Here is a 72089-nt window from a genome sequence, read left to right on the forward strand (position 1 = left end):
AACTCTTGAGCTCAAACGATCTGCCTGCCTCGGCCTCCCAGAGTGCTAGGATTACAGGCGTGAGCCACCGCGTCGGGCCCAGGCACTGTTTTTAAAGTTCAAAATTAATGTAAAAAAATAAAAAGGTCAACAATGACCAAAATATCAAAACATTTAAATAAATCAGAGTTCATATAACTGATTCTTTTGTCTCAGACTCCAGTACAGTGCTGCACTACACTGTGAATGTCCTATCTTTATTTAAAACTGATTTAATTTATTTAAACTTTTGATATTTTGTTCCTCCACCAAGAGGGTGGGGAGAGATCTCCAGCCCCAGGTCCTTGCACTCATGGGAAAATGGGCAGCTCTTGGTCACCCAGCCCATCATGTCACCCCAGGCATGACAAAAGAGACCAGAGCCCCGGGGACAAGAGCCTGTGGAAAAGAACCAAGGGCCCAGCTGGGAGGGAAACAATGAGTGTTGTGTATTTCATATGATAAGAACAGTCCTGAAGGCACACCCATCCATCAACCCCCAGGAAGAGTGAGAGGCACCAGACAAAGACTGGAGTGAATGGCTAACCCCTCATCATTTTGAATCGCATTTCCCCCTTCTTCCCAGGAGGCCTCCTCACACAATAGGCCCTCCCAGGGGACCTGCCTCCCCTTCGCCCTTCCTTAGTTAACAGCAGCAGAGATCAGATGCTGCAGAAACTGAATCTCCTCCAGACAAAGATGATTTAAATGGCAAATAAATACAGTATGTGGGAGTAATCAAAATCAGCAAGATGCAAGCCTCACTTTGGGCCCAGATTATTTTAAAGCATGAGCAGAATCGTCAATGAACTGTAAAAGAAAGAAGGGTAGGAAAAGCAAAAGCAAAAACCCACCACCAGCCTGGCATTGTTGGGATGGAAAGATATTTCGCGTTCTTTCTAACCAGAGCTGCATCATTGACCGTCAGCGAGGTGACGGCCTTGCCTGCGTGGCCTTCTGTGCGGTCCTAAGTTTCAGTAGCGTAACTTTGCTACGTTCACGCTTCAGAGGTCAAGTGCAGTCAAAGAGCTGCTAAATACGGAACCTCGCTGAGGAGAAAATGTATTCTTCTTTCCACAGATCTGTTTCTTTTACAGTTCATTTCAGAGGACTTGACTATATTTTCCTATTTACTGTTAGGGAGATCTCTACCTCAACTGGCTCCGCATTTGATACAATGAAGGAAAAGAAAGATAAAGAAAAACCCATGCAATACCCAAGGATGAGTTCCTGCAAGATGGCTGCCTTGCTCTGTTGGATGCTGAGTTTGGTCCAGGCTCTTTTGGCCCATGGGATTCTGGGAGGTGTGATCTTTGCTTCTTTGACTGTACAAACTGCTCTTGGTCTACTTGCCTGTTCTCTAGTTGTTTCTCACTTGAGTTCAAGCATCACCATGAGCACTAAATCAGAAGAACAGACCACGGTTCTGGAGGATTCCACCTCAGAATCCAGGGCTCTTAATCCAAGTAGGGATTAAGAGTGACCACCTTTCATCAGACACTTTCAACTGAGTCAATATCAACATATATGTGCCAGGATTGATTATCTCAATCATCTTTTCAAAAAATCTTCTTTCGAATTTCCCAAGCATAAAGAAAAACAATTGATTTCAATAGTTCAGATTATTCAACCCTTAGGTGATGAAACAAACTTTAAATTCCCTCATCTATGGGCCATGATTAAAGAATGACAACATATTTTTAGAACACTTTTCTTTATAAAATGTCTTCATATCAGGTTAGTATCCACAGTAGACTATGTTTGACTGCATTTAATGATTCACAATAACATATGTCTATAACATAGTACAAGAGATGCACATATTCCAAGTTATGGAGGGAAACCTTTGTCACAGAGAAGTGAAATTTTACCCTGAGCCACGAAGAGTCTGTAGTGAAACTAAATAGAACACCTAGACCATTTTCCTTCTAGTCTCACATTCCACGTTTTCATCTATGCTTCTCAAAAGGTGCTTCCTCTATATTTTTTGATGAGTTAATAGATAGTCTCTTAAAAAAAAGAAAGAAAAAAGAAAAAGTGGTTCTTCGACCAAATAAGTTTAGAAAAATGTACACTAGATCCCCTTCTAGAAAATTTGTGATACATACTAACATATTAAAAGCTCTAATTCCTGCAATGGAAAATAAAACAAACAAACACGATAACAAATGTTGACCTCTCTTTGACTTGGTGTAATGTGATATTTCCCAACTAGTGGAAGCCTACCTCAAGGTATTTTCCACTTTCACATTTATGACATCTCTGTCACATCCAGATTAGCATTTTCCCATGGTCTCAAATAGGCACTTAAAGATATTTCAGGTAAAAAGAAAAGTATATGTAACAACCCCTCTTTTCTAATTTAATGGTTTTCTTTTTTTAACTTTGAATTTCTTCCTTTTTCTCTAAGCCTATGTTTCCTCAACAGAAAAATGAGGATAATAAATTTCATCCTCCTAAAGTTATGAGGATTGAATGGGATAAAACACAGAAAACACTTAGCATGTTAAAGATCAGAAAGTCAGTACTTGATAATAAGTTAGCTGCCATTTCTACTACTACCACTATCTCTATGAACCTCTACCGTAGTTCATAATCACAAAAAAAGCACGTGCCAGGCTTTTTGTGCATTGTGCTTGGAGCTGTCCTCAGAAATTCATCCAGGCATAGGGGTGGTCCCTGGTTCTCTCTCTTCGTCCTTTCCCCAACCTCTCGCTCTGCCCTGCCCCCTGCATCCTGAGTCACACCTCCTTTCCCAACCAATACCATTTTTGTGTACAAATCTTCCAATGACCCCTACTTTCTATTTTCCCTCTGGTCCTCAGAAAACTTCAGAAGGGACTTTGGGAATAGAAACCAAGAAATGACAAGAACCACAAGAGTCCAGGAGAAAAGATCCAGAATGGTCCTCTCCTGGTTTCAGAGGAGAAACAAACACATAGAGCTACATCACATACCAAAGGGAGTACTCTCATTTTGCCCAGCGACATGTTCCTTTTACTGAAGATTTGATCTGTTACTAAATAATTATCAATTTAAAAATTATTCCTGGGCAGAGTTTCAATACCACAAGTCAATAAAGATCTGATTTGACTAAAATTACCATGTCCTAGAGGTACAAATTTCTTTTCTGTAAGGCAGTTGACAAATTAGGTTCTTTCCCTTAAAGCCACGAACAAAGATGACTTAATGACTTACAATTCAACAAATGTTTGCTAAACAGTCCATGTTGTAGTTCTATCATCTCAGGCACATTTTTCTTTCAAATGCTAATGCACATTTAGGGGTTATGATTGGGATAAATACCCCTTTTCATGTTCTCATTTGGATTGTTGATGATTACCAAATAGATTCAAAGGCATCCATTTCCACCATGCTGTACTAAAAAGCCATCTTAAAATAAACCAGTGAACAGAAATCAAACACATTTATGGATTTACAGCATCCTTTGCGCACATACAAGGCACTGGGTGAAAACATTCCCACCGAGTTGGAGGTAAGAAGAACAGATATCAAAGCAATTATGATATTAAACACACAAAACCCAAACAGACATCAATGTTGCCAAGATTCTCAAGACCGAAGTTATTTTGCCAAAGAAAACCAAAAAAAATCTCAAAAGGTAGCAATTTGTAAAACAAGAAGTCCAATCAACTTCAATAAGCCCTGCGCATGCATGTATGTGACCACAAAATGCCACTTTGGCCAAATGTTAAGGGTTTGTCTTGAAACCACAGAAACAAAAACACTAAACAGCAGGACTGGGAGTAGATTCCCAGAGCGCCAGCTGCGTGTGTAAGTGATCTGGTGCAGAGGAGGGTGGACCCACCTTTCAAAAGATACCACATGAGCTCCTTTAAAAAGAGCAGAGCAGAACTGGCACCTGATGGAAGAGAAACCACTTTGTTTTGGCTTAAAACATATTACATTCTCATTAAATGTGTTTATAATGTTTGTCCTGGGGTAAATGGATACATTCCTTCCACATGCAATTCCGTCTAGCCTGTGCCACTAACAGTGCTTAATGAGGACACCTGGCTGACAGGGGTAAATGGTGAGCCACCTGCAGGGAGGGGAGACTTGGCCGCCTCCAGGGCATTGGAATTTAATGACCTGGGAAATCTTCTCATGCCTGGAAAGGGGGTCACAAGGACTGACCTGCAAACCTGACTTTTAGTGTTAAGCACAAATGGCCATACCTGTTGTTAAAATATTGAAATACTTGGGCCGGGTGCAGTGGCTCACACCTATAATCCCAGCATTCTGGGACGTGGAAGGATTACTCGAGGTCAGGAGTTGCAGACCAGCCTGAGCAAGAGTAGGACCCCATTTCTACAAAAAACAGAAAAGTTAGCCCAGCATGGTGGTATGCACCTGTAGTCTCAGCTACTCAGGAGGCTGAGGCAGGAGGATTGCTTGAGCCCACGAGTTTGAGGTTGCAGTGAGCTATGAGGACACCACTGTACTCTGGCCAGGGTGACAGAGTAAGACCTTGTCTTAAAAAAATATATATATATACATACACACATACACACACACACATATATATAAATACTTGTTGGCAAATAGCCATTTCTCTGGTACTTCCCCTGAAGCACCCCCAGCACCAAAAGGTTAACTCATGGCACAGGAAGGGGCCTCCCAGACCTGATTTAGATCCCCACTTAGAACTTTTGGGTCTAAACTGATTTATCAGCAGGGCCTCAGGTAGGGTAAAAAGAGCCCCTTCTACTTGGATGGCGGAAGAAATAAAAATTGAATGATGATGGTCACCCCGTGACCTTCCCCAAAATCTTTTAAAGTAGTAATTATTTTCCCGTTTCACAGATAAGAAAATCAAGACCCAGATAGCAAAATATCTTTCCTGAAGCCACACTACAAATAAGCAGCAGCATCTGAAATTATATAATAATAGAACCCAGACCTGTTCAAATCCACAGGCCAAGATCATTTATAAGTGGTAAAAAGGAATATGAGAAATAAAGAAACAGAACGCAGGAGAAGAAACTGAGGATGTTGATACAGTTTGGATATGTATCCCCTCCAAATCTCACGTTGAAATTTAATCCCCATTGTTGGAAGCAGGGGCCTGGTGGGAGGTGTTTGGGCCATGGAGGTGGATTGCTCGTGAATGGCTCAGTGCCCTCACTGAGGTGATGAGTGAGCTCTAGCTTTATGAGTTCCCATGAGACCTGGTTGTTTAAAGAGCATGGAACCTCTCCCCACCCTTTGCTCCCCCTCTCACCACATGGCACACCTGCTCCCCCTTTGCCTTCTGTCATCAGTAGAAGTTCCCTGATGCCCTCGCCATAAGCAGATGCTGACACCATGCTTCTTGGATAGTCTGCAGAACCACGAGCCAAATAAACCTCTTTTCTTTATAAATTACCCAGCCTCGGGTATCCCAATACAGCAAATGCAAAATGGACTGAGATATATCCTGAAATGCATTCTATGTATGCAGAATATTGGAGTTAAATTAAAAAGGATCCAAGAAACAAGCAAGGTTTCTTCCTCTACACCCACTCCCAAGTGAATTCTATCCTTTTTTTCCAAGGCCAATGGAAGGTCCACTTTCCTCACCCAGCTCTTCCAGATCCACAAACCCAGGCAGATCTGAATCTTCTCAGAATTCCTTGAAGGCCCAAATTCTGTGTCACATAAACTAGTTTTTGTTAAAATCTCATCCACCCTTCAAATGCCACCCACTGCTTAGAGTCCCTCCTTAGATTTCCTCTTCTCTGCCCACTCTGTGCCTTTTTAGGGCCCTCTGAGCCTTTCCCAGCTGCAGCAGTACCCTCCAGGCAGTTGTGTCCTTGCCTTGACACCCACTGGAACTGTGTCTTTCTCATGGTGATGTTTCCACCTAACGTTTGCATATGGATTCTCTTTTGCGGAACTTTTGACTGTAAGAATAATTTACACTATTAAAGTATGCATTCCATCAGTGGCAGCAGATCACCACCACCACCAATAACTAAACACTAGCCATGTATAGCATACCAGGCACTATGCTAAACCTTTAGGCCTGATCAAATAATCCTCATCCCAACCCTAGGAAGCAGGGACTATGATTATTGCCTTTCACACATGTGGAAACTGAGGCTTCAAAAGATTACATAGCTTGTCTGGTATCACACATGTCTCTTTCTCTTTTTGCAGTCATCAGAGGACATATGTCCATGGAGAGCAAACTAACAACTGATAAATCCTTAATGGTGCACCATTCATTCATTTGTTCATTCGTTGGTTCATTTGTTGGTTCATTTCTTGATTCGTTCATGCACTCTGAAGTTCCACCTACATACCAGACAGTGCATAAACAAAAAACGAATAAGGCCTAGTTGCTGCCCTCACAGGAATCATAGTCAAGTGGGAGATGCCCACCTGCCCCCAAACAAGCAGTCAGTGGAAAGTGCAATGATAGTGGAGGCTCAGGTTCCTAAATAGCTCAGGGAACAGGCATCCCAAAGAAGGTAGATCCAGGTAGTCATGAGTGTCTGCCTCTGCCAAAGTCCCTGGCAATGGGGCCATTTGATGAACACCTTGGTCTGTAAAATACTCAGGGCAAGGGGGACATGAACTTCAGTCCATTCTGTGTCCTCAGCAGCAAAGCCCACAGGAAGTCTGCATCACCAGCATAGTCACCTCTAATAGCTTGCTTTGTAGTGATTTGAGGACTCGGGTTCTCCCTATTCTCATCAGTTATCAGCAGAATCCTGCAGAGAAACAAAGTCCTCTTCCTTATTTTTACAGATGATTGTTTGTGGCACTTACAAGCAGCTTCAAATGAGTACACAGGTTTTATTTCCCTACAGATTTTAACAATGTCTTGCCATGAGCTGAAAATCTGGTTGGCACTCCTGAAGACATGTCCGCTTGTAGCTACATTCCCTTTAAGGCATAAGCATATTTGGAAATCAATTTTTTTTTTTTTGAGACAGGGTCTTGTTCTGTCACCTGGACTAGAATGCAATAGCACTATCATAGCTCACTGCAGCTTCAAACTCCTGGGCTCAAGCAATCCTCCTGGCGCAGCCTCCTGAGTAGCTGGGACTACAGGCACACATGACCATGCCCAGCCAAACCTTTTCAAAGACAAAAAAAATCCAACATTATCACCATGGAAAAATCAACCATCAGAAAATAGCTTCCTCCAAGCCTGATTGTATCAGTCATCCATTGGGATAATTATGCTGAACACCAGGCCTTCATGTGGCTATAAGGTTCAGCCCATGTAGGTTGGGCTCCCTCACGCATCTAGGGGTTGGCTGGCTAAAGTGAGTTTGGTTGGTCTCCTCTGCTACCCTGCATACTCCTCTCCTTCTTCCCTTGGCTGGTAGGCCAATCAGGCACATCTTTCTCGGGATGATGGCAGAGTGGAAGAGCAAGAGTGGAAATGTGTCTGCTCTTTTTCCAGCCTCTGTTTGCATCAGGTTTGCTGACATTCCATTGGCCAAAGCAGTTCCCTGGCTGAGCTCGGAGTCAGGGTGGGAGGGCACTACAAACAGCATGGACAGGAGGAGACAAGAAGAGGGCCACTGCTGTAACAAAACACCATAATGGTCCCGGTCACTTAGGGAGATAGCAGCCATATTTTCTGGATCCCTCGTCAGGCTTGACTAGGACTTTAATGCTCTTCTGAGTGAGAAACATATCCTGGGAAGAGTGGTCTAGATGGCAAAAGGTGGACATTTCTGCAATATTTTGATGGTGTATTCCGGGTAAAACATGAATCACCAGGAAGAACACAGTCAGCACTCCCTATCCACAGCTTCTGGATCCATGGATTCAACCAATCGAGGATACGAAATATTAGGAAGAAAACAATAAAAAATAATAGGGCAACAATAAAAAATCATACAAAACAATACAACAACTAGTCAGATTGCATTTATATCGAATTAGGTATTATAAGTAATCGGGAGATGATTTAAAGTATGTGGGAGCATGTACGTAGGTTATATGCAAACGCTATGCGATTGTGTATCAGGGACTTAAGCATCCTTGGATTTTGGTATCCATGGGGGTCCTGGAACCAATGCCCCATGAATACAGGGACGACTATATTTATAAACTGGAACTATACTGAAAACCAGGAGGGATGTCACCAACAAATGGGAACGCCAAAATAGCTCTGAACAAAGGTTGACCATTTCTGTCAAAGCTAGAATAGAGTTTATCGACTGCCTGTAACTGCTTAAAAATAGAAACAGCAACAATAATTGCAAACATTTATTCAACAATTACCGTCGTGGGCACTGTGCCAAGCACTTTCTATGCATTATTCCTCAAAAATTTTATAATAAACCTACTCAATAGCTATATTCACATATGTTATAATTATGCCAATTTTACAGATGAGAAAACTGAGGCCAGTGGTTAAGGAACTGGGCCAAGAACCCCACTGATAGTAAAAGGAAGAGCCAGGACTTGAACCCAGGTTGTCTGGTTCCATGCTTTTTACCGCTACACTGTATACCATCCCTCTCCTGATTCACGCGCGCCTCAGTGGGCTTGTCATACTGCCCTTTTTATTTATAGACAATGTTCAGAGCTTCTGAATCTTCTCAGTTCCTGACAGAAAGTCTATTCTGTCTAAAAACGCCTACATTTTACCCAATGCCTGACTAGTCTAATTTAGTATTTCTTCCATTTGTACATTAACTAAGACAGTTTCTAGGGAGAAGTTAGGACAAGACTCAAGACACAAAGTCTGATTGGCTACTGCCAATCTGTGAATATAAGTCATGCAGGGAGGAAATCAATAAAGCTCCAAGGAGCAGAACAGAAGGGGAAAAAAAAACCCAGCACTTGGCGTCAGACACCCTCAGATCCTTTTCTGTAAAATGAGGCTATTCATTGATTATACTCAAAACATTAACCTTAACATAAATTGATCTAAAATGCATTCTCTTTTATTCTCCACATGACACATTTGTATGTATTAAAGGAAGCTGTTGCCAGAAATTGCTAGGTGATATAAATTATGCCGCATATTATATACTGTTCTAAAATTTTCCAAATCATTTGTTGATTTTTAGATTCATTGGTACAGTTTTTTGTTTGATGGAGTTGTCGCTAGTAAATGATGCCCCTCTCTGAACCATAGTTGGCATAGGGAACCACATTAAGTTCTTTCAAGGACATTCTATCAACAGTCATGCAGACATGAGAACCCCGGGCCCCACCACTTTGTTGTAACCAGAAAGAGGCCAGATGCCACTGGTGCATCATGGCCAGTGACCGAGAGTCAACTCTTTCCACGTGACCTGGACACAGAGACCCAACCTTGGCCTCTGCTGACAACGCCACTCCACGCCCGCCCCCGCCTCCTTCCCTGAAGCCCCACCCAGAGCCAGCCACTCTGCAACAGGGGCCAGTCTGGTCCACCCACCTGCTCCTAGGACCCAACAGCCTCTGTTGACACTGCTCCCAGGCTGTCTTCACCACCACACTGGTTCGGTACCAATGTCAATCAATTGCGTAACCACAATACAGCCTGCTGACTGACCTTCGACCCTGAGAAATCCTGGTTTTTGTACGTCTGTGGATGGCTGTGTTGTTCCAGCGAACTAATGCATGAGAAGATGTCTTCCAAAACAGACAGTAAATATTGCTTTAAAAATGCTTTTTAACTACTACTGAGTGTGCACTTGACAAAGCAAAGAAAATCTAAGATGTTAGTCCTTCATTCTTCTCCTGCTTTCTGCTCACTAATTCTAGGAAACCATCTACAAAGCACATAAAAGAAATCAAAAGGGTTCACTTTGTCAGCATGCTCAAACAGAATAGGGGTAAAAACAGTCCTTCAGGGCCAAGATGCAACATCTAATAAGGTCAGTGCTCCCAGCATAGAGGTCTGTGTAAAAAATGTGGAATATTTCTGGATGTGTGCAGTACCAAGACCTCCACCCCTGGTGAGGCTGTTCCCGAACAAATGGGATCTCCACAGTGCAACAGTCAGACCATACCAGGACAGAACCTTTGAAGTGCATGTGAATAAAGAGACGGATGGAACAGAAGAGTGGTAGCAAGCATTCTCTTCATCAGAGATCTCTATAGAAATAGACCCAATAGGAGATAGAGACATAGAGACAGATAGAAATAGATTCATTATAAGGAATCAGCTCCCACAATTATGGAGGCTGGTGAATCCAAAATCTGCAGGGTGGGCTGGCAGTACTGTGGACCCAGGGAGAACTGATGTTCTAATTCAAAGGCCATTAGGCAGGAAGAGCCAGTGTTGCAGATGAAGTCCAAAGGCAGGCAGCTGGAGGATTCTCCCTTACTGGGGAGAGGGTCGGTCTTTTTGTTCTATTCAGGCCTTCAACTGATTGGATGAGGCCCACCCATGTGGTGGAAGGCAATCTGCCTTACTCAAGTCCTCCGATTTAAATGTTAATCTCACACAGGCACACCCTCACAGAAACACCCAGAACAGTACAAGGCCAAATATCTGGGCACTTCGTGGCCCTGCCAAGGAGACACATAAAATTAACCATCACAAGCAGCCAAAAATCAGGCACAGCTTAACAGCCATTGATTCTGGATTAACGTAGAAGTTTCCAGGTTCCATGGGTCAAGAGATGTCCAGAAGGCTTAAGAATTTTGGAGACGTTACAGAGATGGATTTTCTAGCACACAGAAAACTCCTCTAAAAGGAAGTAGGGGTTGTGAGGACTGGAGAGAAACCGCAGGGGGAAACCATTAGCAGATAATGAATCATCATCTCGGCTTAGCAGTGCCTGCTGCTTCCCCTCACAAATAGCATCTTTGCCAGGCAAGGTTATCCGGGAGAGGAGGATGCACTCATAGAAAGGCATGCTGGAACCAGGACCTCTAACTGTGCATGTGTGTGTGTGCGTGCATGTGTGCGTGCGTGTGTGTGTATTAAACCTTGCTAGTAGAATATTTAACAAAGGACACATTTCTCCCTTCCTTAGTTCCTTAGCCGGTTCCTCCTCCTCTACAAATCCTCTGAACGTTGCAGAGCCTCAGGCCTGCAGGTCCTCAGTCGTAGCTCCATTCTCTCCTTAAATGTTCTCACTCACAGATTTAAATACCATCAATATGCTGATGATTCCTGAATTTATTCTTCCCAGCCCAGACCTTCCTTACCAGAGAGCAATTTCATATGGTACAGCTTAATATAGCAACCAATAAAAAGCCTCTCGCTCATAAGTTTTTTTTCTCTCTCTTTAAAATGATTCCTTCTAGTCACATGATTTGTAAACCCCTAAAACCATCAAATAATCACCCACTGCCACTTTATAACCTGTGTGGACCAGTTTAGACGCAACCAAGGTACCCTCTCTGGTACTTAAGAACCACCTAGCGCGACTTCTTCACTCCTGCCTCCATCCTGCTTCTGCTAAGCAGCACCCAGCATCCAGGGCCAGGCTGGGGATGTATGAAGGAATATAAAAAGATTAGACACAGACTCAGAATAAGTCTTCTGACAGTTGGTTCATGCCTCAGAGAATAGAATTTCCATCTAAGAAGATTGGCCACCAAAAGTGCTATTGGTCTCCTTTTTGGAAATTTCTTTTAGGGAGAGGGAGCAGTCAGGCTGTTTTGGTGAGTTTTATCGGGAAAAAACAAAATGAGATCAATTTCTCTGGTTTAATTCAGCGCATTCACAATTCGCCTCTGCATCTCATGGCAGAGCAGAAGCATGCGCTAAGTGGCCAAGCTTTCAGAACCACTAACGCAGTTCCCGTTTTAACATTCCCAGGGAACCGAAGCAGGTTATCGCTAAAATTGGAGGACGCTCAGCATCGTAACATTTATGGGTGTCAAACCGAGCCAATATCGGGCTGCTGACATGCCATAGACTCAGCTCAAGGAATTTTAAACCAATGACAAAAGCACAGACCTGGCTCCCTGTCTATGAAATCAACACCTCCACCCCCAGACAGCCCCACTGAAACACTGGCTTCAGGGCTTTTGATTCGATCTTGCCCTGACCCAAGAGAAAATGGAGCTCTTGGTAATGTCTTTGTTTTAGAGATGAGCAAGGAAAGGCCCAGAGGAGTCTAGTGACTTGCTCGTGGTCACACAGCAAGTGTCTCCATCTCAATATCTCCATCTCCCCATCTGTAAACGGCAACAACAGGCATATCTACCTCATAGGTTTTTTTGACAATTAAATACTGCATCAAACAGGCTCATCAGAGTGCCCGACACAAGAAGAAAAACAGATATTTGGCATTAATAATTCTTTCCAGGCTCATCTTTAGAGCAGGGGGCCGTTATGATAATCTGAAAAATCGGCAAGTCTGGCGGCTTTGTGTTCAAATGTCCCTACCACTTTCTATATTTGGCTGGAAAAAAAAAAAGAAAGAAAGAAAGAAAAAGGAGAAAGAACAAAAAGTCAGAAAGGCTAACTCTAAAATTAACCCCCTTCTGTCCTGGAACTTCACAAACTAGACCCAATGGTGGCAGGGGGAGGGGAGGGGGGAGAAGGGGAAGAGGGAAATCTCCCCTTCAAGAACAAAATGACCCTTCCTACAGACAAAAGATGGCCTCTAGGATAGCAAGGAATTTGTCTCCACTTTAGGAAGCCAGCCTAATTAAAGAAACTTCTCTATTGCTTCTTCACTTAAATATACATCTCCGCAAAGGAAGCCTTGATATGCATGAGAGACTGCCCTCTGCTGTGGATTTTCATTAGTGCAGTAAGTGTTAGTCTGGGACACCCTGGGACAAGGCAGGGAATCTAAGTGCAGGAATTTTGAAGGACCCATGCGAATAGAGGACACTGACTTGTCCTTCAAGCTCTGTTCCCACCACAATGGAAAGAGCAACCCTACGGGGTTCTCAACCAATGAAGAATTCCAGGGGAACAGCTGAGATTGAGAGGCTGCTGCTACAAACTGATACATTCACATCCCCGAGGTCTCACCCTTGAGGCCAGTTAAGGGCTCACAAGTAGAATGAAGGCCAGTTAACTTCTGAAGCCTCCCTAAGTTTCAGGTAGATAGGAAATTATGACAAAATACCAAAGCAATCAGCAACAGACAGATGAAAGATAAGTCTGCTCCTCTTTCCATATTTAAAAATACCTGGGAAGCTCCTACAGATCACTGTGTTGGTCTGATGTCTCTCATGATACCACGACTAGGAGAACACTTTCAGAAGGACATATGGAATGATCCAGTGGTCACAGCCGACCAGTGATGAGGAGTTTCCATCTCACAAGGTAATCAAACAGAATCTGGATGATTCCTTAGGGAGGGGGAGAAATATCAATATTCCAGCTTCAGAAGGCAGATGGTCTACACCAATGTTCTGAATTTGAGATTTGACAGATCAGAAAAACATCCAAAAATAATTTGGGGGAGCTATATAGGGTTTAAGGACATTTGTAAAAACTATTGTTTAACATCACCGTGACTTCTTAGGAGAACAATTGTTTAAAAGAAAAATCAAATCATCATTATTCTTTAAATTGAATGAATTTACTTGAATGCACTTCACAACCCTTAGCCTTCACGTTTCTATAGGAACCAATGAAAACATTATCACAGAACAGACCTTTTTACCCATTAGCTTTGGGCAAACTTTAGTTTATAATCAACAAAGTTGATAAAGCTATTTTCACTTTGGAAAAAAATGAGAAAAGATCCCATCCAATCTGAGAGCGTGCCTAGGCTCGCCCACTGGCCCAGGAAGAGGATGAAAGGCCAGAGAAGCACAGCCACCCAGCCCATCCACAAACTCACAAGTGGGAAGTAATGCTTAGTGCTGCACGCCACTGAGATTCTGGGGTTAGTTGTTGCATATTCTTAGGGTCACAACAGCTAACTGATATAGGACCCAAACTGCAGAAGTCTCCCAGTGTAGAAGAGAGTGACCTGATGCCATTAGGGCTGAGAATAAGTCAGTGATGAGAGGCACAGCGCAACTTCTTCCTCAATCTCATTCCCACCAGCTTCTACATAAGCTCTTAACTCCTTTCCTATTTGCTGGCTCTAATCAAAAGTCAAGTCTTCTGCTCAAGCAAAGAAACAAATTAGCTGGGTACCCATCTTCTGTTATTTTGGTCACTTAACTCCAACGGATATGTGCTTTTTTTTTTTTTCAGATACTTGCAGATTATCTTTTTAGAAGTCCAATTTTAATCAGTTTTACTTGCAATTGTTCCAAATGTGTTGTAGACTTGCCTATCTTAGCAGGCAGAGCATATAGCCCACAGTTCTAACTTCTGTGTAGGAAGGCAGCATAGGGCATAGCCTGTAGAAATAAATCAAAACTCTATAACCTAATACTTAACACCTCTGAGCTTGTTTTTGCATCTGCAAAATGGGACTCCTACTTACTTCAGAGGGTTGGAGAAGATTAAATGAAGTAACGTATGCATTACTTAGTTATGGAATGTGCCTCCTAAAAGCCCACGTTGATGTGTTGGTCAGTATGGACTTGAGTTGCAGTGTGGACAGAACATCTGGGGCAGGGGCAAGAGCTGGGGTTTCGGGGTCAGAACCGGATTCTTACCCTGGCTCTGTCACATGCCAGCTGTGCTGAACAAGCCACTTCAACCTTCTGAGCCTCAGTTTCAACCTCTGTAAAATGGTGATTGTAAAAATCAAAAGGAAAAACAAACAAAAAATTCCATGGTACTGATAGCATGCAATAATATATGCAAAAAGGTTTTTAAAAACCCTAAAGAGCCGAGCAGATATCAGGTTATCCTTATTCCTGGACAGACCACAGGGACATGTTCAGGGGGCACTTCTGTTTTAGTGGTGCTTAATAAATGGAACTTAACCAATGGTGTTTAAAATAGAAACTTAATAATTAAATACTATTGAAGCCTGTTTATCAAAAACCCTATCGACTTAAATGGGATCCATTTATTGAGGCCTAGCCAATCAAAACTGAAAATGCAATTTAAAGGAGTCTTCCAAGAGGGTAGAAAACTACAGAGCTCTATCATGATGAATGTTCCTTTCAGTCTGAGAAGATGATGCTTATAAAACCAAATCCTAGAACGTAAAGGAGTGAACACAGGATTCAAAGGTTCCTCGTTTTGTGGGTGCACAGAATGGATGGACAGAGGCAGGGAGCAGCTGCCACACGGAGAATCTAGCTCAGTAAATCTCTGCTCTGAAAACTGAGAACCACCATCTAAGTGAAGCCTTTATGTGGCTTGTAATCAAACCTGACTTTGGTTCACATACTGAAATTTATTAAACATATGGGTCATCTTTCCGAAAAAATGTCCAGCTTTATTATTTCTGCATAGCTCCAAGCTGATGTCGCAGCCTCTCCAACTGGGCATTGGCAGAGGTGGGATTCCAAAATATCTTTACGGCATGGGCCCTGGGGTCTCTGTGCGGGAACTTGGCCCCGGGATGAATGTCACAATTATTTCCATGTGTGAGAAGGGGTGAGATATTATACATCTCTGCAATGTTCCTGCTACATTTCTTGTTCTTTTCGTCGTCCCGTAGTTTTAAATAGCACTTTTGTATCCCTGCTGTGGGACTCAGATTCCCAAGGATAAACGAAGGGGCTGGAAATAAAATATGTAGATACACTGGGTCTATCAGGACACTGGTAATAAATAGCCTAAAATCAAAGGATTTATCAGAATATGGACACAGGAGACTTTAGGGGGGAAAAAGTTAACACGCAACTATGCAACTAACAAATATCATCTTTTCCTACTAGTAAGAATAGTCGGATTCAGTCAGGCTAAGAGAGATTAGCACCCCCTCCCCGCCCCCCCCCCCCAAAAAAGGAAAAAATTGAGCCAGTTAGAAGCACTTCTTCGTATTACAGGGAGGTTGTGGGGGCCTTCTTTGTTAGCATGGACTCAAGTTCAAGAGTAGAAATCAGCTACCAATCATAACAGCTAAAAATACTTTCAGCGATTGCCAGGCACTGTGTTGAAGCCTTTACATACACTAGACACCATTTAATCTTCACAATAACCTCATGAAATGAGCATTCTAAACTTTATCATACTCAGAGGAAAATGAGGCTCTTAGTGAATTTCAGAATCTTGCTCACAAACAGGTGTCAGCAGTACCAGAAATTGAACCTAGGCCTGTCTGAAACCAGAATCTCCCCCAAATAACATCCACATGTTAGAATTCTGAAACATAGAATTCTGAAACATCACTCTCTGATCTTCTGGAATCAGATGTCTTAAGCACAGCATCAATTTTTGTGAAAGGAACGCTTCTAAAGGAGAAAGACCTCACACAGCACCCTCGGCTGCCCGCCCCGACCACCACCTGCCAATCTCTACGGGTCGGGGCTTAGTCTGAGAGAAACCTAAGCAACCCAGATCTTAAGCAATTAAAACAGGTAACAGTCCTGAATTGCCAATTATAAAATATAAGTTTTTTATACATGCAAGTTGTAAAATACTTTTTAAAAATATTAATGTTTTAAAAACCATTTCTTTTTTTAATTTGGAGAGAATTTATAGATTCTGATTTGAAAAATTAAACCCACATTAGACCCAGATTCCGGCCTTGGCTATGCCACCGAGTATGTTCCCTTAGGAAGAGTCACTCGCTCTCCCTGTAAAGCGGTTTTCTCAGCTAGATATGCCAGGTATTCTCCAAGAGTTTTCCTAGGCCTAAGATTCTATAAGTCAGAGAATGGAAAGGTAGTTTTCTGTGAGATTATTTAAGTAAAATCTTTTGTTCATCAAGAATTGAGCAACAGGGTCTGGGAAGAAAAGAAGTCTTACATCTAGAAATTTCTCAAAGTAGTCTCCAAAGATGGATGCAGACTGAGAAAAACAATTTAATGAGACAAGTGATAGTCTAAAGGTCACAGAGGTGACTGGTACTCAAAGACAAATGATTTCTTACCAAGGAAGAACACTTTCATGAAGGCTGACTTTGGTAAAGTGAGCTTTCTAAGCTTGGAGCACCAGCATCTTGGGTGGTGAACAGCCATCCTTGGGGGCTTCAAGGAGGCCACAGCACACTAGCAAGGCAAGCTGTCCATCGCCTCGCTCTGGAGACTGTTGTCAGAGAAAGGATTGCTTTCATGCCAACTAGTCGTAAACAAGGAAGAGACTAAACTATCGGTACCACTTCCTGTCTCTCCATTTGACTGTATGCCACATGCTTCATGGAAAGCCGAAGCTATGGAAGATATCTCCACATGCCCATCCCCAACATGCTTCACTTAGACTTGGTTGCTTTCTCTTAATATCAAGCTTATAGAACAGCAGTCCCCAACCTTTTCAGCATCAGGGACTGATTTCACGGAAGACACTTTTTCCACGGATGAGAGTTGGGGGTGTTGCGGGAGGATGGTTTCAGGATGATTCAAGCACATTACATTTATTGTGCAGTCAAACCTCTCTGCTAATGATAACCTGTTTTTGCAGCTGCTCCCCAGCGCCAGCATCACTGCCTCAGCTCAGATCATCAGGCATTAGATTCTCATAGGAGCGTGCAACCTAGATCCCTCGCATGTGCAGTTTATAGTAGGGTTCTCGCTCCTGTGAGAATCTAATGCCACTGATCTGACAGGAGGCGGAGCTTATGCGGTGATACAAGTGATGAGGAGTGGCTGTACACCCACCGCTCACCTCCTGCTTTGCAGCTCAGTTCCTAACAGGCCACAGATCAGGTATGAGTCTGTAGCCCAGGGGTTGGGGACCGCGGTTATAGAAGTTTAACAAGAAGTGGGAACTGACATGTATGGAAGACATGCTAGGCACACTGCATAGGTCACCTTATTTAATTCTCACAAGTGTACTCTAATCAGGCACATGGATGTCAACGGGGAAATTCTGGAATGCCAGGCCAAGCTCTTGAGACAGGGTAAAATCTCTTAAATGCCAGCATCATGATTCTGACTGCCAGGTCCTCAGTCCCTTGTTTGAAAACATAAACCCCAAAGTATAACAACAGAAGATAAGTCCAGCCCAACAATAGCGGTTACTTCTTTTTATACAATGAGTTCCGGAGGCAGAAGGATGCTGTTCTGTTAGGATAAGGATGTTGCATAAAGGAAATCCCCTCAGTTTTCTATCACACACAGAGATCTTGGAGAAGTTACCCTGTTATCTGGTGACCCAGGAAAGCGCTGCATGTAAAAGTTCCCAGCAGCTGGTTTAACTTATGCAATGCATTTCTCGACATGGCTTTCAAACATTTTGGAAATGAGAATGCACGCAACAGACTTGTCTGAACTTCATGTTTCCTTTCTCAACTTTCCTCCTGAGCCCCTCCCAGTGGCCTGGCTAAATTCCAAAGACAAACACTATCCTCCTGTGTCCCCATCTCCTTATTAACTTCTGCAGCAATAACTTCTGATTCACTGTCATGCCCTCATTTCATTAAAATCTGTCCGTCAAGAGAAACACTGACCAGCCACTTTTTGCCCTGTGCCCATTCCAAAAAGAGGCACAGGACCAGAAATTCAACCTCCCCAAAATGTCCTGATTTTTACAACAGAAACTCCCCAAAGGGGAATTGTATGTTTCTGAAAGAATTTTGAGCATCTCTCTGAAGTTACTAAAAGATAGCTTATTACCAAGAGCATGTGAGAGCAAAATGGAAGGAAAACTGATGAAAACCACTTTTAAATGTCTCAGAAAATTAAAAAAAAAAAAAAAAAAGTCTTTGCTTTTCATATCTGTCAAAGAAGATGTCACTTGGTCCCATCACATGCCCTGGGAAGAAACAAATAGCACGAAAAGGAAACTGGGGTCTCATCTTCTAAACCAACATTCCACTTGAGTTTCTTCTGCTTAGGAACAAATGAAGATATCTTGGGAGCATCATATTTTCTTCCCCTCCCCAAATATGCCATCCTGTGATTCTTGAGCTATGATAAGATGTATGGAGAAGTAAAAGGAACACTGTCATCAACACATATTTGGACAAAAAGAAGAACACCAAAATGCCAGCCCTCGTTTCTAGTCAACCAATAGAGAGGGAGAAGGAGCAGAGTGGAATATAGGAACAAGAGCTATTTTGAAGGTTTCCCATGGTTACGGCTGCTATGGAAATCATTTTCTTCTCTGGGGTTTTCAAAGATATCTGAGCCCAGCTTCAATCACAGTTTAAAGAAGGGGAACAAAGGTAGAACACGAACAGAAATGGCTTCTTTTATTTAAAGATTTAAAATGTTCCAAATTGGGGTAGATGGAGGATGGGTGCAGGCACTAATGACAGTGGTAACCTCAAAAGACTCCACATCAGGGTCACCCAGCAGGGGACAAAATCAATTCCTTATGGTCTGGAGAGAAACCTGTGCCTTCTGAACCTAGACAGGGACAGATGGATCTTTTTAAAGCACAAATCGAATCATGTCACTCCCCTGTGTAAAATCGTTCAACAGCTCCCCAGTGTTCTTCGGATAAAATCCTTAATCTCCATGACGGTTTAGCCCAGGCAGCCTATTGTATATCATCTTTCTCGTTCTCTGCCTTGTTTCCTACCTAGCAACCACCCTGGGTTTCAGCCCATCAAATGTGTTAAGCTGCTTTCTGCTTCAGGGCCTTTGCACATGCTGTCACCTCTGCCAGGGACACTCATCCCTCCTCACCTGGTCATCTTTCAGTTCTCATATTCAACAGCACCTTCTCTGCCCACTCATCCCCAGCTTGGTCAGGCCATCCTGTCCTTCCCTGTAGAGCACTTGCTGCAATTTCATTAAATCTATAATTTGACACCACATGCTTTATGAGCACAAAGAAGCAGAGCAAGCTGAGTGTGGTGGCTCATGACTGCAATCCTAGCACTTTGGGAAGCCAAGCACTAGCCAATCCTAGCACTTTGGAAGGATTGCTTGAGGTCAGGAGTTCAAGACCAGCCTGGGCAAGAGGCAAGATCCCGCCGCTACAAAAAAATAGAAAAAATTAGCCAAGCATGGTGGTGCGCGCCTATAGTCCTAGCTGCATGGGAGGCTGAGGCAGGAGGATCATTGAGCCCAGGAGTGGAGGCTTCAGTGAGCTATGATGATGCCACCATACTCTAGCCAAGGCAACAGGGCAAGACTTTGTATCCAAAAAAAAGACTATGTCTGTACTTTCCCCTGCTGTATCCAGGCCTTAGTTCAGCACCTTGCACATGTACTCAATAAATATTTAATGGACAAATAAATTAAAGGAACATTACAGATAGATTCTGCCTGTCTCCCTCGCCCCAGTGTCAAGGGATGGTACTTCTCTAAGCCCCAAACATCCCATTCAAGGCAGCTTTACAGGAGTCACATAAATTCGGACTAGAGCTACCACTTGGGTAGGGCTTAGGTTTTAAAGTCAGCACACAAAGTCTGATCAAACAGAGCAGTGATCAACAAGGGGCAATATACACCCCAGGGGGTGCGTGGCAATGTCTGGAGATATTTTTGGTTGTCAAACTGACATCTAGTGGGTAGAGATCCAGGATGCAGCAAAATGTCCTATAGTGCACAGGACAGCCCCCACAACAGAGAATTACCCGAGCCTAAAAGTCAATCATGCTGAGGCTGAGAATTTCTGACACGGAGAAAAAAGTCCCTCTCATGATCCATTTGTGCTGTCTTAGAGAACTATAACCATCTCTCCGGGTCCAGCTCAGCCTATTTTCCTCTCATGTTGAAACGGACACTGTTTCTTCAGTTGTGTACTAGAGAAAGTCACTGGCTTGCATTAAAGGGCCATTAGAGTGCATTTAAAAATACGTATCTTTAAACACTAGAATCTCACTCCGCATTGCAAGGAGCCCGCATTTCCAGAGGCATTCAGAAACTGAAACCAACAAAAACCCCGAGATTCATGTCCTGCTCACGCTGGGGCTTGGAACCTTGAGTAGAATGGCATGCAAAAATGTCTACATTTATCTAAATTATTAATTCTCTCTCACTCTGTCTTTGCCACATGGGTGAGCTGGTTCAACAGGAACTCTCCAGCCACAGTCTTGCCAATAGGAATGGTTCTCTCCCCACTGGCATTCCTCTGCCCACATTCCCCCAAAGCTTCCCACTTCCATGCAGGTGAAAATTCCACCATTAGAGATGTATTCCTTTGGATCCAGCATTTCTCATATAAAATGAGCCTGATGAAATGCAAATTCTCTTAGGACATATAAATCCTCAGTAATTATTATTTTTTTTTTTTTAAAAAAAGAGTGAATAGCACCTTACCTTTAGGTAGGGAAGAATTTCTTTTAGCTCAGGAAACGAACTGGTATAAGAGAACTGGGCACCAAAAGGTGAGGCACTTTGCAGAAGATGGGAGGTGCTGTTGGGTATATGGGACTAAAAAAGGAGTAAAGAACACAGAAAATAGTATCCCTAGCTGTGTGACACCAAGCAAGTGACTTAACCTCTCTATGCCTCAGTTTTCCTACCTGTAAAATGGACATAACAGTGCCAGCCTCAGAGACTTGTAGATGAAGCTCAAAAACAATAACGAAAATTAAGCACTTAGACTCGTTCTTGACCCTTGTAAGTATTCAATGAACAGTTTACAGTTTTATCCAGGGCTGGCCAGGATCCAACTGAAAGAAGACTGTAAAATAAAGAGAAGAAATCCACTTGAGGAAGAATACTTGCGTGTGTTGCACACAGTCAGCATTCAATAAATATTTGCTGAATGTTTAATGCATTCATTTATTCATTCCTTTGGCCCAAGTGCCTTACTAACAGAACTCCAGTCTTATACACAGGATGACAGTGAATCTAGCTCAACACCTACATAGCCTAACTTCCCATGCAGATAGGGGTGGCCACATGGCCACAGGGTAGACATAGAAGTCATGGGTGGCTCTTGCAGGAAAAGAAAATGATTCATTGCAACGCTTCTTCCCCTCTTCTCCCCCTTTCTTCCTGCCTCAAATCCATATAGGGATCATGCGGGCTGGGGGGCCGGGGGCTTGGCTGGAAAAAGCCATCTTGTCCCCTTGAGGACGAGGGTACACGCCGAGGATGAATGAGCTGACAGAGGGAAGCGTGGGTCCTGAGGACAGCATCAAGCTGGCATGCCACTTCTGAATGCCCACATCAGCATTCCTCATTACACGTTACAAACAAAGCTCCTAATCCCTTTAAGCTACCTTTTATTTGGGGGAGGGAGAGGTCTGTGTTACTCACAGCCAATAACTGTACTCTTCTTACCTTTAACGCAGTGTCTACACCTTGTCCTGGTTGTGTTTTTCTCATGGCTTCAACTATCCATCCTCACCTATCTTAGTTCATTTTGTGCTACAACAGCATACCCGACAGTGGGTAATTCGTAAAGAAGAGAGATTTACTTCCTCACAGTTCTGGAGGATTGGAAATTCAAAATTAAGGCGCTGGCCTCTGGTGAGGGCTTTGTGCTGAGTCTCACAGAGGGTGAGAGAGAAGGAGAGAGTGCATGCATGTGCAAGAGGGGGACTGAATATATCCTTTGATCAGGAACCCACTCCCAAATCTCCTCTCATTAGGCCCCACCTCCCTACATGGTTGCATTGGGGACTAAATTTCCAACACAGGCTTTAGGGGAGACACATTCAAACCACAGCAACTACCTAAACACCAATGACTCCAACGATTTTATCTCAGGCCGTAGCCATATTCTCAAGCTTACGCTAAGATATGCCTCCAGAACATCTCCATCAGAACGTCCTACAGGCCACTCAACCCCTTCTTATCTGAACTGAACTCTTTCTCCCCTAATCTGCTCTCCACCTCTTCCCGGCTTCCCCGTTTCAGGTACTCAGCATCGCCCAGCCTGCCAGTGTGGAATCCTTTCCTCGCTTTCAATCGCTCCATCTCAAACCAGTGGCCAAGTCTTAAGGATTCTCATTCCAAAGTGACTTACAGATTCAGGCCCCGCGCCGCCCTAGACCAGGTTATAAGGGTGGGGGGGGGGGGGTCGGGGGGAAAGGGCAGATCCCGATAAAGACCTTTTCAATGCTCTATCTTTCTCCAAAAGCACCAGTATCGCCATTTTCTAGAGCTGACATGGTGCCTTAGGCAGGACTTTCAATAAAGACCAGTACCACTGCCAACAAGCCGTGTTATACAACGCTCAGGTTCTATGGTCAAAGTAGGTAATTAGTTCAATTATCCAGTCCATTGAGTCCGATATATTTTGCTATTCTGAATTCCGTAGGTACTAGATGGTGGCCCTGAGGTACATGTGTTGAAAGGAGTATTTTGGAGGCACTTACATCTTCCCCTCCCCAACCAGAAGCATTCGTGTAACTGGCAAATCAACTCTGTATTTTGGAAATACTGTTTTTCTGTTTCCTAATTCACACTTCATCCCACCAGGATGAAATAAAAATGTAAAAGGCTTATCAAAGGTCCAACAGGCTTAGCCACGAAGAGCACGCTAATGGCGCAGGCTGTGCGGCAGTGAGGCGGGGCTTCCCACAGCGACGCGGATGACACTGCTCCCGCTGCCGCCTTTCGGAAAGGCCAACCCGCTTCTGGTGCGAGGCTCGCGCTGGGGAATAACATCAATCCATCTCTGCTGATTTCCTCTGTGATAACTTCATGACTATTTATGGAAAACTTCAAAGGCTAAGAAATGCTAAACAAACATGGAGACAAGTTGCCGAAATGTTAAACATTTGCCCTGGCCGACCTCACAAGATTTTGCTAGGGGAATTCTTCTAAGTCCATGTAAATTATCACTGGATGCAGAGATAACATCTTTAAAAAAAAAAAAAAAAACATCCTAGGCCAGACTGAGGAAGCTTACAAACCAACACAAGATTATTTTTAGAATGTCAGCTATTGAGAAGAAAAAAAAAAAAAAGGATTTTAAAATGAGAAAAATGAAACTTAGATCACTTTTTCTTCTTCAAAAACTGTCTGGATTTTTTTTTCCCATTCTGGCCTGAGAACTTTGAGAGATAAAAAATTCTAATTAAAAATCACTGCCGATATTTCAGTTCAAGTGAAAGTAATATGCCTTTAAATTTTTTAGATGAATGCATTTCATATTTCAGGGCTAATCTTTCATAATATTCTAAATTGGATGTCTTACCATGAGTTTTTCCTTTTCTTTTTAAGTGGATGATGTTAAAATGACTTTCTCAAACACCATTTTTTTCTTTTAATTTTAAGTAGCTAGGACAAGCGTGAACACCAAGACAACAAAAAAAAGTCAGGATCTTTAAGAAACAAAATATACAGGTTTCTTTTCATAGAATCTGTATCTATGGTAGAAGAAAACAAAAATAAAACTGAACTAATTATGCAGTGAAAGAGTCAGTGGAAAAAAAGAGGTTCCATTCTTACCACACATCATCATTAAAAAGAATTCCCAGTATAATTAGGTGTTTTAGCCCCAAGAAGTAGCCATTGCCAGATAACATTAAAGACATACACTCAATAATGAGATTGAACAAACAGTTCTGAGCCTACAGGCTTAACAACAAAAGTTAACATTTATTAAATACCTCTATTTGTCAGGTGTGATAATTAGCATTTATGGAAGAATTTAATATGTGCCAGGTACTTTTCTAAGCTCGTTAATGTATTATCTCATTTAATCCTCGTAAAACTCCATAAACCTCATAGAATTCCTCTTGGGTTGGAGCCCATAAGAACTTTTTTTTTTTAAGGAAGGCATCATTGTCCTCATGTGCAGACACAACAATAAGGATCAGCAAAACGAAGCAACTTGTCCCAGCTTTTCAGACTAGATGTCTGGATTTGGATGCAGGTTCCCGACATCTACCAGCAGCATGAGCTGAGCCACAGCTTGAATTCTGAGACTCAGTTTTACCCTCTGTAAATGGAGAACCCACCTTGTAGTTTGTCGTGAGGACTCCAGGGAGAATGCACATTAAACACCTAATACAGCAGCTGCCGCAAAGTAGGGACCCAGCAAACATCAGTTCTCTTCTCTCTTTTATGTTTGGTTAGTGGTGTTTCTTGCTTTGAACTTCATGAAGAAATGTTGGGCATTTCGTTGGTCAGCTGTCCTCACCTACTGCTAAGCTCCCTTGAGGAAAGAGCTAGTAAACCCCTCTCATTGTCAAACGTGTAGCATAAAGAGAAAGTCCCTGCTGCGGGATCATGCCCACCCGCTGTGCTCTGAGTGTCTCCCAAAGCGAGGCACACGTGTGGATGGTGGGAGCGCTCAGAGTGGCAAGGCTGATAATGTCATTTCTTGCTCCAGGTCCTGAGTGTTCAGTTTGGGAAAATTTTTCAAGGTGTACACTTATGATTAGTATACTTTTATCTTTACACATTAAGTTTTTAAAAAGAATTTCTATGCTTGGATATCCCTTGGAAGAGTCTTTGTTATATACCTTTTGGGACCCATATCCCAATCCAAATTCCAGGCCTTAAGTCACTGCCCACCCCTAATCTCAGTCCTGCCTCTTCCAGCCCCCTACTTAGAGTCTGTCTTTAGGCTTCCTCTTCCCACAAACCCTCACCTTGGCACCCCACCCCATTTCCCTCTTCCCTCAAGACCCTGTGTTGCTCAGCTTCTGCCCCTTCCTCTCAGGTGGCAGATCTCCGTGGAGAGGCAGACACCCCAGGGCCCGCCAGCCCCCTCCTCCTCCCACTGCCTCCCTGGCCCCCAGGTGCCTGGCTCACCTTCCACCCTCCCCAGGCCCAGCCTTTCTACCTGGCTCAGGAATCCCCACTTCCTGTCTTTGGAGTTCACCCCTTTCTCCCGGAAACCATCATCCTTCCTACTTTTACACTTGTCTTTTTCTTCCTCCTGTTATCCACTGGTTTCCTTTCTAAATTAAATTTGTTTTGATTTTTCAAAGCCAATTTTAAAGAAAATATTAAGTCAATAATCACTAATTTTGATAACCAACTCTTACTGGGTGCTTATGATGTGTCACACACTGTTGTCAACATGGTTCATGTGTTAACTCACTTAAGCCTCCTAGCAACCCCCTAAGGAAGGTATGGTTCCAATCCCCGCTGGATAGATAAGGAATCGGACGCCAGCCTAGAGAGCTGAAACAACTTGCCCAAAGACACACAGCGGCTAAGGGGTGGAGCTGGGCTAGGAACCCAGGCAGTCTGAGCCCCAAGCCAGGGCTTTTAACCAGAACCCCAACACAGAAGTGCTTCTCAGAAATAGAGAGGGTCCCACTGGGCGTGAGGCTCATGCTTGTAGTCCCAGCTACTAGCGAGGCCAAGGCAAGAAGATCACTTGAGCCCATGAGTTCGAGGTTGCAGTGAACTATGATGATGGCACTGCACTTTAGCCTGGACAACAGAGAGTGAGACTCTGTCTCAAAAAAGAAAAAAGAAATAAGAAAGGTCCCTAGACATGGCAAAAGGGATGGAGGGGGCCCATGAAGGACTGTGTTTGGGAAGAAATGTTCTGTGCAACACTGCCTGGGAGAAAAAGATGGAGATGTCAGGCCTGGGTTCTTTCTAAATGGCACATGGCGGTTTCCTGGTAAGGTGTTCTCAGTGGGCCCTGCAGACGTCCTGGTTGTGCCTTCTGCTCTCTTCCACCTCTGATGAGGAGAAGGCCTGGCGAGAAAACGTTCATCACGCAGTGAAGGGAAGAAACAGGGAGGGGATCCCGTGGACGCACTTGTGCATGACGTGATTGTCAGAGAGCAGGAGGAACGGAACACACCAAAGTCCTTTGAGAAGCTCCTACTCACCTCTGCGTATTCTCATTTTGACTCTGTCCTAAGGAACATGGAGAAAAAGATGCTTCACAAAACACCTGAGTGAGGAAGACAAGTCTCTGGACCAGCAAACGCTTCTCTTTGTGAAAAAAAAAAAAGTCTGATTTAAAAATAAAGACTACTCAACAGTGTGGTGGTTAAGAAGAGCCAAAACCACCCCCAAACCACCAATTCTACGGAGTTCATAGACTTCTAAAGAGAGACAACAACAAAAATACCTGAGACAACATCCTCCCCCTCCTCGAGCTCCTCCCCGCTCCAGAGCAAGCCCTGGATGCTGGTGCACATCTGGTGAACCCATGAACCCCTTCCCAGAGTAAAATAAAATATATCAGACTATTAAAAAACTTTTTTAAAAATCAATTACATTAAAATATAAGTGTTTAAATATTTTTAAAATTTGATGTAGCAATGTATGGCCTTATACGTTAGTGTATAGAGTAAATGTATATCCATACACACATTATATAACTTAGCGTTATATAGTATATCACATATATATTATATATCATATTACCATATAACTTTTTTTTTTGAGACAGGGTCTCACTCTGTTGCCCAGGCTAGAGTGCCATGGCATCAGTCTAGCTCACTGCAACCTCCAACTCCTGGGCTCAAGCCATCCTCCTGCCTCAGCCTCCCAAGGAGCTGGGACTACAGGTACACACTACCATGCCTGGCTAATTTTTTCTATTTTTAGTAGAGACAGGGTCTTATTCTTGCTCAGGCTGGTCCTGAACTCCTGACTTCAAGCTATGCTCCTGCCTCACCCTCCCAGAGTGCTAGGATTACAGGCATGAGCCACCACACCCCGCCCTACCATATAACTTATATAACTCATTATATATGGAAATAATATATACTATGGCATGTATCATATAACTTAGTATATGTGGTTATAATAATATTAACACATGATATACAGAGATCTAATAGCAAGCCTAATAACTACTGCAGTTTCCAAGCAGTGCTGAGCATAAACAATATTTCAAGATGACTGCCACGATTATTATGTGATAGGAAAACACCTGGGGTTTTTACTGGTGACAAAGCCACAGGTGCTGCTAAAGCAATTACTGGGGCTTGTTGCCTTCATTCATAATGGAGGGAAATGCTGAAGTTCAAATAGGGGTTAGTAGAAACGAAGATAGAAACTTTTTCCCAGCCAAGGTCAGGGGCGCTCTGAGTTTTACTCGTGGGTATCACGTTGAGAAACTCTGTTCTTGAAGGAAACCAAGAAAAAAAGGTCAGGGCTGAAGGAGGAGGTGTGTCAGCTGGTGGGGGCACACACCCTGGGAGGGGATTTTTTGCTTCACTTGTGATCACTAATTGTCGCAAGTCAGCCTGCCGGTCCTTTTCACACTGAGCTGACTTTTCACAAAAAGGCACTTCCTCTTGGCCACAGGCCTAAGGAGAGCCTGCCCAGTCAGCAGGCAAGCGAGGGCCACAGAGAGCCTCTCGAAGCCTCTTCCCCCCATGGGTTCTACTTTTTGCTTCTTTTTTCACAAATCTTCAGGGTCATTTGTACATACAGGCTGCTACCAAGCTCAGTTTTAATCCACCCCCCCCCCACGCTTGAAGCTCAGACTCGGAGGGATGGGGGAGCATGGGCAATATATATAACCTGAACTTTTGTACCCCCATAATGAGCTGAAATAAAAAAAACATAATAATAAAATTATGAGACTAAGAATGTAATGAAACAAAAAGGAAAATTTGTGAAAGAAACTTTTTTAAAACTGAGTAGCCCCTTCACAAAAAGAGTTTAATTAAGAGAGGCTTAAGATATCTGAGTTATTCTCACAGTGGGAAGTAATGGGTCCAAAGGACACCGGCAAAAAAGTCCCTAGATCTGTGTTCTCGGCCCCATTTCAACTACTTAACTCCACTGAGTCAAACCCCTCCACGTATCCCTTGCTCACTCATGTATAAAATAGGAATTCTTTAAAAAAAAAAAAGACTTGAAAACTCCCCATGTGCCAGATACCATGCTAAGTGTTTCGCCTTCATTATACCACCCTTTCCTCAGAGGAAACCTGTTAGGTTTTGATATTCCCGTTTTACAGATAAGGAAACTGAGGCACAGAGAAGCTAAGTGACTTGCCCAAGTTTACACAGCTGGTCAATGAGCAAACTGAGACTCCAGCCTGAGCCTACATGTACCCCCGTGGGGCATCCCTGCCGCTGGGATTTCGCAGGGATATTGGGCACCAATCAATATCCTGCCATTTGCAATTCGATGAGACTGTGTATGAGAGAGTGCTTTGCAGGCTGTAAGGTCCTCTGTGGAATGGATTTCATTGTTTATGGAAGGCAGCCTGGGTATTTCCTTGCCATCATTTTCAACGGTGGCATGCCATCCCCACCCAGTCTGCCCAGCTTGGAACATGCTTAGCTCTCGGCCATTGTGCCCCCATGAAGGACTGAAAGAATACAATTCCACCAGCACAGGCAGACAACCAAAAACACCCATAAGCAAATCTGGGTGTCTACAATGGGAATCTGGACTCTTGAATAAGATGCCTCTAGGCTGTCCAGTTAGGCTCACTTACTCTTTTTTGTCTTCTCCATGTCATGCTGGCTAGAATTTAGGTTAATTCTATATCCCAAAAGCATCCTCACCTCACCTGCTTTCACTGGAAACAAACACATCTACAACTCCTGCTTATTTATGCTCTATTTACTCATTTATTTCCCCCAGACATCACTTTCAGTGTCCAGCATTGGAAATGCTCTCTTCCATCAGAGCAGCTTAGCATCGACACGCCTTCAAAGAACTCTTCAGATATCGACTCCACCATGAAACTGCCTCGAAGCCAGAGGCACACGTGGAATGAGTCTCCTTTAATTTTCTCGTTTCTTTACTTCCTTTCACCGGGCCAGGGGACTTCAGACTGGAAAGGACTTGACTCATTTCACCAACTCTGTCCTAGGCACCTATCCTGTGCCTGGCACAGCACCTGGCCCCAGGGAATACCATGGCGAACAAAACAGATACGGGCCCTGCCCTCCTGGAGCTCACAGTCTTAGGGCAAGGAGGACACAGGGTCAGAGAAATGTTCTGAGAAGGTGACATTGAAACTGAGGAGAAGCCAATGCTGGGAACAGATGGCGAAAGGACATTCCAAGCAGAGGAAGCCACATGGACAAAGGATTGAAGGGAGATTTGACAAAATTAATTGTAGGCAAGGATGAGGAGCAAACAGAATCTTACATGCTGAGAGGCCTAGAAACTGACACAGCCCCTCTGGAAAATAACACGTCCTTGTAAGGTTGCAGGTACCACACCATGGCCTAGCAAATCCACACCCGGGTACATGCTCCTGAGAAGCCCTCACACAGGTGTCCCAAAAGAACACGTGCAAAACCAAACAAAATACCATTAGGGAGACATACTTTTGGCAAAACTATTAAGCAAAGCAAAGACATGATAAACTCATGATTCAAGAAAGCGGTACCTCTGAATAGGGGAAGAGAATGGAACCAGAAAAGATAGTAACAAGGTTCTTTTTCCTAAAGCCAGGTGGTAGGCTCATGGGTGTCCATTATAACTATTGTTTACACCTTATACATATTCTATCAACATTTTTGTATCTGTTCAATATTTCATAGGAATCGCTTCTTTGTGTCTGACTGCTGTGTGGAGAATGGATTAGAGCAGGGATGGGGAACCTTTTCATGTTGGAAGGCTGAGTTAATTTAACTGTAATCAAATAAGCCCACATGCAAGAAACTTCAATTGGATATACTTAAAGATGTACATTATTTTGTAAAAATCTAACTACTATGTACTTAGTAATTTCAAAAGATGAAAACTATTTGTTAATTTTTAAAGGTAACTAACCTTTTAATGACTTTGTTGTGTTTGCTTTTTGTTAGAAAGCATTGCTTTGCAATATTTGGTTGCAGCATGGAGGTCCGCAGTTTCAGTTGATTCTCTAGATTTGTGACCTTAAGGGCATCTTGATTTGGGTTAAGTAGGAGAATGTAGATTTGCAGCAATAAGTGGCTGAAAAGCAAGAAAGCATTTTGGGGGCATATTGCTGAAGGCATGGGTATTCCACTGCATTTTCCCATATTTCAATTGGATCTTTCTTAGCATGAGACAATGACTTTAAAATGTCATCTACTGAGAGCTTAAACAATTCCACCTATGGTTCTTTACGTGCCTTGGTGATATCAATTAGGTGAGACTGAAATGCTAAATTTCAGTGTGATGTCATGATTCTCAAAGTCAGTGAACCTTTCATTGTATTCTCCAATTAATAGGTACATAATAGTTACGTATTCTTCAAATGATTCACATATGTCCTCCTGCTCACCAATGACCTTTGCTAACTGGGGAAAATGTTCATCTGAAATTTCCTTTTGAAGAAGAAATGTTTTGAAAAAATATAGCTTTTTTTGAAATGCTTAGATTTTTTGGCCACATGTCATATATAAAGACTTTGCTTTATTTTGCAAAGAAATATTCAAGTCATTTTGATTTGACATGATATCACACAGAAATGTTGCATTCCTATAGAAATCTTTCGACAACTCACATTGCTGATTCTGTTCTTCACAAAATTTAACTATCTGTTCTCACAGAGATAAAATTTTGGCTCACTTTAGAATGGTACAGCATTGAATACCTCATCAGTTAACTTTAGCATGTTACAAAACTGATGATGCTGTGTTGCACTTGCAAGAATATACTTAACAATACTTGTAACTTGTTGCAAAGTGCCACTTAAAATAGTAGCTTTAGCACAGAGATTTTGCTGATGCAAGAAACAACGGTAAGAAATGAGAGTATTTGGACCTGTTAATACTTTTTTATCTGTGCAATAAACCCTTCATGTTTTCCTATCATGGAAGGTGCACCACCTGTACATACTCACTAAATTTACCAAATTCAGTCCAACTTCACAATATTTATCTTGAAAGTTATTGAAGACATCTATTTCTTGTGTTCTGTTTGCAAGAGTGCCCAAAGGGAGTAACTCTTCATAGCAAAGAAAATCTTCTGTTATGACCCAAATGAAGGATAAAAACTGCATTAAGTCAGTAGTATCAGTTAATTCATCCAAAGCAATTGAATAATATATTTTTCTTTTGAAGTATTGTATGAAGTTGTTCTGTTAAATCAAAGGTGAATTCATGCTGCTGATCAGTTATGATTCTCCTTGAAAGAGGCAGTTGTTTGTACTTTGAAACATTATCATGGTCTAAGAACCCTACAACCTCTACAATGCATTCTTTCACAATTTTTACATCACCGAATGGCTTCCCTTTTTTCCTGAGTACATAAACTACTTTATAAGTTGCGTCAGTGGCATTATTTCCAGGTCTTATTGCTGCTTGAAAGAATTGTCTTTGCTTTTGCTTTTCATTTTCTAATTTGTGCAATACAACTTTTCGCGCCTCTCCCTCCAATTTAGTATAAAATATTTGAGGTCCTTATGAGTGTTATAATGCTAATGAGCATTGAATTTCTTTAATGTCGATATTGCAGTATCACAAAGCAAGCAAATCGTCTTATCTTTAGCAGAAACAAGAAGGTAATAGTGCAATTCCCAATCATCATTAAAAAATCTGTTTTCTTCCTTCAATGTTCTCTCAGTCTTCTTTGACATGATGGGCGGTTAAGCAGACAGAATTAAAAAATACTGTTGAGCTGTGCAACTATTCACAAATTCCATTTCAAACAGAAACACAGTGCACCATCATCAAAAGCTGCTAACAGACTGGTGTACTCGACCCCCATAAACTCTCACCAACCACTCTCATGCAACAGTGGTGTCAGTCCAGCAGGGTAAGTTAGAACTCGATCATGAGCACAGCAGCCATCAATTTAGCCCGTATGGCTTACTAATGTTCTAATGGTGCCAGTTAATCTGGGAGAATTATTTCATTGAAACTTATTTTATTCTTTGGTATTTTAAATACATTCATTTTAAAAATAAAATACAAATATAAAAGACAAGCAAAAATGTATTAATAAAAATAAAAGGATTTGTTCTATAAAATTTGGATTCAGTCAAAAGGCTGCACTTAAGGACTTAGAGGGCCACATGTGGCCTTAAGGCTGTAGGTTCCCTACCTCGGGATTAGAGGAAGGGAAAGGCAGAAGTGGAGAGAACTAGTAGGAGGCGAGGGCAATTTTTCAGGCAAGAAATAATAGAGGTTTGGACTGCAGCAGTGATGTGGTGGGGGCAGAGAGAAGTGGATGTTTCCAGGTACATCAAACTTATAATTTTCAAACTGGGTTCAAGGTTTAAAGAAACATTTCTGGAGGGTGTGATGGGAAGAATGAGAGAGAAGGGTTTTATTCCCTAACCCACTTAACTTGACGTTTATAGATGTGTAAATGAAGACCCAGAGATGAGATGGAAAAATTGAGGGGCAGAACAGACTAGCACCAAATCCTTAACGCCCAGCCCTCTGCCTGGTTGCACCCAATCTCGAGGCAGAACCCAAACTCACATTCTGATAACACCACAATCCAGCGGTGATCACATTATCAGTAGCTGAATGCTGACCACATGCTAGTCCATCTACGATCAGGACAGTTTGTCTTATTTCCACGGAGACTTCACCAGGATAAAATTACCTGTAACTTCCTATCTTAGTACCAGGGGGGTAAATCCAATTCAACGGTTTTGCAAAAACTTGAAGTTGGCAAATGAAAGTAATGAATACAAGTTGCATTCCAGTTATATAAACGTTACCACAATAAAAAAAAATTGTAAACAGCATTCCAGTTTGTTGAAGTTAAGTGCTTAGCCATTTAAAATTAGCCAGTTTTTAACTTTAGACAAACTGATAGATCTATACATTGTTGGAAAGCATTTTTTTTTCCATTTAGCAACATTCACCTAATTAAAATGCACATCCCCTTTGCTTCAGTGATTCTACTTCTAGGAATTTATCTGACAGATAGTTTCACACACAGAGGCAATGATGATGGACAGAAAAGAATGTCTACTGAAGCACCATTTTTGATACCTAGAAACTTAAACATCTTAAATGATTGTCAGTGGAGAACTGGTAAAAAATAAATTATGATATAGCTATACAATGGGTTATGCCATGGATGTTTTAAATTTTTAGTTAAGAATATTTATATATACCGATAATGAAATCTCTCCAAGATCTATTATTAAGTGAAAAACAGGAAGTATCTACAGTATACTATTTGTGTTAAAAAAACAAAGCACATGTACATACCTATATACACATACACACATATATATTCATACTGACATAAGTATAATATATATACCCGTATGTATATATGTATATATATCACACACACACATCAAGGAATCACACCAACTTTTTATATATACATTTATGACGTCATTATATTTCATGGCATGTAACGCCATAGTAAGCACACAGTGAGTTTTCAGGAATGAATCGATTTCGTCTAAGCTTCTCATAATGAATGTTCCCTTTACTTGTGAAAACTTAACCCCAAAATGTTACCAAAATTTTTCTCAGACATTTTTTATTACCAATTTAACACTCTTCTCACATAATGTGACAAATCTAGTCAGCAATAACCATCCGAAAGATAATTCCAGCTTAAAGTCTTTAACACAAACTATCCTGGGACATGACCAACAAGATAGATCTTCCAGTAAGGAAATTTTGGGGATGGTGATTATTTAATTAAGAGGTTAAAAAGGGCACATGCCGTTCTGTGTTCACACAAAGACGATACGCTTTCAGCCCTCGCCCACGCTCACATCCAGTAGCACTGAGGCATACTTCTCCACGTATGTAATGTGAACTCAATCCCCATGCTTAGTCTGCCGGTAACACGATAGGAGCTATCAAAGGGATTAATCGTATTCCTTCACTCCATACCCTTTAATCCTAAAATAAGCAGTTTGAAATACATTCCAAAACAGCATATGTGCTTTCTCACATGGTGAAATCAGTGTTACATGATGACATTCTTGGAATGTTCCAGGTTATTCCTCGATAGATGATGGCACAGATTTACAGAGACGTTGAACGTGCATGAAAAAAATCCTCCCTTTTAATACTTATATCCAAATGTATTCAATTTACTGTAGTAATTTATGAAAAGTCAAAGTTTCAGATGAAGGTGTCCTGCCTCAAAACAGTATATTCTGCAACAGCACACGTTCTCTTAGCAGGTGCTCTGAAAATTAAAGGAATGATTTTGAATTTTCAACCAAAGTTTCAGATGAAGTCGTCCTGCCTCAAAACAGTATATTCTGCAACAGCACACGTTCTCTTAGCAAGTGCTCTGAAAATTAAAGGAATGATTTTGAATTTTCAACCATTGAGAACACACTGGATATCTAATCATTAGGAATGACAGTTCTAGGAAATCTGTTCAGGTAGTCAAACTTAATTCCTGACCCTTGGGTAGGACCTGCTAGAGTAAAGTCTCTTATCTAACATAATCAACACCTGTATTTGGCCAGTTAATTTTAAAAATACCAGCTAGGATGAAATTCGGCTATGAACAAATGAAAACCCAAAATAACAGTGGCTTAAATAACATAGACATTAATTTCTCTCCCATGTAAATACAGTCTGGATTTATGCAGTCCAAGGCTTTTATGGTGCCTCTATGGTCATCAGAGACCCAGGCACTGCTTATCTTGTTGTTCTGCTTTCCTCTACACAGGGCTTCTACCTCACAGTCCAATTTAGCTGCTTGAGCTCCAACCATCACATCTATAATCCAGAAGGCAGGAAGCAGGGAAAGAAAGGTATGTGCACTTTCCTTTGAAGAGCACTTTCCAGAGTTTGTACATACTACTTTCACTTATATCCCTTTGGCTAGAACTTAGTCAAAAGGCAACTCCTAGGAGCAATGAGGGTTGGGAAATACTGTCTTAATTCTCAGGTTATGTACCAGTAATAACAAGAAGATTATGTTTCTAAGGAAGACGTAGACAATGGATGTGGGAACAACTAGCAGATCTGTCACATGAAGGACTCAGAAAATACACATATATCTTAAATCGTAAATGTTTTTCTTGAAATATGTAACCATACATTCATTTTATAGTGGGGGAGGGGATTTTGCCTATGGGTTTACAGATCAGTACTTTATATTTCATGCATAAAACACACCTAAAATGTGTCTTCTTCAATTTCTGGTTAAGGGTCTTTTTTGCGGGGGGCGGGGGGGGGTTGTTTTTTGTTTGTTTGTTTTTGAGCAGTATCAGAAGTTAAAGACTCTGTAAAAAAAAAAAAAAAAATCTACATCCCCTTGTAATTTCTGGTTCATCCCTAATCTTTTATATATATTTTGCCTAAAACTCAATTCAATTGTTTGTTTAACATTCATTTTGAGTCTTTTCCAAGCATTCAGCTTAGTTTCCAGAGAAACAGCAACACTCCTTTCTTTCTGCATACATATTTCATGGGTTTACAAAGGTAACTTATGTAATTACAGCAGCAGGTACAACCAGCACACACAGGTTTAGGAACAAACACAACTCCCTCTTGGTAAACATACAACTCTACAACACAACTAGAGGGATCAGAAGAATGAGAGCATTGGAAAGGGACCTACTAACTGGATGTTTTAGAGGAAATAGAGAGTTCTCGTTTCCCCAGCAAGGGGACTGAGGAAAGAACTTCTGTTCTCTTGAGTTTCTTCTTGCCAAGTTCTCCTCAGTTGGCTAGCTCAACAGTAAAGCCCAGCAATGCTAATCAGCGTGTGCTAATGATCAGGGAGCCCTTCCTGATTTTGCAATCTATCCCCCTGCTTTAGAGATGAGGGAAACTGAGGTCCAGAGAAGTGGGTTTCCAAACACCAGAGGTGGGCTATGCACTTCCCAAAGGCATTTGCTGCTTGCAACCCTTTCCCATGCATTTGGGGCAGGACTACCTGTGCTGTGGTGGCACTTGTTTCACAGACGACAGAATGTTTAACATCCATAGCCCCAGCCCACTGAATGCCAGCAAGACCACTCCCAAGTCACTGTGACAAGAAAAACAGACATGCACCTATGAGCAACCAAATGCCCAGGTCTCTAGATACAGTGTTTTTTTGATGTTGTAGACGTTGTCTTCCTGTCATCCCTTGGACCACACTACCACAGCTATCAATCTTGTTTACACCCGTGGGCAATCCCAAATCCTCAGGAATCTTAAAAGGTCTCTTGATCTTCTTGACAGAAGGGAACCGAGCTTAATCCAAAACATGAGAGTATGCATACTACTTTAGTAATTTCTAGGAAGAGAGATGCTGTCGTTCATTGAACACAGGGTTCATGATTCTACACAAATATATTATCCAATGGCTATTTCTAATGGACTCACAAACAAACAGAAACATTTTCTTAATCTTCATTAAGAAAACATACGATACTTCTCATACATCTGCCTTCTGAGATCCTCCCAGTTTTCTAATGAATTGTTTCATGTTTATTTTTCTTACAAGAGTTGTTTTCATATTTTTAAAAAAATTAGGTCTCTGTACACCACAGGTGTTCCAAATAATTTTCTCGATGTGTATTTTGACTTTTGACAATTTTTGAGTTATTCATGTCAAAATAATTCATCTTCCTTTATGACTTCTGGGTTTCATGTCATCCATCTGTTTATTCATTCATTCAACAAATTCTGTTAGGATTTTTGCTAAACACCAGATATTTTTCTGAGTGTTGGGGAACTGAACAAAAAAGACATGAAACGAAATATGCTTATGAAGTTTAAGTTCTTGTGCAGGCTAAAGGAATTAATTCTAGGGCAGAATGAAAAACAGACAATCCACTAAAAGGATAAAATAATGTCCGGTAGTGGTAAGTACAATGAAGAAACAGAAGCGAGGAAGGGGAAGGGAATGAGTGACTGGAGTGCTATTTTAGAAGCCCCGCGCGGGCAGCGAGGGAGCACACCACGTGCATATCTGGGGAGGTGCCCACAACAGCAAATGCCCTGAGGTAGGGATATGCCTTCTGTCTGGGGAACAGCAAGGTGGCCAGTGTGGCCAGAGGGTAGGGAATGAGGGAGTGAGTAGGAAGAGAAAATACTTGAATTTAGACATGTCTTTTACTGTCTAAATTTGTAATTTAAATAATTTAAGCCATATATGTTTATCTGTGAATTTGGTCACTCTGATGTGACTATTCAGTCTTGGAGGGCTGGACTAGGGTTTAGACCACCGGTTCTCAAACTGTGTTCCTGGGTCAGCAGCAACACCTGGGAACTTATTAGAAATGCAAATTCTAAGCTCCAACTGAGACCTAATGAATAGGAAACTCTGAGAGTGGCAAGCAACCCTCCAGGTGATTCTAATGCATATGAAAGTATAAAAACCACTGATGTGGACTCTATACCATCCCTCTAGAGCCAGGCATATAACGCGAGCTCAAACTCTGCAGTCAGAGTCCTAAGATCTTACATTAGTTTCAATATCAACTAGCTGTGTGACCAAGGTAACACAGGGAGGTCCAGGCATACCTCATTTTACTGCACTTCACTTTACCGCACTTTGCAGACATTGCATTTGCTACAAATTGAAGGTGTGTGGCAGCCTTGTGTTAAGCAAGTCTATTGGTGCCATTTTTCCAACAGCATGTCTCTGTGTCACATTTTGCTAATTCTCACAATATTCCAAGCTTTTTCATTATTATTCTGTAATGATGATTCGTGACCAATAATCTTTCATGTTACTATTGCAATTGTTTTGGGGCACCACAAACCATGCCCATATGACAGCAAACTTCATCAGTAAACGTGCGTGTGTGTGTGTGTGTGCGTGTGTGTGTGTGTGCGTGTGCGTGTGTGTGTGTGTGCGTTCCTCCATCAACAGGCCGTTCCCAATCCCTTTCTCTTTCCTCGGGCCGCGCTATTCCGAGACACAACAATATTGAAATTCGGTCAATTGATAACCCTACAAAAACTTCCAAGTGTTCAAGTGAAAGGAAGAGTTGCATGTCTTTCACTTTAAATCAAAAGAGGGAAATGATGAGATTTAGTAAGAAAGGCACGTCAAAAGCCAAGATGGGACAAAAGCTAGGCCTCTTTTTTGTCAGTTAGCCAAGTTGTTAATGCAAAGAAGAAGTTCTTAAAGGAAACTGAAAGCGCTACTGCAATGCACACACTAATGATCAGAAAGCAAGACAGCCTTATTGCTGATAAGGAGAATGTCTGTGTAGCCTGGATAGAGCATCAAACCCGTCACAGCAGTCCCTGAAACCAAAGCCTGATCCAGAGCAAGGCCCTAACTCTCTTCAATTCCACGAAGGTTGGGAGAGGTGAGGAAGCTGCAGTAGAAAAGTTGGAAGCTAGCAGAGGTTGGTTTGTGAGGTTTAAAGGAAGAAGCTGGGCCAGGTGTAGTGGCTCATACCTGTAATCCCAGCATTTTGAGAGGCTAAGATGGGAGGATCTCTTGAGGCCAGGAGTTTGAGACCAGCCTGGGAAACACAGCCAGACCCCATCTCTAAAAATAGTTAAAAAGTAGGTGGCACACGCTTGTAGTCGTAGCTACTCGGGAGGCTGAGGTGAGAGGATCACTTAAGGCCAAGAGTTCGAGGCTGCAGTGAATTTTGAGCAAGTCACTGCACTCCTGCCTGCGTGACAGAGCAAGACACTGTCTACAAAACAAAAGAAAGGTTAAAAAAAAAAAGAAAAAGGAAACAAGCCATCTCCGTAACGTGAGAGTGCAAGGAGAAGCAGCAAGTGCTGTGGAGCAGCTGCAGCAAGTTATCCAGAGGTCTAGCTAGGGCCATTGATGAAGGTGGCTGCAGCAAACAACAGATTTTCAATGGCGACAAAACAGCCTTCTACTGGAAGAAGAGGCCATCTAGGACTTTCTTAGTTAGAGAGGAAAAGTCAATGCCTGGTTTTGAAGCTTCAAAGGACAGGCTGACTCTCTTGTTAGGGGCTAATGTAACTTGCTACTTTAAGCCAAAGCTCATTGACCATTCTGAAAAACCTAGGGCCCTTAAGAATCTTGCTAAATCCACTCTGCCTGTGCTCTATAAATGGATAAACAAAGCCTGGATGACAGCACATATGTTTACAGCATGGTTTACCAATTATCTTAAGCCATTGTTGAGACCTATTGCTCAGAAAAAAGATTCCTTTCAAATTTAAGAGTTTGTTGACAAGGCACCTGGTCACCCAAGAGCTCTAATGGAGATATACACAAAGATGAATGTTGTTTTCATGCCTGCTAACACAACATCCATTCTGCAACCCATGGATCAAGGAGTAATTTTGACTTTCAAGTCTCATTATTTAATAAGTATATTGTGTAAGACTATAGCTGCCATAGATAGTGAATCCTCTGATAGATTTGGGCAAAGTCAATTGAAAACCCTCAGGAAAGGATTCACCATTCTAGATGCCATTAAGAACATTCGTGATTCATGGCAGGAGGTCAAAATATCCACATTAACAGAAGTTTGGAATTAGTTGACACCAACCCTCATGGATGACTTTGAGGGGTTCAAGACTTCAGTGGAGGAAGTTGCTGCAAATGTGGAAATAGCAAGAGAACTAGAACTAGAAGAGGAGCTTGAAGATGTGACTAAATTGCTCCAATCTCATGTTGAAACTTGAATGGATGAGGAGTTGCTTCTTAAGGATGAGCAAAGAAAGTGGTTTCATGAGATGGAATCTACTCCTGGGAAGATGATGTGACTATTGCTGAAATGACTACAAAGGATTTAGAATACTGCGACAACTTAGTGAATCAAGCAGTGGCAGCACTGGAAAGGACTGACTCCAATTCTGAAAGAAGTTCTGCGGCTACCAAACAGCATCACATGCTGCAGAGAAATCTTTTGCCAGAGGAAGAGTCCATCGACGTGGCAAAGTGCACAGCTGTCTTATCTTGAGAAATCGCCACAGCTACCCTAACCTTCAGCAACCACCACCCTGATCAGTCGGCAGCCGTCAACATGGAGGCAAGACCCTCCACCAGCCAAAAGATTAAGACTAGCTGAAGGCTGAGATGATCATTACCACTTTTTAGCAATAAAGTATTTTTAAATTAAGGTATGTACATTGCTTTTTCAGACAGAATGCTATTGCACACTTAACAGACTACAGCATAATAGAAACATAACTTTTATATGCACTGGGAGACCAAAAAATTTGTGTGACTTGCTTTATTGCAATATTCACTTTATTGAAGTGCTCTGGAAGTGACCCTGCAGTATCTTTGAGGTATGCCTGTCACTTACACTTGCAGCACCCCGGTTTCCTCGTGAGTAATGAAGTCTATCTCATAAATGGTTTTAAGAATTAAGTAAGAAAATACAAGAATGTGCTTAGAATAAAATATCCCTGGCATATTGTAAATGTTTAATTAGTAATAGCTCATATGATGATAAAATCATAATTTGTTTTTACTTTATTTTAGATCATTTATATTCTGGTAAACCTAGATTCTTTCCCACTGGATTTAAAGAAATCAGAGAATGGGAAGTACAATTAAGGGTATATTTTTTCTGGTTGTATTTACAGAGAAGTAGGGGGTGGAGTGAGCCAGCTCTGGCAGGATTTTGTGGCCATGGGACCCATTTCTAAAATCACTAAGAATTTCCTTTTCTAAGGAAGCCTATTCTTTTCCTTTGAAAATGAATTTATCACCTAGACATTAATTAAAAGGCCTCAGGGCCAAAAGCTCTTCCTACCAATAACCGTCCACACACTAGCAGTTCATTTCCTATACATTGCCCTGGCAAGGTCCAACAAAAGCTAAAAGAAGATGGATGGACTTTGTAGAGTGACCTGGGGGTCAACTGATTCAGACAGCTGAACTCATCAATATAGGGGGCAGCAAATTCCATCACAGAATTCCATCCATTTACAGCAGCTTGTACAATCGCTTCCTGTTGCAAGCATTCAACTGTGCCTATGAAAGTCAAGTAAAGTGTATTCCTCACAACACTGCCCTAAAGTTAAGGCCCAGCCCTCTCTTGCCACCATAATAATCTATCTAGGAATAGATTTCATAAATAATCTATTTAGGAAGTCAGTTAAGCACACTATTTGAGCACAGTGCTTCATACAAAACTGCATATGGGCTGGGCGTGGTGGCTGACACCTGTAATCCTAGCACTCTGGGAGGCTGAGGTGGGAGAATCTCTTGAGGCCAGGAGTTCAAGACCAGCCTGAGCAAGAGCAAGACCTTTTCTCTACAAAAAATTAGCCAGGCGTGGTGACGTGAACCTGTAGTCTCAGCTACTCAGGAGACTTAGGCAGGAGGATGGCCTGAGCCCAGGAGTTTAAGGTTGCTGTCAGCTGTGGACAGTTATTTATAGGAAGAGCTTTTGACCCTGTGGCCTTTTAATTAATGTCTAGGTGATAAATTCATTTTCAAAAGTAAACCAACTAGCCATTAGTGGCCTAATGATGACGCCACTGCACTCCAGCCTGGGAGACAAAGCAAGACCCTGTCTCAAAGAAAAAAAACAAACCTGCATATGCTCTATGCTTTATTACCATAACTATTACAGTGGGAGGAACACTGGTGCCCCCAAAAGATATGTCTACCTGGAACCTCTAAATGTGACCTCATTTGGAAGAAAGTCTTTGCAGATGTAATTAAGTTAAGGATCTTGAGATGAGAGCAGTCTGGATTAGTGTGGGTCTAAATTCAGTAAGTCCTTATAAGAGACACACAAACAGAATGCCATGTGGCGACAGAGCCAGAGATAGAAGTGACGTGTCCACGGCCCAGAACACCAAGGACGGCCAGCAGCCACCAGAAGCTAGGACGGCAGCATGGAACAGATTCCCCTCAGGGCCTCCAGAGGGAATCGGTCCCGCAGACACCTTGATTTGGGACTTCTGGCCTCCAGAAATGTGAGAAAATAAGCTTCTGTCATTTTAAGTCACCCAGTCTACAGTAATTTGTTCCAGCAATTCTAGGAAACTAATACAACCGTGTAACACTCTATGTAAAGAAAACAGACTAGAAGGAAATCACAGCCTCACACTAAGAGTATTCATTATCAGATGATGGAGTTATACTATTTTGTTCCATAAATCACTTGACTTTGCTGCATTTTCCAAATTGTCTAAGCTCTACATTTATTATCCAACAATTGCATCAAAATTAATTTAAAATAAGAAATAAACCTGCCATAAAAATGCTGTTATGACCACGATGTGGAAAATTTTTTAAAAAACATCTGAAATGCCAAGCAGTTGGACATATCTATGAAATCATTCCACCTCCCAGAACCCAAGAAAACATACGTGTGTGCCCTTCCCTGTGGCTACAAATATTCCACGCCCGAGATGACGGACACGTTCCCTATTGTCTCCAAATTTTTGGCGTCATAAAGATGAGAGGAGTCTGTCACTGTGATCTCCCAACAACTCAATAAGTGGCTGGAGAAGGTCCAAAGGCCCAGTCATCAAGGATGCAAATAACAGGAACACTCCTGGGTGCCTGACTGTGGGACAAAAGACTAAGAAATTATATTATCAGGGTAATTTCACAGTGTCCTTGAAGAAAGAAAACACCTACATTCTTTTAATAAGTCCCCAGGAGGCCTAATTCCTCAGCACTCAAAGTTGGAGGATCCATTCTGGGTTTATATGTACACATATACACACATAATGAGCCAATTTTTAAGAATTGTGAAAGCCGTTTCCACATCACCAAGTAGTTTACCAAACATAAAATCAAATAACGCCCTCGTTAAACGCCGTCCAATGGCCAAATGTGCTTGTGCTTGTGTCTGTTTTGCCAACGTGGCACCAAGATCGCTAAAGCACTGGGGAGCATACGTTCAAAAGCTTAGGTCCAAAGTCTGGATAATGACCATCTTGTTTATTTTTATGCATGTTGACTTAAAGTTGGCCGCTGAGGGATGTACTGTAAACTCCATCCCTTGACTGATCCCTTTTGTGGTGTTTTCTTCTAGGAAACATTATGCAAATGCCATTTCTAAAGAAGCACCCCGCCCCTCCTTCACAACCTCTCCCATTCAGCCCAATTTAACGCCAAAGTTTTTTACATGCTCAATGGAGCCCCATTTAACATAGGAAGACTGGATTAGAAAACTGCAAGTGGCCTCCTGTGGAACTGGAAATCGCATTGTATTTGATTCGCTTTCTCACAAGGCTGCACCTCTCTGATACCTTGAAAAGCTGAACACCACACCCTCTGATTTGATAGGCATTTCACTTTTAAGACCCCAGCCCCAAATAAACCAAGTGGCTCAGGGTTCTTCAGACATCCTGTTCATGGTAGACACTGGTCAGATCTCATCCCCAAGCCATACAGAAGGCAAGACTATTGCCCCCAAGCTACAGTTTTCTATTAGACCCAGGAGAGTCAAAATGCCAGAGCTAAACACTCTGTTGGTTAAAGACCTTGTCATCTTGAACCCTAAAAACCTGATTTCATATCCTGACTCCACTACTTATTACTGTGTGAACTAGGGCACGTTACCTAACTTCCCTGTTTCCTCATCTTTAAAAAGTGGAAGATAAAAGACGAGCCTCAGGAAACTGCTTTGAGTAGGAGATGAAGAGATACATGAAAGAAGCCACGCACCCAGCGGGTCCTCAATCATGTTAGCTCCTGGCCGCCACTGCCACCAGACCAAGCTAGCTGCAAGACTGGCCTTCTTCTTCAAGAATGCCTGGGCCACGGGGCCAGTGCTGGTCGTGACCTTCAACACTGGGGGCCTTGCTACAATTCTGCCCCCACTCAGCCCCTACACCAGGTATGCCATCACGACCAACCAGGCCACACCCTACAACCACCCAGTGCCCCTCCACGATGATGGGCACATGCCCGACGTGCCCAGCCACCCCCAGAGCCCCCAGGGCCCAAGCTTGTAGTAGCTGAAGAAACTGTGAGCACCTCTATTGAGGGGGAGGAGGCTCCCCCTCTGCCATGGCCCCCAATAAAAATGTGAAATAAAAATAAATAAATAAAACAATGTTAGCTCCTCCCGGCAGCATCTCTAAGACCGGGAGGACTTCGCTGCCTAGATGACTTGCTTAGCACAGCCGTCCCTGCCAAGTAGAGACTTCTTGCCAACCTACCATTCATACCATCCTGCCAGTCACATGCCTTCACCCACTGCTCTTCAGTGGTCACCAACTCAGATGTCAACACTGGCCAGCCAGTAATGTAAATGAGCGAGGCAGGCCAGGAATAAGACAATAGGGAATGGTGGGAACTGTGAAACAGTTGAACACACATTCCATCTAAAAGGAAAGAAGAAATGTAAGACCAGAGTTGACAGATATCATTTTCATTTTTTCCAGGGGAAGCCCCAATCTGAATTTTTACACAAAATCTTAAATGCTGATAACTAATTCAAAATGTAAATCCTGTGCAATGCTAACAAAATATACCTACAGGCCAGATCTAATCTCAGGAGTTTCCAGGGTGTGATTTCAGGTTCAAATATTGTATAAATATCCTTATTTCTCGGGGCTCAGAAGAGGGAGCTTCTCCTTAAGCACTTGTGATCACGTAAATGCATTTACATTTGTTTAGCATGGCACAAGAGCCACAGAAACTCGTACTTATTAAGCAGGCTAGGGTGAAACTGATTAAGAATTGCCTTGATGATGTGTGATTCTCAACTTGGATGTGAATTTCCACTGTCTAATCGGTGAGACACAGAGCCCAAAAGAGGGCCCTTTTTAGACACTGACCCCAGGGGCAGAATTAGAATGTTACCTTCCTCTTACAGCTTGCAAACCGTTTTTATAAACATCATATGCATACTTCACTTAAGCAAAGAGATTGTGAAGGTATAGTGTCCAATTCTACCAAACTCTATTCACCTGAAGTGCATATGCCCCTAGGTGAGTGTGTAACATGCAATATGACCTACCAGGAGTGTCATTCCTTTAGAACCTAAAGTCCCACATAAGCAGGGTCTCCATTCTCTCTCTTCTGCTTTAGTCCATGAGACAAGAATCATTGCTCCCATTTAACTAATGAAGAGCTTTGGCTCATGGTGGGAAGTGACTTGTTATCTATGACATAACCTACAATTTCCAGGGTCTTGAACTCAGATTTTCTTACTCCTTAGCAAGTCCTGTTTCCATTAAACCCCTCTTGAAACCACAAGCACATATTATTAATAACATCAGGCCCAGCTATCAGCCATGTACAGTGGGAGGCACATTACATGCATTACCCCAAAACAACCTCACAAGGCAAGTACTATCATCCCCATTTCTCGGATAAGAAAACCAAGGCTCAAAAAACGTTAAGTCACTTGCCCAAGGCCATTCAGCTAGTAAGAGAACAAAAACCACAATCTCAGCAATCTGTCTTCAAAACCTGTCTTTTAAACCACTCAGTTATAATGCTACCATATAAGTCTTTACAAGCTTCATAGAAGTTTCTATGACACTGGCTGGAAATACACATTTCTCCCCAGAGATCATCCCCCATGGCTCTCCCATACACAGACAGGTAGAATCTCTTTGATCTTAAAAAGCTCCAGATCTGGGAATTATTCCCATTAGGGAATGCTCCTTCTCTCCGTAGGGAAATCCCTCTGGGATACTCATTAATCACAGGGTTAAAAGATAACCCTTGAGCTTTTTGAACCAAGAAACCACAAAATAACAAATTTATTAGGTTCCCCCTCATCCCACCAACCTTAAACTACGGAGGCATTAGGATGAATGACAACCTTTCAACAGAATGTGGGTATCATTTTTCATGATTAAAAAAAATAACATTTATTTTGAAAAAAAGATGACTGACATCGATACTCTGTTGTTTTCTCACTATTCGTAAGGCACAAATTGTCACTCAGGGTAATTAAATAAGAATTAATTACCAGGTTGCTATACAAGCTGAGATGTTTCCAAGCTTCAGCCCAAAGAGCACACAAATATACTCAAATTTTTAAAAGAAGGGGGCTATAAACTGGCACCATCATTTTGGAGGCCAATTTGGCAAGAGCTCTTAAAATTTTAAATGTTAACATCCTCTGACCTAGCAATTCCAGTTACACCACAGAAACATAACATTGGGTAAATACACACAGGCATGTTGTAGCATAAGAAAAACTAGTGTCGTACAGTATATCATTGGCAACAATGGAATACAACCAATGTGGCCATGAATAGAGAAATTTTTGACTCAACGATAATCCACACAATGGATTCTAAAAGCTAATAAATGTATTAGACCTTTTCGCCCTTTCTCTACTGACATGGGAAGATGTCCCAAAAGTATTTCTAAGTATGAAAAAAGTAAGCTATAAAAGACAGTATGTAGAATGCATATTTTCTGTAAAGTAACGTTAATAAATAATTTGGTTGAACCTAAGGAAACACATAGCTCCAGCGTAGGGGTCAGCAAACTGCTTTCCTATAGAGCCAGGTAGTAAATGCTCTCAGTTTTGTGGGACAGAAGGCCTGTCTCAACTACTCTGCTATTGCAAAAGCAGCCTCAGATGCCGCTAAATGAATGAGCATGGCTGTGTTCCCATGCAACTTTATTTATGGACTTTGAAATTGAAATTTCGTGTAATTTTTACATGCCACAGAATGTTATGCTTCTTCTGATTTCGTTTCAACCATTTAAAAATGTGAAAACCATTTTTAGCCAGTATGCTATACAAAACAGGTAGCAAGCTAATTTTGTCCCACCAGAGAGTTTGCCAACTCCCGGTCTAGAAGGTACGACTGAGAGGCGTTTTCCCCTCTATGATATGTATGTTTTATATGTGTACATGTGTGTGAGAGAGATTTCGTATCTTCTATAATAGGCACATCTATTTAAAACAAACCAGAGAAATTAATATTGATCTATTCGGATACGCTGATATATTTCCTCTAGAGGTAAACCCTATAAGGTATTTCATCTTCTATCAGGTGTATTATTCAATGCCAATGACATAAGGAGAGCCAATGAGCAACCTTCTTAGCTGCTAAGTATCCTTCTCCTTGCCTTAAATATTCTAAGCATAAATCTTTCTCTCTCTCTCTCTCTCTCTCTCTCCTTGTTTTCCCTTTTCTTGGCACATCAGTTGACTGAGACAGAGTGTTTTCCACCCCAAGCAAAATAATCGGTGGGAACCCATTTCTTAGCCAAAGTACAATCCACTAAAGGAAACCGGGCCAGCATCACCTCGAATTACCGCCTCAGTCATCAATCAACACAATCGCCGGGGCAACTAAGGAAAGATGCTTTTCAAGGCGCAGTCTTGGCTGGCCCAGCCAGCGCTGCCTCTGGAGCAACTGCAACACGGCCAAAGCCTCCCGCCTGCAAAGGCCACTGCGGGCCTGTTGTCTGGAGACAAACTGCTCTGCATAATTATAGCAACCTCACAACACTCCCCCTGCTCTGGGCTTTCCTTGTCAGCTGCCCATGAAAGTGGGACTCCAGGAAGCTTGTTCGGAAAGCCCGCCTTTTAATGGTTGAGTCAAATCTACATTTATCAGCAAAGCTGAAACGTTAAAGGGATTACAAGGGGCTTAGAATCCACTGGAGGTTCATTGATCTGGTCTTGCAAGCCTCATCTCCACATGCCCTTTAGAAATAGCTTTGGTCTCTTCCCTGGTTCTTTGGTTGCCTTTGATTTTACCACCATTCTCATCCAGGGTGGAGGGGTCGTTTCCTCTGGCCCTGATTGCAAAGGATTCTCAGATTCTTTTATTCTAAACTAAGAGAAGCTACTTGCATATTCCCCTAGATAGTGGTATAGACCAGGGGTCAGCAAACAGTTTTTGTAAAGAGCCAGATACTAAATATTTTAGGTTTTCAGAGCCATACAACCTCAGCTGCAGCTACTCAACTCTGCCACAGCAGCACGATAACAGCCATAAATAAGATGTAAACAAATAGGCGTGACTTTGTTCAGATAACACTTTATTTATGGGCACTGAAATTTGAATGTCATATAATTTTCATGTGTCATGAAATACTATTCTTGTTTTGATTTTGATTTTTTTTCCCCAACCACTTAAAAATGTACCTTATGAACCATACAAAATGAGTGAAGGGTCAGATTTGACCAGCTGGCCCAGTTTGCTGACCTTGACCTAGACCCTTACTATTCAAAGTACGGTCCCTAGACCAGTAGCAGCAGCAACCTTAGAGCTTGTTAGAAATGCAAAATCTTTTGGGAGGCCGAGTGGGGAGGTTTGCTTGAGGCCAGGAATTTGACACCAGCCTGGGCAACATAGTGAGATTCCCACCTCTAGAAAAAACTTAAAAGAATTAGCCAGGTTTCGTGGAACCTTCCTATAGTCCTAGCTACTTGGGAGGCTGAAATGGGAGGATGGCTTGAGCCTATGAGTTTGAGATTATAGCGAGCTAGGATCATGCCACTGCACTCCAGCCTGGGTGACAGAGGAGAGAGACCTTGTCTCTAAAAACAGGAAAATGAAAGAAAGGAAGGAAGGAAGGAAGGAAGGCAGGCAGGCAGGCAGGCAGGCAGGCAAAATCTCAGGCCCCACCTCAAACATACAGAATTGGAATCTGAATTTGAACAAGATCTCCTGGTAATTCACATACAAGTAATGTTTGAGAAGTCCTGGTCCAGAACACAGACTTTTGAAGTCGGAATACCACTGACTAGTTGGCTGTGCAACCTTAGGCAAATTGCTTACCCTCTCTGAGACCCAGTTTCCTTACCTATTAAAATGGGTGTCAATAACTGCACCCATTACCAAGGGCTGTCATGAATGATAAGGTAGAAAGGATGTAAAACATTTGCCTGGCATTGTCAATGCTTTTAAAATGGTAACTACTGGAGAAGCTTACTATTTTTAATAACCTTTTTTGAAGAGATGAGAATGGCTCGTTCAGGATCTGCAAACTCTAATCATTTCCAGTTCTTGACAGGTAACCTAAATATTTGAAGAGTTCCCTGAATGTCGGAGACAACAGTGACCCAAGGTCATGTCCATCTAGAGGGAGACTACTCATGTCCTGCCAGTTACTGTCATGCAGGAAAGTGGCCCTGATGTTACCCCATCTTCAGATGTTTCAAGAGAAGCTGGAAACCTGGATTGTAATGCTAGAAAAAGCCTCCTTCTTTAATATGCTGTGCAGATCAATCAAAACCTATCTACAAGCAGGATTTGGCTCAAGGGCCTCTGGTTTGTGACCACTGCCTTAGAATAAGTAATAAGAGGCAGTGAATAACAAGATAATGAGCTAAATTTGGTTTTGGAGCCAAATTCCAGCATCATTCTCCCTACCCAGGTGACCTAAGATAAGTTATTTAACAACCCTCAGCCTTAGTTGTCTTAGAAAAATAAGCACATCTACCTTATACCAACCATTTGGTGAGAATTAAATAAAAATGTCTCTAAACAATGGAAGCATGGTACCTGACAGAGTAAGCACTCATTATTGCTGACGTTGTTTTGGTATTACTATTATTATTCATCAGTACCCGGGCACGTAGAAAGCAAATCTTCACTGTACAAATGGCTATTCTTCTCTCCCTGCACAAACTGGTTGCAAACAGGCAAGCCCAATTAACCTCACTCTGAAAGCTATCTTGTAGCAGAGCACACCAAGTGCTTAGTTATTCATGATGTTGTTCTGGCTGCGGTCCATGAAGATGCCTTAATCCTCCTCTTAATGAAATTCCCTCCGCAGCCCATCCCTGCGGAATTTCCTCTAGGCCACCTTGAGGTGATGCTTCTTCCAGGCTAGATCACCTGTTGGGAGCAGGGGCCACCTTGGCTCCCCAGCTGGCCCGCATCAGGTGGAGGAGCGACCTCTTGCTGGCAATTGTGAGCTCTCTTTTCTCCAAGACACATAAATTCTTGTTAGTTTCTTTGTTTTAGAAATCCTGAAACCTCCCACATTTTCCACCTAAAGGTGTGGGTGACAACAAAAATGGGGAGAGAGTATGTCCCCATAAAATATACAAGACTTTGACAGGAGCTTGGGCATCTTCCCTTGCACAGAGGAAGACCCAAAGTGGGAAATGCAATTTGCCATACACAGTGCTAGCTGTTTTAACTCGGGGCCTCTCAATCTTTAACGTGTACATGAATCGGCTGGGGATCTTGCTCAAGCTCAGGGTCTGATCCAGGGTAGGGCCAGAGACTTTGCACTTCTAACACGCTCCCATGAGATGGTGATGCTGCTGGTTCCTGCAACAGGTTCAAATCAGCACAATCCTCCACCATTGCTTCATTTAGGTCCTGCTCAAATGTCACCTCCTTAGAGAACCCTTCCCTGGCCACCTTATGTAGAATGTGATTAATACTGTAATGAGGGCAGGAATCCTGACTGTTGGGTTCTTTGCTGTATCCCTAGCACCAGCAGAGCACCCGACACAGAGCAGGCACTCAAATATTTGTTCAGTAGACAGATCCCAATTGGACAAGTAGAGAAAATGAAACTCAAGGAACCTAAGTCGTTTGCCCAAGGTCACACAGCTTGTTAAAGCCAGAGCAAATGCCAGCCCAGCTCTGTCTGGACTTCAAAGCCCCACCATGCCAGAGGGAAGCAAAGTTTGTTTACAACAGGCTTCCTCCCTAGAACTTTAGGGCCTTCATGCCTGGGAGGCAGAAACACAATTCTATCCTGTTTGTAAGGGATTTGTAAGGGATGTCTGCTGCGTGGACAAAGGACTGCAAGGAGACCAGGGTGGAGCAGAGAGGCCATCTGAGGACGATGAAGTGGTTGGGGCCAACGAGTGGTAATCTCAGGGCTCCTTGGTATTTGGGGTAAGGGAAGTTCCACTCTCCCTGAGTCAGACCCAAACCAGCCTTCAGCCTCTGTGTCGGGGGCTCACGGTGTCCCCAGCCAGAGGAATAGAAAGTGGATTTCAAACTGCCAAAAAGAAGAGATGCTGTAACCCAGAAATGGTTGTCCCTCTTTTCCAAAAGGTCACCCGAAAGTATGCCCATGGGGAAAAGGAGGGGGCAAGAGCAAAGAGCAGCTTCCTTTCCAGCCATGGGTGGAGATGCCATAAAAACCCTATTCATGGAGCCCAAGTGACGCCTTTCTGCTGCTGGTAGGGAAATTGCTTCGACATGAAAATCTGACTCAGCCTGATGAAAGGGTCTCTTTCCAAAAGAATAGCTCCATAATGGGCTGAAAATAAAACGCTTGTTTTCCCATCAGAAAATTAGCTGTGTTAAAGTGGCTTAAAGTTCTCCAAGAAGCAGCGGCGGTCCTAAAAGTCTAGAGTGGCCCTGGACACCTAGCATCCTCCGAGGTGCTAGTTATGTCTCCTCCTGAGCAGTGGTTGAGAGGAAGCTAAAAATAATTAGCAAAATTAGCAAATATTTACTATGTACCTGGGACTGGACAAACAATGTGTTTTCAATATCCTACTGAATCCCTACAATAACGCTTTGAGGAAAGTACCATTATTATGCTCACTTAACAGGAGGGGAACTGAGAACTAGGGAGAGTTTGTGGTTGATCAGAGGCTACAGGTCACATAGCCCAGGAGGAACACAGTCAGGCTACATCTCCACATTGCACCACAATGCCCCACTGGCCAGAAGTTGACCCAAGGACTGCAGAGTAGGGGAGGAAGGGGAAGCTGGAAATCACTCACCCAGCTGTTCATCCCTCTGCCTCTCCCACTCCTATTAGAACACAAGATGGATCAAAAAGGAAGCAAGCAGTAGTTCTGTTATATCGGATTTGGTTTATCAAACAAGGCTTCTATTACATATTCCTAGGTATCACCCACTTTCACATTTGGGACACAGAAGGGGCCAACCCAGAGCACACATTTTTGGGCTACAACATTGGCACCACTGATGGATGTCTATGTCTGCCCATTGCATATTTATAAGGTCGCCTGCCTTGACTCTGACATAGAAGTTATTAAATGCTCCGGAGCCATAAGGGTTGTGCTCAGTGCCCTGAAACAAAGGCAAAGAGCCTGCCAGACCCATCTGGGGCAGGAACAAAAGCATTTAATTTCTGAAGGAGCTGGTTGGGAGTTTTCTTATAACTGGGTGCCTGGCACACATTACAAATGGGGAAAAGTAGAGATGCACGAATAAAGGGGGACAAAAATCAAAGCAGGATTTTCTACCTATTATAGTATCCAGAAAACAGCCCTCTCCAAAGAAGCATATGAGTGGTGGAGAAAGGAAGAAAGATGCACTAATCCAAGAAAGCATGTGTTATGATAGTGGACAATTCCCTGCTGTCACCAGTTTTTCCTTTTTATGAAGATGCCAGGGAGGATTCACCTCTTCTCTTTATATCACCAAACGAAGAGCCTGTAAGCTCGCACCCCAACCTTTCCCAACCAGAGCCCCAGCCTCCAGATGCACTGGGAGGGCACCCAGATCCCTTGTCTCCCAAACATAATCATTCCAATCCAGGCTGGGGCTGCCTGGAAGTCAACATTCAAGGAACATTAATAAGAAACATCTGGCCACTGAAGAGGGTTGACAGAGCGCAGGCGGGCAGTGGTGGATTTGTGGTTGGGACCCAGAGTTACAGGGGCTGAATTAAAAACACACAATTGGAAAACACCAGCTAGTCCAGGGAATCCTACGCATGCTGCACTGTGGCACAGGGCAACGCTACCATGCCCAGGTTGAATTGTTTGGGGGGCGCGTTACCTAGAGACACAGTGCCAGCGGCGGTGTGAGGGATCTAAAGCTCTTACATCAGGGAAATGCAGTCCCAGACCAGCGCTCTGCATCCCCCAGTGTCTGGCCACCACTTCCACCTTCAATATTTGTAGCAGATGTAGCCCTGCTCTTAAAGGAACAGCCTTTGCATTCTTTCCATGTGACTTACAAGTGAGGTGGGGGGGGAGCAGATATGTCTATGTATATATGTGTGTATTTTTTTCTCACTGCAGTGGTGTGCATTTAAGGCGTCCTACCTCCATTTATGCAAGGCGAACCCAGGGCACTGGTCACCACAGGCGTTACATGGCTGGCCTCGCTCTATCCTCCCCAGTCCGGTCAACTTCAAAACAAAAAGACAACACACGCATGTCTCCAGCACGGGGGCTCCCTCCAAAGCCCCACTTGTGTCCCAGGCAGGATGGCCTGTCCCTCCCGCCCCACCTCCTGTGTGATTTGACTCAACTGTTCCTCTGGATGTGGGGACACCAGGGCGGGGCGCTGCCGGTGCCCCAGGGGTGGTCTCCTGCCTGGGGAAGTGTGTGCGGACCCACACGGGCTACCTCCGGCGTGGGCACCAGACCACCAAGAAATGGCCATGGCTGGGGCTTTGTCTCCCCCAGGCACCTTGGTCACGGGTTTCTAAGAAACAAAAGCAAGACCTTCCAGTTCCCTAGAGTCCCCGAGAAGCGACCACCGCGCGCCCGCCCTGGACCCGACCCGGCTGGTGCTCCCGGGAAGGGGGCAGCAGAGGACACCCCAAAAGACAGCCCCAAAGTCCAAGTCCCCGGCCAGAGCTTCAAGTGGCTGGACGCTGGAGCTTTGCCGCTGGGATTCCGATCTGCCTTAAGGGAGGAGGCGAGGGAAGGGGCTTTCCAGGGTTCCCCCAGACTGTGATATTAAGGGCCACGGTTCGGGTCTAACTCTCTCCCAGCTTGGGGGGTCCGGACTTAACCCCTCCCGCCCCTTCGACCGCTCTCTGGCGGCCTGGACGCGCCCCCGACGCGCCCCCGCCCGCGGGGCCGGCTTACCTGGGGCCACAGGTGCGCGGCCGCGGGGCGGAGGGGGGCTGGGCACGGGCGCTCGCGGCCGCCTGGAGGTACCCGGCGATCGGCCCCGCTCGAGTGGGGGACACTCACCGAGCGGCTGGAGAGTCTTTTCCGGGAGCTCCGGCTGAACATGGCCGGGCGCCTCCTGCACACAGCGCCGTCCGTCCGTCCGTCCGCACCGCGGGCGGGAGGGCGGGTCGCCTGGGCGGGCACCCTCGGCGGCCGCCGGCCTGGCTGTATCCGCCTCGCAGCCCCCGGCTCGCTCCGGAGCGCACGCCTCCTCCTCCTCCCCTCCCTCTGTCTCTCCCTCCCCGCCCGCAGGTCCCTCCCTCTCTCCCGGCATCCCCCCGCCCTCCCCGCGGTCGCCCCGCGGTCCCCGGGCTCGCCCCATCCCTCCCCAGCACCCGCCTGTGGCTACTTTCTCCGTTTCCCCCGAGGCCCTGCCCACTGGGTCTAACTTCCTTGCTTACCTGGTCCCACCCCCAAAGGCCCTTCCCTCACCCTTGTCCCCAAGTTAGGGGCAGGGACCATTTCACAGCCCCCTGCTGCTATACCTGGGGTAGGGAAGTGGAGATGAAAGGCGGAGGGTTGAGTTTTCTTAAATTAAGGTGTAATTCACATACAGTAAAATTCAGCCTTTTTAGTGTACAGTTCTGCCAGATTTGACAAATTCATACAAATGTGCAACCACCACCACAATCAAGATACAGAGCAGTACCATCACTCCCCACCCCAAAATGGACTATTTTGAAAGTGTGTACCATGCCTGGAATCTAGTTAGTGTTCACTAGGCATTGGTATTAATAGATGAGGAGAAGGAGCATGAATTATGTCCCCATCCAATTGTACAGTGCCTGGAATATAGTAGGTGCTCATTAAGTCATTTTGAATCATTGCATGCAAGCTCTGAAGCCACTGTGCCTTTGTTCCCATTCTTTTCCCACCACTTACCAGTTGATGATCTCCCCAAATTAATTAACCTGTTTGTGCCTCTGTCTCCTTGACAATAAAAATGGGATATAACAAGAGTCCTCATCTCACCCTGTTGCTGAGAGAGGTGCGTTGGGTGAGTTGTTATAACAGGCACAAACTAAGGCTGATTAAAGATCAGCTGTCAAAAAAAAGGTTGTAAGTCTCAGAGGTACAGGCCAGGAGGCCCACTTATCATTGATGTTTCAGCTCAAATATCACCTCCCCTGAGAGAACCTTCCTGACCCCCTGATGTAACATCTCTCACACGTACTCTCATATCACTGGTAACACATGTTGAAATTATCCTGTTTGCTTATTCATGTGTCCTTACTCAAACCCAAGTTGACTAACAGAAAGGACATTGTCTTCTTCACCCCAGTCGCTCCAGAGCTTGTAACAATGCCTGCACATAGTAGGTACTCATAAAATATTTGTTGAAAGAAGACATTCCTGTCATTGTCAAAACAGATAACTGTCCCAGCTTAGTGTTTTACAGATGAGACACTGAGCTGTACTGAAGAAAAGGTGTCTGCCTGGGGTGGCACAGCAACTTAGTGGCAAGGCCAGTCTACCTATACTCCAAATTCAACAGAATAGGATGACACAACTCAGATACCCCCTGTGTGTCAGTGTTAGCTGATCGTCTTCACTGCCCAGAGAGGAAAGTTTGGTTTTGTTTCTGGGTCAGAACTAGGGAGAGGCAAGTAAGGCCTTTGTCTCTGGAGCAAAACATAGGGATGCCAACAACTTCGGTAATCAAGAGAATATTTGTATGCACTCTTCTAAAGAAAAAAAGTTAACACCAAAAAATTCCATAATGACAAGAATATCAAAGACAGGATCCTACCTTATATAATACTTAATGTGACCCTGCCTCACTCACCTTAATCCTGGCCCCAGTAAAAATGCTCCAAAACTCAGTGACATTATTTATATTGTATTTATCTGTGTACTCACCGCTCACCATGGCCATGAGATGGTATGCTCACAGAGGATAAACGCCACGGCTTTTCCATCTCTTCATTTGTTCAGGGTCAGCTTATTTCAAATGCTCAGCAAACATTTGTTAAATGACTACACTGAAGGCAGTAGCTTCAGCAGGGGGAGGGGAGGGGATGTTAGCAATGGAAACCTCAGGCTGGAGTCAGGACCAGGGCAGGATGCTCACCTGGCCTTCTCAGCAGGGCTACCACACACCCAGCTCTGCTGCACACGGCTTCGCATCTGGTGGAAGGGGTTGGGGATATTTGTATTTTAATTATGAAAATTTTTAGCAAAGGTCAGGGACAAAGTCAGTGCGTTACAAATTTCCAGCAGATGGAGGGCACGTGTCTTAAGGAAGTGGCACCTTATTCAGTTCCCTCAAGGGAACTACAAGAACTAGGGGCAGTTGTCCTGCCCTGCGTCTTGCTTCTGGATAGATGTGGCTGGTGAATGACGCAAAGATAATAACACCCTTGGGAACATGGTCTGAGTGTTTCTGGGCCTTTAACTTCGGCTGTTTGGGCAAAGAGGAGATGCCAAGAAGATGTGAGTGAACTCTAAATGTTGTTTGAATAAACCCACCCCACAAATTTGGCTTCAAGTGTTTCTCCCGACTCCTGCGGTAAAAAACAGCCCCTCCTGGACGTAGACCCTGTTGGTCTATTTCCTCTGAGCAGGAGCCAGTATTGCTGGGCTTATTTACACCTGAGTTTCATGTATGGGCAGCAGTATCTTCCTTATCTATTCAACATCCACTTTATCTTGCTTAGGCAGACAAAGTTTAGTAGCCCAGGAAGGAAAAAAGCATTCTTGCTGTCAGCAGTAGGTGAACAGTAGACAATTTTCTTTTGCTTTATCACTGCATTTGCCCTTCCTAGACATCTCTGATGCATGTTCTTTCCGCATTTCTCAAGGCAGTGCAATTACTAACGGAACTTGAAGCAATGCTCATGCACAATTGTCAACATGGGAGAAAGCTTTTGCTATAAAGTGGAAAAACAAAACTAGGATAGACTGGCTGTAATTAGTCTTAAAATATGCATCAAGAAACTGGAAAGGAATACACACCACATTAAAATGGATTGATGGTGAAATGATAAGGCTTTTGTTTCTTTCTGCCTTTGAAATATATTTCCTATAATGAACATGTGTTCGTTTCATACCCAGAAATGTAGAAGTATTTATCTAAAATTGAGAATTGTGCCCTTGTTCCCTGAGGTCTTCTAACATCAAGTCTGGATCAGGTGTAGCAAGAAACCGTGTGTCCCACTTCCCTTGACCCAGTCTATATATAGGTTCTTATCTTCTGTAGTTTGGCTCTTCTATTTTTTTTTTTTTTCAAATAAAAAAAATCTGTGACTTTTAAGCCAGGTGCAGCTTCCGGCCTACTGTTTCCACATAGCAGCAGGAAACCTCAAAGACAGGTCCGTAAAGTACTTTCTAAAATAGAGAAGAACACAGTACAGCCTCACCCAGGTGCACATTTATTTCTGTTACCTACTAGAAGCCATTCTGAATGTGGCAAAAGGAGAACGATCTCCCTGAACAGCGGCCAACACTTAGAAGCTCCATCAAAGCGTCCTCTGAATCAGAAGTCTATAAATGGTAATTTGAAAAGAATATTTAAAGCCATGGGTGGTGGGAGTTAAGGAGGATGACTGGAGAGAGGTAGTGGTGGGATTATAGGGGGCTTTCCTCTGTCTTCCCAACGTGCACTCTTCTGTAGTCTACAGATTTTCCTGTCTGGGCGTGAATCAGACATACATAATCAGAAGAAAACTAAATCAGGAGAGAATTGGAATAAAAAGACAGTGCCGGTGGGCTCTTTCACAGGGATTAAATAATCTTAAATTTATTAATATATTCTAATATATTTAAAGCAAAAATATTTGAAAAGATAAAAAACTACTCCACTAAACAGCATAGATCCTTCCCTTTGAAAAGCCTTAGGATTTTGCAGAGCCGTTGGCTCAGCTTATCCTAAAAATTGTTACAAAAAAAGCACAAATATGTGGTTTAAGGGATAGTCACAACAGTGCTGTTTCTAAGACCAAAAAAAAAAGAGTGATCTAAAAACTTAACATTAAAGGACCCAATAAGTAAAAATAAATAATGGTAATCCTTCCGATGATATTTTGCCCAGACATTAAAAATGATGCAGTAGAATTAAGGGAAATTTGTATGAATATTGTTCCATTTGAAAAGCAGATTACAAACCAACAATATAAATTCACTTTTGCAAAAGATTTAGGGTACCTATGACACTTTCAAAAATACACATATATTTGCAAAAAGTTCTTTTTGAATATTACTGGTTATGATAACTTGAATGTCAAGTGATTGAAAGCTTGAATTTCAAGTGATTTAACAGTTTCTATTTTGCTTATCTAATTTTTCTAAAATGACCATGTTTTCTTTGTATAATAATTACAGGTCAAAGTATAAAATAATAATTAGTGGACTTTTTAAAGTTCTTAAAGACTAAGAGATACAATACAGATTTTTTTTTTACTTTAGGTGGTAGAATACAGATTGTTTTTACTGTTTCTTATCTATATATTCTCAATTTCTAGTAGAAGCAAGTATTGTTTTGAATTAAGAAACATTTTTAAATTGAAAGTATAATGAATTTTAAATATGCATTAAATAATTATCTTGTAAGGCTAATGCTAGTTTTCATTTGAAAGAAAAAATTTCAAATTTTATATCTTTGTAATTTTTAAAATATTTTAGGGTTGTTTTTCCCATGAACATAGTGTCTTTTGTAATAACAGAAAAATATATTTTTGGTCTCCCTCCTCTGTCACTCCCTTCAACCAGGGATCTGAGGGCTTTATGATATAATGTTTCTTGTTTTCCCAGTACCCTTATAAAGGCACCAAGATGCAAAGTTGGCTTTTTAATAATCCCTTTCACTTGTGCTTTTATGGGGGTCTACTGTTTGCAGAGTACATTTATAAGCACCATACTGGAATCCCAAGACTCACGGTAAGGTCAGAAGAGGAAACAAATGCCCGCGGATGTTGTGTGACTTGCTTAACATCCTAAGCTGGTAAGAGAGGTGGTTTCAGAAGAAATGAAGCCTAGGTTTATTGTCCCAGGTTTTCCTGATCCCTTCCTGCCTTCGGGGATAGCTTTCTCTTAAAGTGCTCACTCTCCCATTTGTGAACTCTCTCTCTCTCTCTTTCTCCATCACACACACACACACACACACACACACACACATACACACACACCCCTAGATGGGTATTTCCCTTGTGTGCCCTGCTGCAGGCACTGAGTTCATCCAGAAGAAGGGAGAACCTTTTAATTCACACAAAGGTGCATTTGAGGGACAGGCATAGGTCCGAATGAACAGCATGTTTTGGGGAAGTGGAGTAGACATTGAGGAAAACAGGGACATTCACACCTTGCCTCCCCCTCGACTACATTGGTTTCCTGTAATCCCTGGCTGCTCCTCCCAGCTCACCTTGCATGGCCACCCTCCTCCTGAGTTTTCCTCCAGTCCTTGTTGTATCACTATTCTGCAGTGGGTTTGTTGTGGCTCCTGTCAAATGAATAGAAACCATAAAAACGAGAAGAGAGTTTCCATGCACACTATTTCCTGTTTCCCTAATCCATGCTTGAGAAGCAACGAGAAACCAAACCTATTGGTTTGACACAGGGAACTGGTATTTCTCAATTCAAATTCAAATTCTCTCTCTCTCTCTCTCTCTCTCTCTCACACACACACACACACACACACATTCACGCACACACAGAGCCATTTAATGACTTCTGTCTCACCAAGATTTGGAATTAATGAGTGTCTCTCAACCTCTCTGTGCTTATACTTTCTAATGGCAGGATTTTGGAGGGCTCAATAGAAGGGATTAAAAGACTCAAAACAAGACGAAACAGGTCGGCAATGAGGACAAAGCAATTGCCACTCTAATGTAGGAATCGTGGTTGTCCTTTTCACTTGCCCTTTGGCGCTAAGTCGCTTAGATAGAACAGCCTCTCTCAAATTTGGCTGCACAACAGGACGGACTTGGAGAACTTTAAAAAATCCTAATGCCCAGGCCACACCCTGGACCGATTAAATCAGAACCTCTGGGGGTATGGCCCAGCCATCAGCATTTTAAGAACTCCTTGTGTGATTCCAATGCGCAGTTGTGCAGAACTGTTGACTACATGACCCTCCAGGCAAAGGCTTCCCATAACCAGCTTGTTTGGCTGGGATTTTGCATCAGTTTGATTTCTTCTTCTTACCAGAGGCTGTGACCAGCTCTACACCCACTAGAATGACCCCATCAATATTTATAACAATATGTAAAGAGAGTGGGTCTGGGTTTCTGAAGGGCTCTGTGTTTGCTACGCCTGGGTGCAGGCAGTCGAGTGTGGAGCACCTGAGACAGAGCTAAAGTCAGCTCTGTCTTGTAAAGGAGTGTAAGAATGGACAAGGGCTGGGGATGGTGACAGAGAGGAATCCTCTTATTTGCTGTGTGGATAGGGATTCAGGAAAGAGATGTGTCTAATGGGGATTGTGCAAACAAGATGTTGTTCAGTGCCTGAGTTGGCTCCATCCCAGGACATAAAGAATTTTCTGGAAAAGCATATTATTTGCAGATGCTTGGCATGCCTAGATCTTAGGGAATCCCGGAAGGGGGCTGAGCTTTGTGTCGAGGCTGGCAAAGGGCGATGTATTAGCTGGCTTCTGGTACAAGGGGGCTGCCTACACCTGGGCTTCAAGAGTGTAAAATCAATTACCACAAAGTTAATTATGCTCGTTGGTCGGAATTTGCCGGAGCACCTGTGCTGAGCTCATGGCACCCTGATAGAGCCCCACTGGCCTGAGGCCTGATTAAAGCCACCAGAAAAGGCTGGCTTCCATGCTCAAATGAACATTGTTCAACAGCCTCTGCAAGCACAGAGGACAACCAAACCCACAACGTTAATGAAAGAAGAAAGTAAGTCTCCAATTTCAAGAAATGGCATAGATTTCACTTCTCCCATTTACCCTTGGCTTCTTAACAGACAAACAAGTCACTTTCAAGATCCAGAGCTAAGTTACCATTTCAGTTGAGGCAGAGATTTAGTATTTTTGTAACAGTTTGATCAGATGATCTGATTTTTCAAGGTTTCAACCAATTGGCTTGTTTTACCTTGGCAATTTCCATGAAGGTTTTCTTTTTCTTTCCTAACTAGCAGCCCCCCGAAAACCAACCTTGACATAATATCTTGATAAGGCCCCTTTCTGATTCTTTCTGTCTGGTAAAGTTGCCTCTTTTGTCTAGCCCAGAGTGCTAACCCACTAGAGTAACCTGGGGAGTTATTTTCTTTAATATGCCATGTCTGGCCCCATCCTGATCAATTAAATCGTCCTCCTGCAGTGGGCTCAGACAATGGGTAGCTTTTAAAGCTCTCCAAATGAATTTCAAGACTAGTCAGGGTTGAAAACTTCTAATCCATCTCTTTTTCCACGATTTTACTCATCTGCCTAGATTTTCCATCTGTGTGCTCATTCTACATGTTTACCCTCTCCTAAGGAGAGAGTACATCTCTCTTACATAGGTAACAGGAGAAGGAAACAGATCAGGACAAGACCTTTAGTTCCTTGCTCTTCAAAGGTCATATCAGAAACCAGCAGCCCTGGAATTATCTGAGAGCTCGCTGAAATTGCATAATTCCAGTAACTTAGACTCTGCATTTAAACAAAATCCTTAAGTGTTGTGAATGCATGTTGGACTTTGGGAAGCACTGTTCTAATTAACTCATAAGCCCACATCCTCATGACAGGACCATCCTGCAGCCCCTCCTTGATTTGCCAGAGTAGAACAGTGGGGCTCAAACCCTCAGTTCCCAAGGTGTTGACTCTACGAAACCCTATTCTGAATGCTTCCATGGACACCCTTCATTCTATCCTTGCTACAGCTCTGCGAGGTAGCATTATTATTATCCCTAATTGAAAGAAAACGAGGCTCCGAGAAGTGAAATGAGTTGGCCAAGATAGTAAGTAATAAATAGATTCAGGATTTTAATAGAGGTATGTCTGATTCCAAAGTTGGTTCTCTTTATAATAAAACAAATGTCACAGTGCTTTATCCAGAAACAGGTGGGCACAGAGTAGGTGAGACAGCTGGTGTGATCCTAGCTCTTCTTGCTTTGGACTGAAACTTGTAAGACCCTTTCTCTTGCGAGAAACCAGTTGTGCTGCTCCAGCAGCAGGTCAACAGCTCACCTTGGAAACGACCAAAAGCAATGTTAGAGTGGTGTTCACAGCACCGCTGAGAACTCCCTCAAGAGAGCACCGTCCGTTTGGCCCCTTTTTGGCGGAACCTCCTGGACATGTAGTTCATTTCCTCTTCAACAGAGAATCTATCTGGTCTCTTGAGTATTAAAACTTACGCTTTTCTTTAGTGTTCTCTTCTTGCAAGCCAAAAATCATCAAACCAGATGGCCCTTTCTCTGTCATGGAGGGGACATGTACAGTTTAAAATGGTTGTAAAAAACAATTGGAACTTAGTTTTAAATGGAACCGACCTCCCAACCTTCCTGCATAGCTTGCAGGTGGGGTCAGTAGGACCAAGATGATAAGTGTCCATTAAAGTCACCTCTTTTACCTTTTAAACAGGATAATCGATCCCATAGAATATGTTGAAAACTAGATTCAAGCAGAGCCCACTCACTGTCCTTGAGCTTGTAAAATAGACGAGTAATAGACTGAATTGTTACTTTTTCATAAAAGTGGTTGCTAGGATTTGGGTCTGTATTAGTCATGGCAGCTTAGCTAGTCCAACAAACACCAAGTCTCACAGGCCCATCAAAAGAGCTGTTTCATTTTTGCTCACATCACAGTCTGATGCAAGTGGAGCCAGGGAGCAGGAAGGAGGAGGGGAAGAGGGGCTGTGGAGAGGGTGTCCTGCTCCACCCAGATATTCAGGCCTAGGATTCTTCTAATGGCTGCACCTGCCACCTTCCGGAACTGCACTGTCCAATATGGTGCTCACTGGTCGCATGTGCCTATTTACATTTAAATGAATTAAAAGTAATAATTCACTTCTTCAAATTATCCACATTTTTGTGCTCAATAGCCACATGTGGCTAGACGCTACTATACTGGCCAGTGCAGAAGAGAAGCTTTCCGTCATCCCAGAAAGATCTATTGGACCACTTCCTCTAAACTTCAGAATCCTCCACAGGATGGTCTGAATCCAGCCTGCAGAAAAAGAAGAGAAGAGAAGGGGGAGGGTCAGTGAGGAGTGGTGGACATATTTCGCCCCTAATTTCATTGGCAAAAGCTTGAGACACGACCTCCCTTACTGAAAGAGGACTGGGAAGTGCCAACTAGCTTTGTGCCTGGGAAGAAGAGAATAGCACAGACATGCATGAGTCCTTGGACATCCCTGTCCCAGTGGCCTTGTCAGAATTACAGTGCTATCTCATACTCCATCCCCTGTGTGCCTAGTAGAACCAGCCAAGCTCCTAAGGAATATCACCTTGACTGGGCCTAGTAAATCTTGACTCTTGATGAAAGGAAAAAAACAAAAAGTAAATTCAGGTGTCAGTGAGTGTTGACTCTTAGGTGCCAGAACTGTTTGATGACAATCACCCATTTCACTTGACAGAGAAAGCCTCATACGACATTCATCTCATCAACAGTGGACAGTGTAGAAGAGTTATTCTGTTTTTATATTCTAAATCAAGAGTTGGTAACGTTTTCTGAAAAGAGCCAGATAGGAAATATTTTAGGCTTTGTGGGTCATGCGGTCTTTATCAAAACAGCTCAACTCTGCAATTGTAGTGCCAAAGCAGCCATAAATGAATGAACATGACTGTGTTTCAATAAAACTTTCTTTATGAAAACAGGTGGTAGATCAAGTTTGGCCCATGGGCATAGTCTGCTGGCCACTGCTCTAAGTCTTTCACCAGGTCCTCTTTACCTCCTGGCAAAATCACCTTTGTCTACTTCTCATCCTCTCCAAAAAGAATGGTAAAAAGAAAGATGGAAATATTAGTATATGTATAGAGCCAACACTTCACTGTGCTAAGCACTTTACTTGAGTTCATTAAGTTAAATTAAATTCTCACAACCTTTTGAGTTACAGTTGATGGTTGCCTGTTTACAGATGGAGACGCTGACACACAGAGAGGTTAAGTGGCTTTCCCAGTGTCACACAGTGGGCAAAGCACAGAGCTGGGCTCAAAAGCCAGGTTTTGCTTATGCAGACCCTGGGATTCCAAGGGCAATGGTACACTTCACTATAGGTCACTGCTGCGTAGAGCAGTATTGTTTCATATCCCCCAACATGGTAATCAGGGAAGCACTTAGCCACAGACATTACCAGAGGGAGGGAAATAGAGCAGGGGATAGGGAAAAACCTTATGGACACCAGTTGATGGAATTTGCTTGTGAACACCTGTGATAGCTGTTGAGGGTGGAAAGATGGTAAGAAGAACTGAGGAAGAACTATATAAACTACTTAGGGTCTGTCCTCTTGCAGTGGCAGACAGGGACATCATTATTGTGATGAGCACAGGCTTATTAATATGCAAGGATGTCCAATTTTAACCCTCCCCCATCATTTTTGATAAAGGGAATCCTGTCTTTGATGTCAACTTCTCCTTTCCCCCGTTTCTGGCTTTTAAAAAGAAATGCAAAATCAGGTTGTTGAGTATAAACAAGCCCAGATGGAATGGAAGAAAGGGGGAAAGATTTTTATTCGTCAGATATTTTGTGGGCTGTCCTTTGTTGTGGAAAGTATGGGTAGTGGGAAAGGCAGAGGGGAAGATGAAGAGCAGAGAGGTGAAATCTGCCTAAATGCTGTATTGCTGAGAATGGAAGTTGAAGAAAGAGAGCCAGAAAAGGCATGTGGCTGCTCTTGGAAAGATTTGGGGTTGGGCTGGTGAATGAGAATCTCTGGTGTAACTAAGGGGTATTAGGGAATCAAGAAGGAAAGGAAAAAGGATTTTGAGAAATGCTACTAGGGGTTCTGAACTGGACACCTTCCAACATTCTTTGGGAGTTACAGGTAAAATTTCCATTGTAATTATTTTTGCTTTGTAATATGTGACTCTATGCAGAGATTAGACCACGTGGGACCTTGGGACTTACTTGGGTTGTACTAGCAAAGTGTCTCCATCTTTAATCCCTGAACAGCTGGAGGAATTCAAATTATATGCAAATAGAGAATTAGAATAGGCATAGCTGTCCAGGAGGGAACAGGCTAGCTCATGGGGTAGAAAATTCTCCATGTTTACAAGTGTCCAGGTAACCACCTATTGTGACATAGAGCAAGGAATGTGTTAGCCATGTGGAAAAGTGTTCTCTAACATGGCTGGGCATCAAAAGAATCACAGCTGTCACAACCCAAGGCCCCAGGCCCCTTCTATTTCTGTAATGTTGTGGGCTGCAAATGCTTCCCAGGGGATTCAGAAGTTTAGAAACCAATGATGCCTGGAGTTGGGCAAGGTGATCTCTAGTGCCACTTCCAAGTTCAACAGCATTATCTTCCACGAACCTCTCCTTTTTAAAAGGATACAGCATAGAATTATTCAGCCAATCAAAGCACATTCTATTAAAAAGGAAGAGTACTTAAAGGATCTCTCAAATAAATAAAGAGAAATAGAAGGAACAAAGTAACTATGAAGTTACATCCTGTTTCTTTTTGGGTCTCCTTGGATGATATTTTAGACACATTAAACTAGTCCAGTTATTTATTTAAGTGCTCTTTCCCCAGGTCTATGGGGTGCCATCCTTTCTCTGAATTCACTCCTAAAACTCCTTTAATGAGAAAATAGAGCCAGGCGGGGAAAAAAGAGAAGAGGTTCTCAGGCCTCCCACGAAAATTATTCTAGAATCCAGGTAATTGTGATGGAGAGTTGTATCTGGAAAATACCGAGTAAATTAACTTTGTGTAAATGCAGTCCTACGTGAAAAGCTATGAGCTCCTTATGAAAAAGGCTATGTTAGAGTAGCCTTTCTGTAAACTGGGTGGAGATCAAGATTTTTATTTTTAATGCTTTCCCCCAATTGCAAAAGGAATATATATTTATTGTAGAAAACATCAAGCATTAGAAAAATGGAAGATTAAAAATAGCTGTAATTCTATCACCTCAAGAGAACTATTTGAAATATTTTGAAGTAGTTCAAGAGAAATATATTTGAAAGAAATATATTTGAAATAGTTCAAGAGAACTATTTGAAATATTTTGGAGTATACCCTTCCAGATGAACACATACATATACACACACATGTATATACATATATGAATATATGTGTATATATAAGGTCTTTTCAAAAAATTGGAGTCGAACTGTACATATTTCTTTGTAACCTGGTTTTTCTTTCCACCTCATCTATCATGAGAATTTTCTCACATCACAAATATTTTTCCATAGCAGTTTTCAAGGGCTGCAAAAAATCCTATCAGATTAAACCCTATTGTCGGATATTGAGGTTGTTTCTAATTTTTGACATGATCAATAAGACTACCTGTCTATTTCAATATTATTTTAAATCAAGATGTGCGGATATAGCCAGTGATACCATATAAAACGGTGACATTGCTAAACGTGGTCTCATGTTTTATGCACTCTAAATGTCAGAGCTATGGCTTGGGAATTGGTTAACTGTAGCTCAAGTGCGCAAATGCGCCACACTCTTCCTGGGGCTGGACTGCGGCTCAGGAGCTGCTGAGTCAGCCTTCTTGGGGGTTGGGAGGGAAGCACACCCCCGGAGGTGCTCCAGTATCTTCCACTCTGGCTCCCAGGCTGAGGAAACCTCTCACTTCATCCAATAATAATGTCAAAGAGATAGCAGCGAAAAAGAAAACGGATGGCTTTGTTACGGACTGAATCGCCTCGCCCCAAAATTCACAGGTTAAAATCCTAGTCCCAAATACCTCAGAGTGTGACTGTATTGGGGAATGGGATCTTTAAAGGGATAATCGAGGTAAATTGAGGTCATATGGGTAGGCCCTAGCCCAATATGATTGGTGTCCTTAGAAGAAGAAGAGATTCGGACACAGACACACACACACACACACACACACACACACACAGAAGATCATGTGAAGACACAGGGAGAAGACAGCCATCTGCAGGCCAGGGAAGGGGGTCGCAGAAGAAACCAACCCTGCCAACACTTTGATCTTGGACTTCAGCCTCCAGAATTATGAGAAAATTAACTTCTGTTGTTTAAGCCACCCAGTTTGTGGCACTTTGTTAGGGCAGCCCTAGCAATCTAACATAGCTTCCCAACACCACTTGAGAGAAATTTTCCAGGTGAGCAGAGCTCATAAGAGCAGGCGCTTTAGAACCATAGAGCTAGAGAGATGGAACGTGATATTGAGGTCTAGGACTCAGAAGCAAGCTTGGGCTTGGAATCCTCACCTGGGGCCCACGGCTCCTGTGACGAATAATACCTACCTTTGGGAGGGTTCTGAGGATGACAGGCACAGGGCCCGGTGCACAGGACGCACTGGCTGAACCGTGTCAGCCGGGGGCCAGTGCAAGCTCAGCCTTATCCCGTCAGATAAGGTGGGTCTGAACCAACCACGGGATTGTTAAAAAGAGAATTACATGCTCAGAACTTTTGCTTTCAGGCAGACTCACTTTGTTTAGCCACACAATGCTCTCTTAGACTTCCAATTAGTTGTCAATATTTTAAAAATAGGAGAGTCTACACAAATCTGGATTTCTGGCTTTTTGAGAAATCACCAGATCTGGATGCACGGGACCCCCATTCTCTGGCTCTCACCGTGGTTTTCTGGGCATGGGATGCATTGGTGTCACCTGCTGGGCCCTGGGGCATTGAATCTGTAACCTAAACCCTAATGTATAAGCCAGTTTTTATAAATAAAAATACCTATATACATAGACACAGAGAATATATGTTTATCTATGTATATGTTTATACATGTATGTGTATTCCTTAAGTCAATGCCTCTTGATTTCATTATTTCAATACCTTTTTCCTTTTAAAAAAATCTACTTTGGGCTGGGCATAGTGGCTCACACCTGTAATCCTGGCACTTTGGGAGGCAGAGGTGAGAGGATCTCTTGAGCCCAGGTGTTTGAGACCAGCCTAGGCAACATAGCGAGACACTGGCTCTACAAACCAAAAAGCTGGGAGCAGTGGTGTGTGTCTGCAGTCCCAGCTACCCAGGAGGCTGAGGAGGGAGGATTGCTTGAGCTTAGCAGTTGGAGGTTGCAGTGCACTGTGATCGCACAACTGTATTCTGGTCTAGGTGACAGGGCAAAGCCTGATCTCTTAAAAAAATCTACTTTGACTTCAGACACAGGCCTTTGGTGTCTGATTCAACAAATAAACAAAACCAAAGTTTAAAAGTCCTATCACCCCATTCTAGAAATGTGGATAAAACTACAATTCCCCTAATCTGACCTCTTATTTTACACATGAAGTCACACAGCTCACATGGCCAAAAATTATAGCTTTGGAAGGGGCCTCAGAAATTATCTAGTCTTTGCAAAACCCTCACTGTTGCTAGAAACCTCGGAGATTTAGGAAAGGTTTTTGGTATCTGATTTAATTTTTACTCAAACAAAAACAAAAAGCAAAGAAACTCAAACATTTAATTAGTCCTGTTAATTTTTTTTTTCTTTCCATCCCAGCAATCTCCAAGTATTACTACAATGCTCCCAGGTATTTTCTAAAACAGGTTTACCTCCACCCAGCCCTGTGAACCTCAGCATTGTCTTGTACCAGTTGCTAGGTAACTGAGGAAGATTTATGCACATCTATTGTTAATTTCGAAGACAGTTTTCAGCTCTGCCATAAACAGCACTAGAAGCAGACACCACACTTGCGCTGAGACACTCCTCTAGCCTTCCGTGAGATGGGGCATTCCAGGGCACATCTACAAAATCCAAATATTCTGGTTAAAGAAAAAAAAAAAAAAAAAAAAAGCATAATGCTGGTGAATTCCCAGCTGTCTGCATAAACAGTTCAGCAAATCTGAGACATTTGGGCCCATCTCCAGTGCCCTCACTTGCCAGATCCATTGGAAGTTTTATTCAGAGAGTATTGTCTGCCCTCCCAGTTTGCCTGCATTTAATTGTGCATTTCAAGGTTGTTTGAAATTTAATATTGTGTTTCTCTCCTCTGTCCTTTCCAACAGCACCAAAATTCAATCTTTTGTATCTCAGAAGCATCTGCAAAATTATTTCTCAAGCCAGTGGTTTCATCACTGTTTTAAAGGCTCTTGTTAAGCACAACTACAGTTTATGCTGGTTTGGACCAAATGTATGGATTTTATTGCCACTGCTTGGTAAGTGATGAAGGGACCCCGTTTATATGATGGGCCCCCAAACCAAAGTTTTATAGAGTGATCATACTCATAATGACCCTTTACGTGTGGGAAGCAGCTCGTGTTTTACTGCAAGCTTTCCTAGGCATCCTGTCGTCGGATTCTCACCACAACTCCGTAAGAAGCCTGGTTCATGGCATCGTCGCTTCTGGCTTAGATGACTTCCTGACTTCAGCAGTCTGCCAGCTGGTGGTCCGGCCTTGCCTCTTCCTAATTCATCCTCCACACAGTCTCCAGAGAGGTCGTTCCAAATAGAAACCTGAACATGCCACTCTCCTGCTCAAAATCAGACATCGATGTTTCGCAATTTATGTCCCATAGCAGGGAAGACAAGGGCCTCTATGATCTAGCCCCTGCCTACCTCTTCAGCCACATCCCATTATTCTTGCCTCACATTTTGCAGCCCAGCTGTGCTGCCTTTTGTGTAGGTCCCTGCACACCATGCCGTTTCTCATCCCTGGGTCTTTGTTCATATGGTTTCCTCTGTTGGAGATATCCTACCATCCAATTATTGCACCAATGCCCAATACCAAAGCATTCTCTAACTCCCCTCCCTCTCTCACCCCTGCAGAGGTACATGCCACTCCTCTAGGCTCCCAGAATACTCAAAGCATCTCTCCATCAGCGCATCTACATAAATGCTTTACGGTTATTTGTTCATTTCTCTGTCTCCCTCCCTAAAGGTTTGAGTTTTTTCCCCAGGCAGTGCCTATGTACCATCTTCTTCCTTTTAGCATCCTCAGAGCCTAGCACAGTGCCTAGCACATCACGAGCACCAGTTTTTTGGAGGGAGCAAGTAAGGGGAAAGGGAGGGAGATATTAAAAGGGAGACAAGTAGCACCAAGGGCAGGATTCACAGATGCAGCCACCCAGCCTCCAATGATTCAATGACCCAGGCAACATGATTAGCAAGTGGGAGAGCCAGAATTTGAGCAGGGAGAAAGATTTCTTAGAAATAACAGAGCCCATCCTTTCATATAGTGGAGAGAGCTTCTGCTTGCATACTTGCAGGGATGGGACACTCACTCCCTCTCCAGGTAGCAATTCCCATGGTTGGCCAGCTATCCTCTGAGACAGGTCATTCTTGGGTGGTGCCAAACCCAGTTTCCCTATGATTCACATTAGCCTGGTTCTACTCTTGTCTTCTGCCATTAGACATTTCCTCTTGTCAGAGCAGAAACCTCAGACTTCATGTTCTGTGGATAAATCCCTCCCCTGCCTCCCTCAATCACCATTGAAAATGCAAAAATAACCAGATTCCTAGCCTGAACATAAGTGCTTTCCATGCACTACCTAATCCAAACCTCCCCGAAACAAAGTTTAAAAACATGCCCAAGATCACACAGCTAGAAAGTCACAGATCAGGCCTAGACCCCAAGGGGCCTAACTCCAAGTTCATGGACTTAACCACCTCACAATACTCTCGCCTGTCTGAGCCTTTTAGCTATTCGGCAGTGAAAAGCTAAGCAGATTAAAGGCACATAATTCTCTCTCTCTCTCTCTTTCTCCTTTTACCCTCCCCCTTCCTCCAATACCAGCGTTAAGGAGACCTAGCAGATTTCTCTCCTCTGAAGATTATTTTTAAAAATAAGTTTCTTTCTCATCCCTCCTCCCCTCCCAAGCCCCATCTGGGGAAGAAAGATCACCGGGTTGCTGGCTCCTCACGTACCACGCTACTCACAGGGTGCGCACCAGGATGAGACAACTCATTAGTTTCAAAGCCTCAAATTAATTTTACATTACCGTCCCTGGAGGTGAAAGGTCACTTTTTTATCTTCTTAGCTTTATCCACCACCCGGGAGGAAATTGGATCTCTAGAAAGGAGGGGACCCCTCTCCCTATCGTGCCAGCTGTTGATGCTTCTCTTCTTTGTTGTGAGTGAAATTGTACACAGGTCGCTGAGACTGTTTAAAAGAAAACAGAGGTGGTTTTGTTTTAAGTAGGAGAATTTTGTAAATCATGGGGCAGAGAAACGATTAAGACGCTGGTAGTGAGTGTGTTGAGAAAGCTGGAGACGGAAACAAACGGCTGGTGCCAGGGTGAAGCTGATGGGGACTGAAAGTTGCGTCCCTTCTCCATCCTCCAGCGCTGCCATCTCCCTCTTGTGCCTCCTGGTGGCGGGACCTAGCATGACACCAGCTGGCCGGTAGAAAGGGCAGCCCCAGGCACCATCAAAACTAGTGGTGGGCTTGGGGCTGAGAGACAACAGGGTAATGACAGACACTAGGAATCCTACCCATGCCCAGCATGTGTACTAATAGCCATTAGGCTGGTGCGAGGAGACCCTGGTGGGGTGGGAGGGGTCCGCGTCCATGGGATTGTGCAAGTTCAGCCCCTGGAACCTCCCAAATCATGAGAGGAGCCACCCTCCAGAGTGAGGCATGGTTTCCAGGTTGAGCTGCCCCAGTTAGACTGAAATTCCTCCCAGCCGGATCAAAGTCGCATTGAGGAGAGGAAGAAAGGTGCATTGAACCCTGCCTGCTTAGGTTCCAAGCCGCTATTGTCTCTCCCACCACAGTGTAATCAGAGCAAAGGCATTAACCAGTTTGCTTTCCCCCACCCGAGGCTTCCTCCCAACATTTTCTCGGGGGAGGGTGTGGAGCGTCACCCTTGGGGAGCAGAGAAAAGAGAGCCTTCTCTTTACGCGACAGAAGCC

At 43.1% G+C, this 72089-nt stretch overlaps 1 pseudogene; it reads left to right on the top strand.

Annotated features, from left to right (window-relative positions):
* Positions 1-44126: 44126 nt before the first annotated feature.
* Positions 44127-44417, top strand: LOC138385853 (NADH dehydrogenase [ubiquinone] 1 alpha subcomplex subunit 3 pseudogene; annotated as a pseudogene).
* The last annotated feature ends 27672 nt before the right edge of the window (positions 44418-72089 follow it).

Source organism: Eulemur rufifrons, chromosome 7 (assembly GCF_041146395.1).
Source record: "Eulemur rufifrons isolate Redbay chromosome 7, OSU_ERuf_1, whole genome shotgun sequence".
NCBI classification, from domain to species: Eukaryota; Metazoa; Chordata; class Mammalia; order Primates; family Lemuridae; genus Eulemur; species Eulemur rufifrons.